A 72,089-nucleotide genomic window follows, 5' to 3' on the forward strand; every position below is an offset into this window, starting at 1 on the left:
ACAAATCGAATTTTGTATTTCATTTTTCTATCTACAACCGCTAGAAATAATCACCGCACCGAACACTTCCAAGTTGTCTGGAAGGAACTTGATAACTTATCAGTGCAAAAATGTTCATTTGTGCGAACCTTCTGACTGCAATTTTTCTAACTAATGACCATCGGATCGATCTGAAACATATCGAAAATTAAAAGCCAAATAAATAACTCCAAGCAACGGCGTAGCCAAGAGAAGGTTTTGGGGTTTTAACACCATACAACCCCTCCCACCACACCCAAAAAAAAAATTGAATTGAAGTTGAAAATTTATTGATGCAGACTGATTTAATTCAATATTACAATAACAATTATCTGATCCGTAGATTGATAACCTGTTGTTGTAAACATCATGAGGACTTTTGATAAATTGTCGGAATGGGATCCTGATATGTACCTGATCTATTGGTCTTCATTTCACAGTTGTCTAATAGCTTCAATATCAAATTCCTGCCTGAAAACATTCCAATAGAAAATTACAGAGTTCTGTAATCAATCATAGTCCTCAGATTTATTTTCAAATTGATCTCGGTTTTGTAGAGATGTACTGTAATAAGGGTCTTTATTTAATAGGAAGCGAAGTTAAAATTGATTTAATGTCTATGAAACATAGAACTGCTCACCAAAAAAATGCATAACTTTCAACATTTGCCAAAAATGTTTTTGCCTTTCTCATTCACTCTAAAATTCGTCAATCTAATCCCGACCCGGAGGGCCGAGTGTCATATGCCAATCGACTGAGTTCGTCGAGATCGGAAAATGTCTGTGTGTGTATGTGGAAAAAATGTGACCTCTGTTTCTCAGAGATGGCTGGACCGATTTGCACAAAGTTAGTCTCAAATGAAAGGTACAACCTTCCCATCGGCTGCTATTGAATTTTTTATTGATTGGACTTCCGGTTCCGGGGTTACGAGTTGAAGAGTGCAACCACACAGCAAATTTCCATATAAACTGAAATGAAAAATTTTCAAAATCAAATTTGTATTTTGACTTTTTTTGGACTTTGGTACATTTTTGTCTTTCTCATATAGAAAGGTTATGCAATCACTCTAAAAATCGTCAATCATACCGGCCCGGAGGGAGTATGCAGTGAGGGGTAGCTACTTTAAAATTAAAACTAGTTTAAAATTTCTTAACAAGTTGAAAATTTTCGGCTGGACCCGGACCTCCCGGATCATTCTCCATGATCCGCTGCTTGTTTCAAGCGATGTTTCAGTATCACATAGTGTCTCAAGATCGTGGCTGTCGATCCATTGTATGTATGTGCAAATCGTACTGAACATGTAATATTCATTTCCACCATTGTATTGAACATAACCAGCCATGGAATCGTAGTCTGGACAAATGAGAAAAGCACAATTGCACCACTAGGTGGATTAAGACAGGTTTTTTTTGGGAATGCGTCGAGTTGAGACGAAAACGTAATATGATTAATAACGAGGATAACACTTTCCGAATGTAGAGAGAAATTTATGAAAAATAACGATTTCCATTCGATTCTAGCAGGTTCTGATCGATTTTGATGAGCATTTGATTTTTGTTGTATGACCAATTATATGTATAGGTCAAATGTTTAAAATCAGTAATTTAAGGTCAAGATAGCATCATTTTGAAACCGCCAACTTCGGAGGTTTAGTATCTTCGATGAGTTTTACAAACGTTAAACAGCGCATCATTTGATAAAATAATTTTGACGGTATATCGTCCAAGAAGTATTTATGGTGATTTTTCTCAGGTTAATATTCATGACTACAATAAAGTCTCAACAAATTCGCTAGACACGAACTCTGTTACTATTTTCTGAAAAATTAATTCTGCATAATTTTAAAACTTCAAAAATTACGGTTTCGGAATTATGCCGTTTGGACAGTATGATCGATTTTCACCAAACCCCCACCAAACCGAATTTCTGGCTACGCCGCTGACTTCAAGTAAGTAGAAACAAAGTCGTTCTACACTCGTTCACAAGAAACTTCTTCGAATGCTGAATATCTATTATAATACATTGAAACCCTGATTTTATCAGCCAAATATGAACATATGTTTGATGGGCTCTAGCAGACGAACAAGACTGAATTCGAGTAAATCCTTTCTTGAGCATGTTTTCCTTATCATGAAGATGGAAATATGCAAAAATAAAAAGTTCATCATAATCAGAAATAGTTATCAGACTACATCAAGGGACGGGAAGAATATTTTAACAGCTTCAGTTTATTATAAAGAAAAAAAAATTGCCCGATTTAGTCAATGTCCCCATTTTGTCAGCCTAAAATACACCATGAGACTGATAAAAATGGGTCTTTATTGTATGTATTATTCACTGTGTTTCACATTAATAGGTACATTTCATTTTTGGGGATTTTTTATTGTATCGAACTACAACAATTTTTAGGTAATTTTCAAGGGGTTTTTTATAGACTTCTTCCAAAATTTGGCGAACCTATTCCAATTCGTATACCAATTAATTGGTATACTTAAGGGTTAATATGTTACAGATAGAGAAAATACTGAAATTTTCAGCTTTTTTCTTACACAATATTACGAAAGATTATTAAACAATTTTTCTTAATAAGTTTGTGAAAATTATAAACTATTTGAAATTTTTTAATAGTATAATTTTTTTATTTAACCGTGATTTTTTAATAAATAGTGACCATCGCTTCACAACGTAGTCTATTTTTCATGGCTTGCGGTGAGCACGATCTCTCGAATTGCTGAACTGAAAATTATGGAATAGAAATTAATTTTTAGTATTCTTTACTTTACTCGCCGCGCAGATAGCTCTGAATTAGACCCGCTGGTGCCCTAAGACGATTTCGCTAGATTTTCAGTGCACTGTGCACACAGTGCATTAACGCAAATGACGGAAGGATATCGAAAAGTTTCGTGAAAATGAAAATTCCAGTAATGATGATGATTTTCCCAAACGGTTCGTTTTCGTGAGGTTTTTATTTGTTCTTTTGCATTAGGATTAGCGATAATAATACAAATCAAGGATACTACTGGGAAGTCACCTTTAGAAAAAGTCGATGTCGAAGTAAAATTTGGAACTATGCACGCATGCACTTCAGAGATAGCGTGATATCCGGAGCTGCGATTTCATTTCAACCCTTTTTTGTGAAAATGGCGATACTTACAAATGTAAACATAAGGCTTTTTTCATACATGCGAATGAGGGCTTTGAAACGCAACCAATTAACCTAAAAATTTTGATTCTACGATATTGCTTTCTTAATCTACAGCAAAAAATACAACGGGTGAAACTGTATTTTTGTTTTTTTTTTAAGTTTCGCCCTCCACGCTCCATGAAAACAAACAGGGCGATACTTTTTTTGCTAGCAGTTTAGAAGCGAAATTGTCATTTTCGTATTTTTTAGGATTATCAAGCTGATATCAGCTGTAAATAGTAACAATGATCGCTATTGAAAAAAACCCGGACGAAATCGGTGGTGTAGAACTGTAGTTATTGTAAAAAAACGTAAGAACGATACTTCAATGCTGATAGGTGGGACCGAAAAAGTAAACAATCGCCAAAGGGTAAAGTATAAACTTCAAATCGATTAAAAAAATGCGATTTTTTTGGCTCAGTACAATATATAACCCCTTTAGGAAAATTCAGTTTTCCCACCACAATTTAGATATTTTATTTACAAAGCATTAACAATAATTCGTAGCTATGTCTATTTTATGGGCCATTTTTTCGCTTCCCATTGATTTGATTTGAGATTTCTAGCACTGATGTTGTCCTATGCTTATTTGAGCGATTCTCCGAGTCCTGCCACTTTCCCATGTAGTATGTGTTATCAAAAACATCGCGAAGCATCAAGTTCTAAATGTTCTCAAACGATATAATATCCGAAGAGAGTGATAAGAAATGTCTCATCACACTGTTAGGTGGATTAAAAGCGTTTTTATTGTCGCAGTAGCAAACTATCCAGGCGCATTTACTCATATGAGCGATAAATGCAATGCCTGGTTTTTATCCTTGCTCATCGCTGCATGGCAGCTGGCAAAGATTCCAAAAACCCATTTTCACATGTCAACGAAACAAAAACATTTACTTCCACTCCTAACGTCTTACATTATTGATTCCTGATCTTAACATTTAATTAACTCCGGGCGCTGGCTTCGGAGGATAAGCAAAGGCAGCAGACGGTGCTGCTGAAACCGGTTTCGATCGAAGCAATCCGTACCGACGTTGACCACGTCCTTTTTCCCAGCGATTCGGCGGCTCGTACGTGATCAGCTTCATGCGGAAACCGCAATTCGGACAATACTAGAAAAGAAGAGAACATTTAAGTATTAATTAAACAATTACATATTTTACCTACAGAAAAACCCTTCATCGTGTTGCTTTTATGAAATGGCGGCGACCGAAAACGCGTCAGACCTAATGACTGCCTTATTGATTCACCGATGTTTCTGAAGCTAAAAAACGGGAGATATCCTGCCTGTCCTAATATGTGTAAATCGCTAGTGCACATTACTATCCTTTGGTTGGAGCCATGCTCGTTTGGATATGTACTTTTTTAGAGCGGGAGCAGGCGTGTGTTGCAAGCTCCAATAAGAGTTGTGGTTTGAGATTTTTTGTCGGCTACTGCGTTGCAGGGATACTAAGTGCACAGATAAATCTGTGTTTCACAGATTTTCAATATGCTGCACTGATTTCAAAAACTGCACAGATTTCCACATTTTTCTGTTTTAATGCACTGATTTGCGCAATTTTTAGACATATTTGCACGTTTTCTTGTTTTAGACATATTTGTACGTTTTCTTAACACAGACACAGATTATTAAATGGGCCGCGCACAGATTTTTCAAAATATCACCTGGCATCCCTGCTGCGTCGTACGGCAAAACCTGTAGTGAACGAGCCCTTATTCATCTCATTAAACGGGATCACTATTTCACTACAATGAAAAATCTGACCTGGAAAATTGTAAAATACTCGCGTTTGAGCGAAGTGAAAAGTCGAGTACAACGTACCCTTATTCATCCTCCCATTTATGCTAATGCGTTGAATGGAGATAGCAGACACTGCTCTAACTAGTTTGTTCAAATGGGTGTGATTAATAGAGGTGCTAAGATGAATTAGGGCACAGTTACCCTAAGTACAAGTCTTTTTTCGTTGTGGTTTTATCCTGCTGTTTCGGGTACATAAACAACTGTTAGTGAATTATGAGAGAAGCTTGAAATTTTCGTAATCAAAGGACTGTTGAAGGATTTATTGAACGTCGCCCAACGTTAATCCAACGAAGGACCTGCCTGCATTGCGCATTTTTGAAACATACAAATACAAAACACTTCTCACTAATCTTTCAAACTTCTTTTCAGATCGCATCCCAGCAGCGCTACAACGATTTCCAGCGCCTTCTTTGGGATCAGATGCGACACATCGACCAGAGCAAGATCTTCGATGACAAACTGTACCGACAAGTTCGGCTCATGTCGATTATCGGTCCCAGTGCCCTGCCTCCGGATCAACTCGACAGGGTATGTTACCGTATATTGATAGGTGTGTAAGATTACCGATCATTTAATTATGTACTATCATTCCCACAGTACAATCGAATCGTGAATGATATGCTGACGATCTTCAATGGAGCCCAGATTTGCGCGTTCGAGCGTCCGTTCGAGTGTGGTTTGCGACTTCAACCGCATTTGAAAGATGTAAGCAACCTGTTTAATGGAGTTGTTGGATGTGATATTTCACGAATTTTTCAGATTATGGCCAAGAGTAGGGATTGGAATGAACTTCAGTACACGTGGTTGGAATGGCGACGAAGATCTGGTAGAAACATGCGCGAACTTTTCGAGCAGTTGGTTGATCTGACAAACGATGCGGCTCGGGTCAACAGTAAGTTTATGAACCGTTATTCATACGATTTGTAAAACATTATTCAAAGACATATTTGATACAAGTTTAAGCTCAACTAATTAAGTTATTAATAGTCGGAAAATAGTTAAACAAAATTTATTCCATTCCAAACTACTCAAAGAATCGAATATTTTCAGACTTTACTAATGGCGCAGCCTACTGGCAGTTCCCCTACGAATCCCGCGACTTCCGGGAAGAGATGGAACAAGTTTGGAAGGAAATCCTGCCACTGTACGAAATGATCCATGCCTACGTTCGTCGAAAGCTGCGCGAGTTCTACGGTCCGGACAAAATCAATCGGGACGTCCCGCTTCCGGATCACATTCTGGGCGATATGTACGGGCAAACCTGGAACAACATATTGGACCTGCTGATTCCGTATCCGGGCAGAAGTTTCCTGGAGGTTACGCCCGAAATGGTGAAACAAGGATACAATCCACTGGTCATGTTTCAAATCGCGGAAGAGTTTTTCGTTTCGATGAACATGAGTGCTCTGCCACCGGACTTTTGGCTTACGTCGGTTCTAACTCAGCCCCCGAATAGACCCGTTCTTTGTCAGCCTTCCGCGTGGGATTTTTGCAATGGGAAAGATTATCGCTTGAAAATGTGCACCTCGGTAACGCATAAGGATTTCATCACGGTACACCACGAGCTGGCACATGTGCAGTATTTTTTGAACTACAGGAACAACCCGAAAGTGTTTCGGGATGGGGCCAATCCAGGTTAGTAACACATCGGAAATAACGAGAATTATCAATCGGTAATTGGCAGGAATACGGCTCGATGACCAGGGTGGAGTCTTTTGAATCTCTTCTTGGTTTTACATTTAACGACGGCTTGAGTAATATAAAGTTTCTGACTAGTGCGAAACGAGTTACAGGCAAAACGAGTAACAAATTTTTAAACTGCCAGCGGGGCTTATATCCGCTGTGAAATTGACATTCAATACAAGTGATATTGGTGTGCCATATACTTTATATGTTTAGAGGGACTTTGGATGTATAAAGGACGACCCAGACGATACATCAGCTTCAGTCAACGTCAACGGAACGTCACCGTTCCGTCAGGATAAGTTACATGCAGTTAAATGGAGGCATTCACACACAACATCAACGGCACGGAACGTTTTGACGTACGGCACGTGTGAACGGGCACAAGAGAAACGTATTTAACTTATCCTGACGGAACGGTGACGTTCCGTTGACGTTGACGGAAGCTGATGTTTCGTCTGAATCGCGCTTAATGCGCTCGTCTCAAGAATCAAAAATTAAATCGTAGCAATCTATGGTTTATCAGAACAAATTCCGTCACTCGAAATAAAGGTTATTCAATTTATCGGAAAATTAATTAATTCAAATTCTGTTAAAGGTTAAATCTAATTAAAATTTACCATTATAATTGCAGGATTCCACGAGGCTCTGGGTGACGCAGTCACCTTATCGGTCGCATCACCGAAACATTTGCAAAAACTTGGCCTGGTACAGAAGAACGTGGACGACACGGCACACGACATAAACTTTCTGTTCTCGCTGGCACTGGAAAAGGTGACCTTTCTGCCGTTTGCTCTCGCGCTGGAAGCCTGGCGGTACGACATTTTCGACAAACGTGTCCGAAAGGAGCAGTACAACTGTCACTGGTGGTTGCTTAGGTATGGAACTCGCTTGCCTGCTGCCGGAATGTACTTTTAATCTGATATTTTTTACGATATTGTCATTACGTAGGGAGCAGTTTGGAGGTGTTAAGCCACCGTTGCTGAGGTCCGAGCTAGACTTTGATCCTGGCGCGAAGTACCACGTAGCGGCTAATATTCCATATATCAAGTAAGTGGATTGTTTTTTTCGGCAGGTGTTTCTTGCAATGCAGCAGTTGGGTATTTTACCTTTAATTTACAATCACTCGAGGCAAAACTATTATCAATAAAAATATTGATCAATATATCAACCCTTGCTAAAATATTGGCGTAATTGTCCTCCAAACTAAATACATTCAATAATTCAGACTAGTTCACATATTCAATTGATTCCTACATATACTGCCCATAATCGCAAGTCAGTCCCATGTTCTATGGGTTTTCCTATCTACGTGGGACTGACTTGCGATTATAGGAAGTATACTCGCTCACAAGCAGCACATGCGAAATATTTTGTAAACTGGAGCCTCCATTTAAGAATCAAATCGGGGGTTCGTAAATTGAATTAGTGCATTAAAAAGTATTTGTTATTTGGGATTCAGTTCTTAAAAAGCTCAGCGTCACATTCTTATATCAATTCGTTATGTCAAAGCAGTTCACGCAATTTATTGAATATAACATAGGCATATGGGTAATTTTGGAACGAGATTGACAACTAGATCATAAAAATGAATGTTTAGCGCCATTTTGAGATCCAGGATGGCGACTTTCCATTGAGTAATATTCTCGTTACCCCTAACAATATGGGTGTTTTTTGAACGGGCCTGACGAGTAGATGATGGAAACGGATAATTGGCATTTTGACAAAGGAAGCCCGGGGCTAGTTGGCGGTTGGGGTAAGTTGGCGGAATCCCTTTTTCTCTGTTTCTATTAGACATATAGCGCTGTCTCCTCTTGTGTATCTTAAGTTATGTGAAACCTGTTATCCAGTGTGTTTTTGTTGCAAAACGACTGGTTTGGTGTAAGTTCCCTCTCCTAGGTTGACGGGTTTGACGGTATTGCAAACATCTTCAAGCATATTTGAGCAGACACCTGCTTTAGGATGGTTATTGCATTGCGCCTCGATAGTGGTGCATCGAGGAGACCGAGAGGGCTTATGGACCTTTTTTATGTTTTGTGTTTTTTCATACTCTGCACCAGTCCAAACTAACAGTTAACTAAGAGCCTGTGCACACTGGCGTGGCCGATTGGCGGGTCGCCGTGGATTGACTTTTTCTGTGGGCTGTGTTTGCAGACATTGTTCAACAGCTTAACGGCAGTCTTTGTGCGCACGGCTCGCAGTGGAAGTCATTGTGTGTCGATTTATCGGTCGACCTCGGCAACGTGCACAGGCGCATTAAAAAAAAATAACAGTAGAACCCTATTAGTTGTGTTGTGTTGTAATAATTGTGGTTTTTGGTACTAGTGTACAGTTGTGTGCTAGCCGTGTGTCTATCTGTGTATGTGGGCGTCTGAGTGTTTGTGACATGTGGACCAGGGAATGGATGCAGAACTGACTTATATGATGGAATAGCGGGGAATCCTTCTTGGGATTCGTTGGTCATTTTTTACTGGTGTTCAATTCGTGCATTCGATTCGATTCATTCGGATTGGATAAATGAAGGTACGATTGATTTACCGATGCACGTCAATGATCAATTCCCGTCCAGCATAGCATGAGAAACTTCTAACGGAGTTAATTGTCGTTAATGGTAAATATATATATATATATATATATATATATATATATATATATATATATATATATATATATATATATATATATATATATATATATATATATATATATATATATATATATATATATATATATATATATATATATATATATATATATATATATATATATATATATATATCATTTTCTGGCATTTGGACGATTCCAAGTAGTTTTATTGCATGGTACATGTGTTGTTCAATTAATATTCAATAACAGTACTAACTCTACTCTTTATTTTATTTTATTTATTTTCGATCTCATGCGTCATATTCCTCTGATGACTTCTCCGAGATAATTTAACATAAAAGGGCAACATTGCTGTCAACAATGACTATTCGCTGTCATCAGACGTCGCCAGGTTTTAGAAAAATTGAGATGTACTTTCATACTCAATTGAATCAGATAAGTAGGAATGAACAACAAACTGTAAGTAGCATATTACACATGTCTTATTTTAACATCATGCATATTTGTGTTAACATATTATTTACAGGTAACACACATATCTCAACATGCAACACTTCCCATACACACATAAACATTCACACACGCAAATATACAAATGCTCGACAGGTGACTGGGCCAAGTGCATTCACTCGTAGGATCTATCATTTCGATGATCGCCTCGATTCTACGAAATCAGTGCACAATTAAGCTGACATAAGCTAGTCTCGTCTGGTGAATGCATGTAACCTGGAAGTCCCAGACACGACAGGACGAGACGGACTGGACTCGGGGGCCTAGTTCAGAGTTTTAGGCATTCTTCAATGCACGGCTAGCGACCTAAAAAAAACGACTGGTTTGGTGTAAGTTGTGGGTGATATTGTGTTTTCGAGCATATCAAGTAAATTCTCTAAATTTTACATACTTTGCGTTATTTATGGTGATTTTCAATCTATTTCCCGAATGATTGTATTTTTCGATAGCGCATGAAAAGAGCTTTCAGTATCCGTATAGATATTGCATCCAGCCACAAACAAAAGTTATTTTTAAATAGCTTTTTAATAAAGTATGCGGTTTGGGGTAAGTTTGCGGTGCTGCACGCGGGGCAGGTTGGCGGTACTATTTACAGTGCAAAAAAGTCATCAAAAATTTTAATTTCTGGAATTATTTTCCGCGTCACATATTTTTGTCTCTCAAAATGGATCAAACACTTAAAAAATCAGAGATGTTGTCAACAGTTTGCTCTTTCATGCCGCGTATTCTATTTTGCATGATCTATCTACATCAAAGCGGGAAAAATTGAAAACTGAAAACACCTCCAACTAGCCCCGGTCTCCCCTAAAGGTTTTTTTTGGGAATTAACCTGACGAGTAGATGAGTGACATAATTTTGAAGCCTAAGATAATTACTTCTGGTTGAACAAAATTTTCTATAACCATATACTCATTATATGTATTCCTATACACAATTTTCCCATTCTGGAAATACTCATATCATATCTAAACCGGATGTCGCAGTCTTGGTTCACAAAATGGCTTCCGACATCAATTTCTGTTATCTACTCGTTAATCCCACTCTGAAAATATGGTCATTGTTTTGGTTATGCAAAATTTATTTAAACTGGAAGCCGCCATTTTGGATTGTGAAATGGCTTCGGACATCGATTTGCACCATCTCCATGTCAGTCTCATTTCGAAAGTATCCATATTGTTGAGGAATAGTAAATTTATCTTAACCAGAAGTCGCCATATTGATGTTCGAAATGGTCCTTGGTATCGATTTTTCCCATCTACTCGTCCACCCCATTTCGAAAATACCCATATTACTGAGGTTACAGAGAATTAATCTAAACCAGAAATCGCCATCTTGGATTCTACAATGGCTTCCGACATCCATTTCCGTCATGCACCCTTCATTTCGAAAATACTCAATTTTTATTAGTGATAGTTATCTAAGAATGTTAAATTGTATGGGGAAACCCGGGGCTATTCGGACCTATCTAAGCAAATCGCAAAGCAAAAAAGGATGTGTTAATAAAAATTAATCCGGGTAGTACCAGCCGCATCATGCATTTTCTTTGCTGTGCCGTGGCAATCGGCAAACGCAAGCCGCTGAATGATGGTTTATGGAATTGGCGGTTTCAATAGTTCCGATGATTTTTGTTTCAAGGATGGTAAAAAAAATAAATACGCATCCTTTCTAAAAAAAAACTGAAGGATGTGATTCAGTTGTCAAAATTAATGTTTTTCAATGGCTCTTTCACGAATATGTATGACAGTCAGAAAGTCTCACTATTTTCTGAGAAATCGAGGTGGTCTGAATTACCCCCACGGTCTTAATAGCATCGGGTATCCTTTAATTTCATACGGTACTGCACGTACTCAAATTTTGTTTACGAACTTGGTTCATAAAAAAGAAGTTCGTTATTTCGAATTTAATTCGTATAAAAACTTACGTAAATCAAATATTGCGTAAAAAACCTGTTTTAATCCACCTAGAGGTGCAATTGTGCCTTTCTCATTTCTCCAAACTATGATTTAATAGCTGGTTCGTACAATATAACATTATAAAAATGTCTTTCATTCTTATTACACTTGGTAAGTATATATAAGAGCACGTATTTGCATTCATCGCGGTATCGGTTTGAATCGGAGTTTTCTATGTGATCGCACTCCACAACCCGTAACTCCGGAGCCGGAAGTCGGATGGAGATGGAATTTAATATCAGTTTCCGGGGACGCAACACCTTTCATTTGAGACTAAGTTGATCAAATCGGTCTAGCCATTTTCGAGAAACCAATATAACCGTTATTCTGAATTTGGATGCTTCCGTATCCGTCGATGGTGGCCAGTGTGGCCAAAGAGACTTTGAATGACTGTTGGGGACCTAGATTTACAAATTCAACAGTTGTATTTACATTTTGGAAAAAATTTCACCTTTTTACATTCATCGCAAAATTCGTTAGAATCGGGATTTGCTGCGTGATCGTACGTATCACCCTGTAATTCAGGAACCAGAACTCGGATCCACACAAAATTCAACAACAGCTGATGGACCTTTCATTTAAAATCAAGTTTGTCAAAATCGGATCAGAAAATTCCGAGAAACCGATGTGGACAAATCAACAAATTTTGTTTTGTAACCATACTCTTCAACTCGTAATCCGGAACAAGATGTCGGTTGAAAATGAAATTCAATAGCAACCTATGGGAATATTATACCTTTCATTTGAATCTTAGTTTGTAAAAATCGGTTCAGCCATCTCCGAGAAACCGATGTGGACATTTTGTTAACAAATCCGCACATACACACATACATACATACATACATACATACATGCATACATACATACATACATACATACATACATACATACATACATACATACATACATACATGCATACATACATACATACATACACACATACATACACACAGATAATTTGCGATCTCGGCGAACTGAGTCGAATGTTATATGAGACTCGGCCCTCCGGGCCTCGGTTAGAAAGTCGGTTTTTGGAGCAATTGCATAACCTTTCTATATGAGAAAGGCAAAAGAATAATATTTAATTAGCTTAATAAGCATGAGTTCAATGTTATCTTCATGTGATTATAATTTGAAAAGGTTAGTGGAATGGGTTTGAACGTGTAGGGAATGGGGGGTTAGTAGATTGGGAATGGAGATTGCGTCAGAAATCCTTCATCTTATTTCGGTATACGAGGTGGATGAAGGAAATGCGGGCGTGTGGGTGGTCCAAGAGGAGGGGAGTGATGAAGGAGGGAGGTGTAAGGGCAAGGCGGGGCACAGTGATTCCTCTTCATGCAAAAGTCGGAAAAATTTTAAAAAGTGTATTAAATATTTTCAAACAATGGTTTCTTGGGTAATTTTGGGTCGCTGATTACGAATATGATGTCTACATAGCCCTAATACCTGAAGATATCATGATAGGGAGGTAAATGGGGGGTGGCTGTATGACGGTCAAGACGGCTGTCATGTGCTGAAGAGCGGAACGCGAAACGTTAAAAACAATTTCAAATAATTTAAAGAAAATTTCACGTGGTTACTTGGGTCCAGGAAGGATTGTACAAAATCTCTAAACAATTGGTCCAGTACATTTTGAGTTATGATGGACACTGCATTTTTTCAAAGTGCCTCTGGAGATTCACTATCACTCGCTCAATTTCTAGCACTTTGCTATGCAAACTAAAGAAATTATTCTTCAAATGTTGCCATATACAGTGGAAATTGGTTGACTATTACCACTCTCTGTATCGCAAAGAAATCTAAAAATTATTCCTTTTTTAACCAATTTACTTGAAAATTTAAAATTGTGAAATTTGCTTGAAATAAGGTGTTTGGATAAATCAATGTATCGACTATAGTAGTTTTGAATCGAAAGGACACTGAACCGTCAATAAAATGCACAGAACTTTTTTTTATAATTTTAAATTTATGTTCATGCACATATTTGGAGCATGAATATGTATGTAAAATTAAGTCCCACCACACACACACCACTTGTCGTGCTTTCTTCAACGAATTTTTTTTTATAAATTTACACGTTGATTGAAAATTACAGCTTCATTAAACGGGATATCAATGCACTTTAATGTATTTTTAAACCAATATTGCTGTAAAATAAATGACATGCAATATCACACGAACGAAACTGTAAAATCGTATGCTTTTTGATGCTCCCATTGAGTACATCGCATTCAACTTAATTTTCAATCAAATTTTTGATTCAAGCTGTGTATGTTTACATTCGTATTGATTTACATGTCGTTTGAATTTCATTATTTTCTGGTGTGTGGTGAAACACATAACTTTATTTAAATAAAATAGACTCGCATGAATATTCATTTTCTCTTTCGGTAGTACTCCCATTTCAATATGTTTGATTCATTAACTTTTTACGGTTCCAAAATGAAAAAAATTCTTCTGGTTTTTGAAATTATCCAAATTAGATTTGGAATGATGCCAAATTGTAGATCTTTTATTTTATTCGATTTTCAATAAAAAAGTTGAGAGAAAAAAACAATTTTGAACTAAAGTCACACAGATAAAAAAAACGCTTTTAATCCACCTAACAGTGTGAGACATTTCTTATAACTCTTAGCACTCTCTTCGAATATTATTTCGATTGAGAACATTTAGAACTTGATGTTTCGCGATGCTTTTGATAACACATACTCAGAGAAACGCTCAAATCAGCATAGGACAACATCAGTGCTAGAAATCTCAAAGGCTGAACCAAATCATTGGAAAAGCGAAAAAATGGCTCATAAAATAGACGGACAAACGAATTATTACTAATGCTCTGTTAATAACATATCTAAATTCTTCAATCAATGCATTGTGTAGGAAAAACTGAATTTTCCTAAAGTGCTGGGCCAAAAAAATCGATTTTTTTTAATCTATTTGAATTTCATACTCTCAATTGCGCTTACTCAAGTTTCCAACACGACTGTGAACTAAGAACTGAAATTGCAGCTCTTGATATCAGGCTACCTCTGAAGTGCATGCGTGAATAGTTCAAACTTTACTTCGATATCGACTTTTTTTAAAAGTGACTTCCCAGTAATATCTTTGATTTGAATTAATGTTACTAATCCTAATGTCAAAGAACATATTATAAAAAAACTCTCATATCTCGTCACGGAAAATCATTATCATTACTAAAACATTTTTTTCGCGAAACTCTTCGACAAACTTCTGTCACCCGCGCTAGTGCACTGTTCACGCTGCTCTGAAAATCTAGTGAAATCGTCTTAGGGGTCTGATTCAGAGCCATTTGCGCGATTTAAATCTGGGTGAGTAAAATCTGTAAAGAATATTAAAAACTAACGCCTATTCTATAATATTCAGTTCAGCAATTGGAGAGATCGTGCTCACCGCAAGCCATGAAAAATAAACTGCGTTGTGGAGCGACGGTCAGTACTCAGTTTATTAAAAAATAATACTCAATTCGCAACATATAATCCCTTAAGCATACCAAATAATTTAGGATATCCTTTTAACATAAACTATCGCACGAATGAGAGTAATCGTCGACAGGTTTTTAGTGGTGATCTTACTTCACTTCTCTTTTATCGGTTCTCACGTTAAAGAGGGACAAGTCTGTTTTTGCCGTTGAGACATGTAGGTAGACTTGAGCGATTCGTAGTAATTCTGCCTAAGCTCAACTGCTAGCAGCAGAAGACAAAAGATTAGACCGTAAGATTTGAAGCCTGTTTCTAATGACCTTGCTACTTCTAGTTTTCCGATCTGTATATTTCACATCCTTGCTCTCACTTGAGTACAATGGCTCTAAATTTTCATAACTTTCCCTACTCAGTAATCTCTAGCTAACTGAATATCGTTAAAAAGTAAAAAAGAAAATTTGACTACATAATAGTCGAAATAAAGAAGGGAAAAAGAATGGGAGTAAGTTCGCCAAATTTTGGAAGAAGTCGATAAAATAACTCCTTGAAAACTACTAAAATATTAGTGTAGTTCGTTGCAATTGAAAAAAATATCCTCAAAAAAAATGTACCAATTAATGTGGGGCAAAGTGAATAATAAATACAGTAAAGACCCGTTTTTATCAGCCCCATGGTGTATTTTACGAAACGGGGACTAAATCGGGACATATTTCTTTCTCTCTTTAGAATAAACCGAAGCTGTTAGAATATTCTTCTTTAGTTCCTGAAGCCTCATAACTATTTCTGATTATTTAATATAAATTTTGCTTAGAAGGAAAATTTAAAGTAGATTGATCTTTTTATTTTTGCATCTTTGCATCTTTAAGATAAGAAAAATATGCTCAAGAAAGGATTTACTCGGATTCAGCCTTGTTTGTCTGTTAGAGCCCATAGAACATAGTTTGATATGAAGCTGACAATATCGGGTCAAAAAGCTGACAAAATCGGGGGCTGATCGAATCGGGGGCTGACAAAATCGGGGGCAGACTGAATCGGGGGCTGATCAAATCGGGGGCTGATTAAATCGGGTCTTCACCGAATTGTAATATATAAGCAGTATTCGAAGAAGTTTCTTGTGGACGAGTGTAGAACGACTTTGTTTCTACTTACTTGGAGTCAGCGGCCAGAAATTCGGTTTGGTGAAAACTTACTGTCAAAATGGCATTCCGAAACCGTCATCTTTGAAGTTTTAAAAATGTGCAGAATAAATTTTTCAAAAACAATAGTAGCAGACTTCGTGTCTTTAGCGAATTTGTTGAGGCTGTCGTTTGAAATAACCTTGTTGAAGGCATGAATACTTCGTGTGGGGAGTATATCGAGCTATAAAATGATATCTTTCAAAAATAACTTATTATTGTGAGCTTCACAAACTCAAGCTTTGGATAAAATTTAAATTTTATTGTTTATAAAAAGTAGAAGAGATTTATCATAAACAGTAAAATCATAATGCTTTTTAAATTAAACAAAAATAAAGCTTCAAATTTAATGAGACAAAACCTCGAACAAAACTTACCATTAACTGGTGCATTCATGATGTATGCACAGAATTGAGGAGAATAACAAGTGGTTAGTATATCAAGTGATAATCTTCATAAAGAAAATATGTTTTTTGAACCATAAACATAACGTAGCACTTGTGAGTTAATACGAACTGATTAGTTTAGATGGCCAATTTTAAGTGATTCAACCAGATACAAGTAGGTAAGATCAATCATAGATGCAAAATGTCGATGACTACTTGATCAAAATTTGTCATCTGTGTCAATAAACAACCATATATCAAAAACTGCTATTTAGAACACAAACCAAATTAAAAACGTTAAAATCAAATATTACGAGCAAAATGCCACTAATGCACCGAACCCCTCCCTTCTCACTCTTCATATGTGAACTCCCACTCGCCATATTTTATCAAAGTAATATATTAACCACCAGAACGCAGACTGTCAATAGCGCATGTTGGATGAAATCTTCTAAAAAATGTTCTTTGTTGGCCCTCCGAACTAAAAACCTCATATGATACACATGCTATTACAACCTATACATATTAAGGAGGGGATAAGGTTAATTTGGTACAAAGACACGTTTTCTTTAAATTTGGAGATACAGAGTGTGTTAGTAGATTAGTTTGTATATTGTACATCGCATTTTTTCGAGGTATCTCCTGAAGATTCAGTGTCACTCACCCAATTTTCAATATATTGCTATGAAAATTAAGGAAAACATTGTTCAAATGTTGCATTGTTGTAAGGAAATTCATACTCTACATCACCAAAAAATGTTTTTTGAGTTAGATAGTTTTTTCACCGAGAATACCTTACCTTACCCTTAGTTGATAGAAGAAAGGTTTCATCGGACGAATTTCGCGCCAACTCGAACAAATGTTGGCAGCACCCTCTCAGATTTTAATGAAACTTTCTGTACATGAATACTTTGTCACAAAAAGCCACTTTGCATACTTTGTTTTTCCAAAAATCATCTAGACTGTGTTTTGAAACGGGTCAAACTTTTTTTTACCATTTTTTTCAAATGGTTATAGTCTAAAAATGACAAATCCTACAAAAAAATGTTGTAGGATTGATTTTCTCAAAATTAGTAAAATTTTTGAATAAAAATATTGAAAAAACTCTTCATCGACTCCTACACTGAAAAAAATCGATTTAAAAAATTTAAAGTCGTTTTACAAAAAAACCCCATTTTAGATTTGGATGAAATTTTGTTTGTTGATAGGTAATTATGTTCCCTACCTACCGTCAAAATTTCAAGTTGGGCACTTTCAAGGAAAAAAAGTTATTTGAAAAAAAAATTCCTTGTCCAAACTGAATTTTTTTTTCAGTGTATTTTTAAACCAATGAAAGTCATAATCATCTCAGAATCCAATTTCCCAACTACCTATTGGCCGGATACATGCAAAAAATATCAGTAACGAATTTGGTATATATTCATAACAAACTTGAATGTAAACTTTAAATTAGCAAGTGGTCGTTACTGGTCGTTACTGGTGGATAATATAAGCTAAAGTGGGTAAGACAAAGCGAAGGACTCACGCTCACATAGCAACACTCAGGAAATACGCCTTAATATACAACATTAGGTCAAGATCATTCCACCCGTGCTTCATTCAAGTTTGTTATGAATACACCAAATTCGTTACTGATAGTTTTTACATGTATCCGGCCAATAGGCACTTGGGAAATTGGATTCTGAGATGATTATGACTTTCATTGGTTTAGTTTTCGATAAAAATACACTGAAAAAAAAAACAGTTTGAACAAGAAAAAGTTTTTTTTCAAATTACTTTTTTTCCTTGAAAGTGCCCAACTTGAAATTTTGACGGTAGGTAGGGAACTTAATTACCTATCTTGAAAAAAAAATTCATCCAAATCAAAAATGGGGTTTTTTGCAAATCGATTTTAAATTTTTAAAATCGATTTTTTTAGTGTAGGAGTCAATGGAGAATTTTTTCAATATTTTTATTCAAAAATTTGACTAATTTTGGGAAAATCACTCACACAACATTTTTTTGTAGGATTTGTCATTTTTTGACTATAGCCATTTGAAAAAAATTGGTAAATAAAGTTTGACCCTTTTCAAAAGACAGTCTAGATCTTTTTTGGAAAAACAAAGTATGCAAATCTTCATGTACAGAAAGTTTCATTAAAATCTGAGAGGGTGCTGCCAACTCTGAATACGATTTGGCGCGAAATTCGTCATCGCACTACTAGGTGAATTCAATCGATTTCGTCTCTCATACATGTATCTAAATATTTTATGAAAACATTTTTCTTTGAGTTTCGGTTTAATTTTGGAGTTTACAAACTCTTATTTAATTTAATTTAAACTCTTCTTGATCGAAAAGAAAAAAGAAAGTTTTCTTAACAACTTTTAGCATATTATTAAAATTCATACTCCTTTCAATAAAGAATACTATTTTATTATTGAATATAATTCCAAATACTATTTCAAATCAAAATGCTCATAACAAATAATTTATATAATAGTTTTCGATATATTTTAAATTTTGTTTTAACCAAAACTATTATTTTGTTTGATTACGACCTTTTCATAAGATGTGCGCGTTTCTCTTTCAAAAATAGTAGGTTTATGAAAATGCTCATTGAATTTCTTGTGGCTTTTCTTTTGACATCAAGGTGTTATTGTAAACCTTTTGAAAGCTATCAGAAAACAACAAAAATATGATTCAACTATATAGTTTGATCATCTGATCCTATAGCTGAATCATATATTCATTGTTTTCTTGTAGCTTTCAACTTGTTCCCAATATCGCCTTGATGTCAACGGGAAAGTTGCAGGATATTTTATGAGCATTTTGCAAAACCTTCTGTTCTTGATGGAGAAACACAAATAACTTATGAAAAGGTCGTAAACAAATGGAATAATTGTTATTGCATTTATTGGAACAAAATTTAAAATATTTCGAAAACTACAATATTTAAAAAAATCAGTGTATATTTTTTCGTGTAGAAGTTTCCATTCCCTGCAACTATTTCTCAGATAGTTTTGCTGTATAAAATACGGTAACCGAGAAATTTTTATTTTCATGCTGCATGCAAAAATTTCTACGCCCTTTTTAAAAAATGCTCTTGTATCAAAATTGACAGAAAAAATCATGGAGATTCATGATCCGAACACAACTGCAAAGTTTTGTTCGATTCGGAGATGGTCATATTTTATGGTCAGCCACTTTCCCATGGAATCCCTCAAGTACGTTAAATCGATGTATACCTGTACACTGTTAATACCAAAAAGATGTGGTTTGCGCAAAATTGCGCAAGATGTCATAGAGATTTTCGAAAAGCTGATAAAAAAATATTCAAAATGGGCCTAGTGTTACATGCGAGAAAGTGTGTGCTCCTATTTGAAAATCGAGATAAAGTTTGTTTCAGTTTCTCCATATATTTTACAAGGGAAGAAAAAATCGAACAATGAGCGCACTGAACTTTGAAATACTGTAGCGGACCAACCACTCATCCAAACGTCCTGAAATTTTGGCAAATCATTTCTCATATACTGTACAATAATACAAAAATAACCTTGGAACAAAATTAAAAGGTTCATTTTTTTGACTTTTTTCCGCCTCGGCATCACTGTGCGGGGGGGGGGGGGGAGGTGCGGCGACGCAATACTCAACTGCATATTTTGCCTTCCATTTAGGACTTGGTTTGAGAAAATCGGATCAGTCATCACCGATGAACCAATGTGACTTTAATTGTGGAATATGCCCGGAATTCCGGAATCGTCGATCGTGGACAATATATTTAAAGAATGTTTGATTGGCAATCAGTGATCTAGATCTGCGATTAGAAGTAATTTGGTGACCATTTTAGCCTCTGAGGTATTACGATTGTACCGATTTATATGGGAAATTCCAGTGTATCCTTACTAACACCCCTGTAACTCCGGAAGCAAGAGTCAGAACCGAATGAAATTCAGCAGCAGTTAATGGCATTACTATATCTTTCATTTGAAATCAAGTTTGTAAAAATCGGTAGAAAATTCGTTGTGGAATGGGTGTGATATTAGCTTAGGAACTTGGCGGGTTCCCCGGGGGCGTCATGAACCGACATAGGTGGCCAATGTGGTCAAAGCTGCTTTGATTGATCATTAGTGATCCAGACCCGCAAACTAGAGTAATGTTACATCAATTTTAATATGCAATAAAAATTGGACTAAACCGTTTTGCGCGTTAAGGGCACCAGACCTAATTTTAATTAAGTTTTGTATTTTTTGTGTTTCGAATTCATCTCGTCAGTAACTAGCTCCATCTGGGTGTCTAGTTAGACGATGTATCTGAACTAGTACCCAAATTAGCACTAGTTAGACACAAAAAATTCCAAACAGTTCACACGACATATGTGAACGCCTAAAGCCACATGTCCCGAGTGATGTCCCGGGAAGCAAATATAGCTCTGGTTTGCTGACGAGAAAGCGAAGGCGAACTCTTGTCTTTTGGTTCAAGAAACCAAACGCCTGGTATTATGCAATAAAAATTGGACTAAACCGTTTTGCGCGTTAAGGGCACAAGACCTAATTTTAATTAAGTTTTGTATTTTTTTTTTCGTCAGCAAACCAGAGCTATATTTGCTTCCCGGGACATCACTCGGGACATGTGGCTTTAGGCGTTCACATATGTCGTGTGAACTGTTTGGAATTTTTTGTGTCTAACTAGTGCTAATTTGGGTACTAGTTCAGATACATCGTCTAACTAGACACCCAGATGGTGCTAGTTACTGACGAGATGAATTCGAAACACAAAAAATACAAAACTTAATTAATTTTAATATGTTTTACATCATTTTAGCATCATGGTGGTACCAGTTTATATGGGAATTTGCTGTGTGACCGCACTCTTCAACCCGTAACTCCGGAGCCGGAAGTCAAATCAACTAAAAATTCAATAGCAGCTTATGAGAGCGTTATACCTTTCAGATGAAACTAAGTTTGCGAAAATCGGTTCAGCCATCTCTGAGAAAATTGTGTGAGTTTAAATGACACACACACATACACACACATACACACACATACATACACACACAGACATTTGCCGATCTCAACGAACTGAATGGAATGGTGTATGACACTCGGCCCTCCGGGCCTCGGTTAAAAAGTCGATTTTTACAGTGATTGCATAGCCTTTCTTTATATGAGAAAGGCAAATAGTTCGTATAGGGAGGTTTCAGTATATTTTAATTGAATAGCTATGTATTTTCATTAAAAGACTAGGATGTTTTATAAAACTAGGGTGTTTTATAAAAATGGTTATATTTAATAACTTTTCAGTTTTGATTTTTCAGATATTTTGAAGGAGAACAGTTTGTCTCATTATATCGAAATTCTAGCTCATTAGAAAGTTATATTTACATTTTACTCAAGAGGAATTCCACGAAGATCTGTCCGAAAATCTTTACAATCGTGACCAACCATCTTAGATTCCGATGAAACTTTACACGTTACACCGGTGTGGTAAATTAAACATTTTCCACAGTCAATAAGATTATTTTGACCCAAGAGCAATTTTTTAAAAGAGCGTAGACGTTTCTATGTGCTCTAATTTCAAATTTGTTTTTGTTCGGTTACTGTATTTTAAACAGCGAATTATCTGAGAACGAGTTATAAGCAATGAATACTTCTGCACGAAAAAAATGCACTGAAAAAATGTTGTGTCATTTGTCACAAAAACAAAAAATGTGTTAAAAATTTATATTTGAAATTGCAAAAAGCCATTTTTTTAATTTTTCTTATATTCTATCAACACAAGTTTAAAGAAAAAGAAACATTTTGAATGTGATTTCATGATGGAGAACTTATCCGTTAAAATGTTTTTCGAACAATAACTTTAGACATGTTTTTCAATTTCATGCTAATTAACATACAAAACTTTAATTTTGTTACAGAATATAATTATAAGTATCATTTTAAATCAAAATGCATTTAACCAAAATCTTCTAAAATTCGATAGTTGTGGAGATATTTGGAATTTTGCTCCAACACAAACAATTAATTCGAGTAACAGCCCAATTATTTTGTTTTATTGTGAACTTTTCATAAGTTATTCACTTTTCTCCATAAACAAAAACAGGTTTTCAAAAGGCCCATAACATTTTCTGTAACTTTCTCTTTGACGTCAAGGCGACATTGTAAACAATTTGAAAGCCATACGAAAACTAAGATTAATCCATAGGGTCTGGTGCTTAAACTATATAGTTAAATCATATTTTGATTGTTTTCATGTAGCTTTCAAATGGTTTACAATATCGTCTTGATGTCAAGGGTAAAGTTACGAGAATTTTTATAAGTTTTTTGAAAAACCTATTTTTGTTGATGGAGATATGCAAATAACTTATGGTCATAGTACAACAAAATAATTGTGTTGTTAAAATAAAAATTTAAAATATCTCGCGAACCACTTGATTTCAGAAAATTTTTGTTACGAGCATTTTAATTCAAAACGTCGCTTAAAATCACATTCAAAAAGAAAATTGTATTTTTAACTGTAAATAGTATGAATTATAAAAATATGTCAAAAGTTATTGTTATGAAAACTTTTTTAATGAAAGCTTCTTCATGACCCAAAAACATTGAAAAAGTTTCTTGTACGTCTTTAAAAAGATAAATATCAGATTATTGACATTTTATGATGGGGTAACGCGAATAACTTAAATAGGGCATAATTACAGGAATTAATTGTTTACAGGAATTAATTGTTTTTAATGGAGCAAAATTCCAAATATCTCGACAACTATCGCATTTTGGGAGATTTTTGTTAAATGCATTTTGATTTAAATGATAATAGGATTATATTCAGTAATAAAATTACTGTTTTGTATGTCAAGTAATTTGACATTTAAAAACCTGTTTTAATCCACCTAGCGGTGCAATTGTGCCTTTCTCAATCATGAAGACGAGAATTTTTTAATTGCTTATATTTATTAAAAGCTTTCAAACGTATACATTACAATTTTATTATACATGACTTGACCACTATATACAAGAAAAGAAATCACTATTCGAGTTCTAAAATTTTGCAAAAGAAAAACCAGCCACGAATGGTATATGTCACTCGGCCCTCCGGGCCTGCGTTAAAAAGTCGGTTTTCAGAGCAATTGCAATACCTTTCTATCGAGAAAGGCAAAAAGGTGCGAAAAAAACTAAAATTTTCGAGGTAACATAAAATCTCGACGTTTTATGCATTTTAAAGATGTTTGGCATCAAAAATACGAATTCGATTTCTGAAATTTCATGGGGTGCCCCCTTTGAAAAAAAATTTTGAGTTCCGGCTTAAATGGGAATTTCATATGTGACCGGACGGTTTAGTCTATATTTCCGGACCCATATAAGCGATCCGTACGAAATTTTATAGACATCTGTGGAGATATTATAGCTATCATTTGGGACTAAGTTTGTGAAAATCGGGAAAACCATTTTCGGGAAACTGATGTGAGTTCGTCAATTTTGAAAGATGGCCGCTTTTCCCGGGCACTTCCGGAACCGTCTATGGTGGTCAAATTAGTCAACGAAAGTTTGGTTGGCCGTCGGTGACCTAGAACAGAAAATTTAAGTTGTTTGAGAGACATTTTAGCGAAATTTTTACCTTTTTTGCATTCATCGGAGTATCGTTTTGAATCGCAATTTGTTATGTGATCGCACGCCACAACGTGTAACTCCGGAACCGGAAGTCGGATCGGGATGAAATTAAATAGCCATTTACGGGGGCGCAACACCTTTCATTTGAGACTAAGTTTGGTTGAATCGGTCTAGCCATCTCCGAGAAACCGATGTGACTGTTATTCTGAATTTGGATACTTCCGCCGGGGCTTCCAGAACCGATGATGGTGGCCAATGTGGGCAAAAAGACTTTGAATGGATGTTAGTGACCTAATACTGAAAATCGAAGCAATTGTGGTCATATTTTGGAAAAAATTTCACCTTTATACATTCATTGTAGAATATATTAAAATCGACATTTTCTGCGTGATCGTGCTCACCACCCTGTAATTCCGGAACCGGAAGTCGGATCCATCAGAAATTCAATAGCAGCCTATAGGAACGTTGTATTTTCATTTTCAATACGTTTCTATTGAGAAAGGCAAAACATGTATAAAGTTATTGTTAGAAAAACCTTTTTTACCAACAAGTTCTCCACCATGAAATCACATTCAAAACGCGTCTTTTCTCTTTAGCTATTTGTTGACAAAATATAAAAAATTAAAAAACCGTTTTTTTCGCAAATTCACTTTTTTTGCATAATTTTTCGTTTTTGTGAATAATGACATTTTTCCAGTGTACATTTTTTCGTACAGAAGTATTCATTCCCTGTAACTCGTTCTCAGATAGTTTTGCTGTATAAAATAGGGTAACGAACAAAAATTTTTGGAAATTAATGCACGTAGAACCGTCTACGCCTTTTTGAAATATTGCTCAAAAGTCTAATATTCTATATTTCTAAACTTTCTAAATTTCTAAACTATAATGGTAAAATGCCAAAATTCTCGATTTCTGTGTTCTAAAGTTTCTAAAAATTCTAATTTTCTAAATTTTTTTGAATTGCTAATGTTTTTAAGTTTCAAGTATCTAGGTTTCCTGTTTCTAGTTTTCCTGTATCTGAATTTCCAGTTTCTAATTATTTAAAATTTATAGTTCACTAATGTCTCTCAAGTTTCCATATTTCTAAACTTTTTAAATTTATAAAGCGTCTTAGATTTTTAACTTTCTTATGTCTAAATTTTCAAAGCCTAAAGTTCTAAACTCTAAAATTCTAAAGCACAAAGTCTAAAATCTTAAGTCTTAAATTTGAAGTTCTAAAGTGTCTGAAGTTCTAAAGTTCTAAAATTTCTAAACTTTCTAAGTGTTGAACTCTATAGTATACAATTGTAAAGTCTCAAGTTCATAAGCTCGTGATTCTAAAGTTTCTAGATTTTCGAAAGTTACAGCCTAAAATTCGAAAGTCTACAACTCTCAAGTATAATGATCTAATGTCTAATGTTCTAAAAACTAATGTTCTAAAGTCTAGAATGTCAAAGTTCTCAAGTTCTGAAGTTCAAATGTCTAAAGTCTGGTTGTTCTAAAGGTTCTGAAATTTCTAAAGGTTCTGATTTTTTAAATTTTTAAAGTTCAAAATTCTAAAGTTATCGAGTCTCATATTCTAAAGTTCAATGCTCTATAGTCTAAAGCTCTAAAGTAAATCTAAAGTCTAAAGTTTTAATTCAAAAGTTTCTAAATTTCTGAAGTTTTTGAATTACTAATGTTTCTAAATTTCCCATTTACTGAATACCCAGTTTCCAAATTTCCAGTTTCTAAAGTTTTAGGGTTTATAACTCTCCAAAGTCTCAAGTTTTCATATTCAAACGGTTTTAATGCTCTAAATTTTCTTTATTCTCAACAGTCTAAAATTCTAAAGTCCAAAGTCTTAAGTCTAAAGTTTCTGAATAAGTTCAAAAATTTCTAAAGTTTCTTAATTCTAAGCTTTCTAAACTGTCTAAATTACTCAACTTCTAAATCTAGAATTTTAAAATCTAAAGTTATAAAGTCTAAAGTTTCTAAGTCTATAGTTTTAACATTTTCCAAATTTCTATGCTTATAAATTTCTAAAGTTCCGGCGGTGGTCAGCTATTTTCGTCTGCGATCTTTTTTAAATGCAAATAATTAAACAATCTTCATTTCGTTATATTCTGAATTGCACATATTTTGTCGCATGTAATTTTAAAGGTACTTTCATTTGATGGCACTGTAAGGGAACACGTATCCGCCGGTTGATGCCAATCGAGCTGACATTTCTTTCGACTGAACAAATTAATTTATTTGTTTGTTTAGTGTTTATTTGACCAACTAGGAACCGAATCCACTGGGTCTTTAATGCGGATGGGAAATACGCATGGTCTTGTCCGAGTGAATGGCTTTTGAATTATGTATGAGGGTGGAGAATTGACAATTCGCAAGATCAATTCAAATCCAATTACCAATTTGCGGCAATCATTTCAGCACGAGGAACAAATGTTTTATGGTCATATTTAATGCTTTACTTTTAGTCCATTAACTCATCAGTCAATTATACTGAGCTAAGAATAAGTACGTACTATTTGGAAACGGGAGGTGTTTGATTCGTGCATGATGTTAATATCGTTTAGGAACGCAGCATTTGACTGTAGGATACGTAAATCTTCTAGGCGTTTAAACTCTGGCTAATAGTTTACTGAGATTGCTTCATCGAAAACAACTTGAACTCCGGACAGCCGGCTGTCGGGAGTGTTGTCGACAATGTAAAATGGACCGTAAACAATGAGTTTAAAAGTGGCATGGTGGAACATTCAAAAAATATGTCACGCAAAGATTACCTAATACTAACTAACTCTCTGTCATATTACCACGCTATTTTTCCCCTTGGTCTAATACGAATCAAATTATTTTAGTTTTTTCTCCATTTTGTAGTAGCACTTTTGTGCCGCTACTAGCAAAAGTGTTCATGTTCTATGGAATTTACTATATACATGGCGCAATCGTGCGTAAAACGGCCGATTGCGTCAAAGCACATGACAAGCTCCCCTTCCATTTATGTCACAATTATTGATATCTCTTCCTCCTAATAGCGTGGCAGAATTTATAAATGATCCTTATTGGTATAATCACAAGCATATCGAGATCCTGTAACTTGAAATTTTCCACCTCGTTCGAGTTAAACGTTCCGATATTACAATGAAGACGCGAAACAGAAAAAATACACATGCTGCGTTCCTAAACGATATTAACATCATGCACGAATCAAACACCTCCCGTTTCCAAATAGTACGTACTTATTCTTAGCTCAGTATAATTGACTGATGAGTTAATGGACTAAAAGTAAAGCATTAAATATGACCATAAAACATTTGTTCCTCGTGCTGAAATGATTGCCGCAAATTGGTAATTGGATTTGAATTGATCTTGCGAATTGTCAATTCTCCACCCTCATACATAATTCAAAAGCCATTCACTCAGACAAGACCATGCGTATTTCCCATCCGCATTAAAGACCCAGTGGATTCGGTTCCTAGTTGGTCAAATAAACACTAAACAAACTGCCTAGAAGATTTACGTATCCTACAGTCAATAAACTATTCAAACATGCACGAAAATATAGTCTCAGTCGCATCGCTTGCTTGAAGCGAATCCTGACTAACAACCCACCCACTACCCAATCCGTGGTACTTATTCCCAAACAATGCTCCTCACGTAGTCTGGCTGGAAATGAGAGTCATCAGTCTGCAATCTACGAAGTATACTGTGCTTACGCAACGCAAATTTCCAAAGTTCCCTGATTTTTAAGATTTTTAGCTTTCTAAATTTCAAAAGTTTCTCAATTTCTAAAGTTTTTAAATTTTAAATGCTTCTAAATTTCTAGTTTTTAAATTTCTAAAGTTTCTAATATTAAAAAGTTTATTTATTTTTTTATTTCTACAGTTTCTAAACTTCTAAAGGCTGGCTTAAGTTCTGAAGTCTAAAGTCTTAAATTCTCAAACGTAAAAGTTAAGTAAAATAATTTACCTCGCATCGAAAGGTAATTGTGATGTTACCATCAGAGGTGATTCCGTCGTTGTTCCGTGCAGTGCGTGAGTTTATTTAATTGACAGTGGACCACGCAATTGAAGTGACCGTCATAATTATACTGGAATATGCCAGTATGAGGGCCGTAGTGCTCTAACGAATATTTGTAACAATACAAGTATTTTGAAATTGTTTGTTCGAACCTGGATGTCTGTTGTAACAAATTAAAATTTTAAACTCAACGTTGAAATAGCAAGCACTCCGCGAGCGTGTTGTATGGTTTTACGAAACGCATGGTCATCGTGGAAAAAAGTTTACGGTAGACCACTTTTGAGACGAAAACGTGCCCGTCAGTACAGTTTACCTGATACTGGCTGTCCGGCGAAGACAATGACAAGAAAGAAGAAGGATGCGTTGAAAAAGCTGTTCGACAACAAGGACGGAACGAGTTTGCGTGACGCCGGCCGAAAATACCACTGCTTCCATACCTTGATTCACCGAACCCTAAAGATGGAGGACATCATCTGTCGGAAGTAAACTCGGTCCCTCGAGTACACGGACGAGCAGATAGCGATCGTGAAATCGCAGTGCCGGTGGATGACGAAGAACTATACCGCGGGACTTCGTTCGTGCTGGACGATTAAAGTTACTTTCCGCTATCGAAGATATACATTCCAGGAAATGACAGATACTATTCCAGCGACAAGTCGGCCACACCCCCCGAAGTAATATATAAGTTTGAGGATAAATTTGAAAAAAGTTACGCTGTACATCGCATTATCGGACAGAGGGATTTCAAAGTGTACCAGGAGGAGTGTCTTGAGAAAATTCTTCTGCCTTTCTTAAAGTAGCATCATGCGGATGGGAAGTACAGATCCTGACCGGACAAGGCGTCTTCCCATCACGCCAAGAAGACACTGGAGTATTTTCAGCCGAAAAAGATACCGTACGTGCCAAATGAAAGGAACCTGACCAACTTGTCCCAGTGCCGTCCCATTGAGAATTTTTTCAGCTCCCTCAGTGCACTAGTGTACAAAAATAATTGGCGGGCGACGGATACGAAGCAGTTGACCACCAAGATCTGGAAGTGTATCCGGAAAATGACGTCATTTTTCAAATTTTGTCACGCGGGATGGACCGAGATCCCCTAAGCTATAAGCTGCAGTCCTATCGGCCCGTTAAAAAAGTGGGTTGGACGGTTATCGTACGAAAAACTTTGTTTTGGACCACTCTAGCATTAAAATAGGAGAATGTTACACACTACTCTGAGCTGAGCTTTAGTATAATCGCAGTTTGAGAAAATATCCTGCAAGGCATAATACCCGCTTCCGATTGGCCGATAATCCGTTTTCGATCTACTTTCAATTCGACGGATAGCTGCATTTGATTCACATTCCTTTCGCAGACAGATTCAAACTCAGTCAATTAAACGTTTTTCAAGTTATGTAGCAATTGAAATAAAACATGCCTCGGTCCTAATGAAGAGGAGGTAAATTTGATTGAAACTGAAGATGCAGCGTAATAGCTGATGGATATAATCGGCAGGCCTACCGAGTGCTCCGATGCAGATAATGAGAATCGCTCTCCTCGTTGAAAGCCTGTTGTATGGCAGGCTGTCTGTGGTACGAACATTCGTGCGGTCATAAATCACGTGACCGGTAGGTGTACATGTACAATCGTTTGGAATTATTGCAATAGTTTAATAATTACCTCAGCTTACGAGCATAGGCCTGATTTCGAAAGCATTTGAGTAACATTATGACGATGAAGATAAGAATCAGCACCGCTAATTACGTTAAATCCATTACGTTCGACTTGGCGTCCGAATCGATGACACAAGCGCATTTTCTCGAAGTTTCGCGACAAACTGCGCACCCCGCCATACGATCGTAAAAGCGTAACACCGAAATACGCGAGGAAACTTTTTTTTCTCCTAGCTGTACCAAGATTAACCCAGTTTTGGTAGCAGCTCGCTTTCATGGCATGCTTTCATGGCTCATTTCGGGGCTCAACCGGGTTGTTCAGTCAGCATGGAGGCCTTCGGCGCCAGCTGCGTTCGATCTTACGAAAGTGTAGCAAAATTGCGGCATCGTATCGAAGCCGCGGTTGCAACACGTCGGTACGTATATGTTGTGTTGCAATGCTGCAATTTTCTATTTTTCACTATCGGCGGACTTGTTCGCTTTTGGGACTTTGCATAACCTGCTTTGCTTTGGCGAACGTTGGCTGATTTTCTCTTTCTTATATATTATAAAATGATGGTCGATTAAAAACAATTTCCGTTTTATCGGTTTCGTTTTTTTTTATCACAACTTTTATTTCATTTTTTTTGGCTTGTTTTTCTCTCATGTTTTAAAAAATATAAACAGAACATTACTCGCAAAAAAAGTATACAAATTTGGGCAACATTCCTCGCTAGTACAATTTTTTTCTCGGGAAAAAACACAAATCACATATTTGGGCAACAACAAAAAAAGCTTTTTTTTTCTCTTTGCGGCTGTCTATATGTACAAAAAAAATTATCTTAGCAAACGCTATCCGCTTGGCCTTCAGTCATCAATCTGTTCCTGTCATACTCGTCTGCTTGTTTCACTTACTAAAAATCTAAACAACAAAAAAGGTAGCAAAAAGTTTTGGTAACTGAGCATTTTGTTCCATTAGTTGGTGGTGCGGAGAATGAGTGCGAAATTCTCTTATCCAAAACCAAGCCATTTTCACGAGGCTATGCTCCGATTAGATGGATCCTGGCACGGAGGCATCTCTCGGTTGGTTTGGGCTTGGCTCGAAAAACTAAAATTTCTTGCTGTACATTTCTGCTGGGAACTACGGTAAGCGACTGCGAGTGAATCCCTTCTGCGGACCGGAAAGAGGGGCTTTTCGAGTACGGCGAGAAACAGTTCGTAAGCTGCCGGAATACTGCCACTGAAAGGTCACACTAGCCGTGAGTTTCGGGGAACTCGCTCGATGTCGCTTTTGAGTGGTGAGTTTTTCGTTTCGATTGCTTCATCTGATCAGTTTTTACTTTCTCTGTTTAGTTGGTAGGATCTCGCATTTTTTGTTTAGTGGTTGAGGCGTTAGTTTTAGAAACTAAAATCACAAGTTTCGCGATATAAATAATGAAATGATGGGGGCTCTTCTTGACTTAGTGATGCTCATGGAATTCTTGATGTCCCTCTGAACCAAAGTTGTGTTCCTCGACATGGTGTTGTTCCTCTTGGTGCACTGGAACGGGGATGGTGACCTTGACCGGGACTGCGACTGGCTTCTCGACGGTCACCGGGACGTGTTTCTCGATTTCAATGGGAATTGGACGATCGACCGGTACCTTGACGGGGAATGGAACATTCTTGTACACTGGAACTGGAATGTGCTTCTCAACTGGGTACGGAGCTGGCACGTGGACCTTGACTGGCACTGGCACTGGTTTGTCTACGTGCACTGGAACTGGACGGTCATATGGGACATGGACCGGGTATGGGACCTTCTTGATTACGGTGTACGGGACTGGTTTCTCCACTGGCACTGGCACTGGTTTGTCAACATGGACTGGAACTGGACGGTCGACTGGGACGTGCACTGGGTAATGGACGACCTTCTCGACTGGGTATGGCTTCTCGACATGGACTGGGACCTTGACCGGGACCAGGACCTTCTTCTCAACTGGGTATGGAGCTGGGACATGGACCTTCACCGGCACTGGGACCTTCTTTTCGACGGGGTATGGGGCTGGCACGTACACCTTGACTGGGACTGGGTTGTCAACCGGAACATGGACTGGGTATGGCACCTTCTTCTCAACTGGGTATGGAGCTGGAACATGGACTGGCACCTTGACGATTTCCTTGACCGGATAGGGTACGGTCTTGTACACGGGGTATGGTTTTGGTACACCAACCTTCACCGGGTAGGGGATGTGTTTCTCCACTGGCACCGGGATGTGCTTCTCCACCGGGTACGGCACTGGGATCTTCTTTACCACGGTCAAGGTCTTTTCCTCGTGTGTGGGGAAGTGGGGAACTTCGTGCTTTTCCTCGAAGCTGCCGAAGCCAGCCCAGTCGTGCAGGCCCCGTTTGTCCTGTTTCTTCTCGTCGAGGTTCGTTCCTTCGGCGTTGGTGTCATCTACCTTAGCTTCAGCCACTGGTTTCTTTTCATCTTCGGCGGATGCAAGAAGCACCAAGGCAAAAAGACAGACAACTCCCTGGATTATTGGGTACGGAAGAAGGAAAAGAAGAAAGAGATGGTTAGTCGATTGTGATCTATAGATTGCATTTCAATTTCATTTAAAAATTAGTGTCTGAATCCAAATTACTAAATATTTTCTAACTCAATGATGCTAAAGCAATACATTCGCTTAGGAACAATTCGCTTTTACGCTTTCAAAGATAGCCGATTTTCAAAAATATCTCGATAAAACCCTATGACAGTATTCCGAGAAGTTCATCACGCTTGTTTTCCTGGATTTCTAATCTGGGTAGTTGGGCAGCATTTTGGTGTACCTCATTGGGCATCAATACGCTAGGTATACGGACATTAGGCATACGTACGTTAGACGTTATGGTCGTTAGGCATAATGGCTATAGGCATAATTGATGTTAGGCATAAATTATCATGTAGATGTATAACTAAATTAACTCATTTTTCGTTGGGTGGTAAGATCGTAAATGTTTGCACTTCTTTGATCTTGTAGAAATAAGTTGTGAGCTGACTAACATTTTATCCTACTGTATAAACTTGAAGACATCTTTGCTCAAATAAAAGAAGCAAACGCTCCTACGTAGACAACGTCCATATGTGGGAATTCGCGCCCAATATGGTCGTTCTGAGAATGCTACGAAAATAATAAACGAAAAGCTGCACTTTTACTACAATTTCATGATAGTCAACCCGAATTCGGATACAGTAATGCTGCTTGATTTCTTTAAGAAGCAAAAGCAGCTCGGCATTCTCGGATCAAGTTAAACTCAAATGTTGTTGAATAACCACCAAGATTCCCGCAAGGTGGTCATCTCGGGCCTCTGATCTTCATCTAACTCATTAACAATATGTGAACGAGCTCAGTTTGAGAAGTTGATTTACTTAAAGATCATTTCTCGACAAACATATGATTAAGGCTTAAAAGCCAACTGTCAATATTCTCTTTGAATTGAATTTCTTTTCAAAGAGAATGTTGACAGTTGGCTTTTAAGCCGTAATCATATGTTTGTCGAGATTTCAAAAGTATATTTTTTTGTGCGATGTCGGGGTTTGGGACAAATACACCAAAATGATTATTTATGCGAGTAATTGTAAAATGATTAGCTTTAGTCCAAGTTTTGTCGTTACTAAAGACTCATCTTACAATATAGGGACTCCTTTTCAACATTTTGGAAGAAAAGTCGTGTAGGCTTTCATATCGTTTGTTGTACTGAATGGAAATAATCAATTTCTTCGCCATTTTGTCGAAAATATTTTTATGTTAAACCTTGGAATATGTAAGACATGCGTTAATAACGACAAATACTGTCTCGTAAAAAGTGAAAATTGGTCAAGATAGTGCACAAACCGTACACCAAAATGATGAAAAAATTTAAATATTGGGCCGCTTTAGATTTGTTTCTATTATCATACGAGCTGATTGAAGCGAATAGAGCATCTCTCAGAAGGACTGTGCAATACCGAGAGGGAATCATTTGGGAGCTGTGCACGGCTAGTGGATTATGATTCAATTAGTTTGTGTCGTTTAGTGCTACTAGCAGATACCATTATTTTTATTTCTGAATGGTGGATTTTAATACATCCGACCGAAGCTAGTTCGTGATTGGATCTCGCTATTTACACACATCGAATCGCAAATCTTGAACGAAAAGAATTGGGATTTTAGTCGAATGCTGTCACTCCTAACGATTTACTGTATACCTTTTAATGGAACGGTCGGTACGGTTGTCCTCGTTTCTTCCTCTATTATGATTCAAAAAGTTTAGTTAATTAAATTATTCATTAAATGAATAATTTAATTGCCATTTAATTTTGAAACATCTTCAAACCCAACTCAGCTTAGTAGGCCTGGCCGTTTCAATATTTGCGACATATGAAAATATGCTTGAAATATTGATATTGACAAGAAAAACACTAAAGAATAATTGTAGTGTTTTCAGGATGCTTTTCAATACTGGTAAGTGTTAGAATAAAATACAACGGAATGACACTCAGAAGCGACATGCAGCGTGCATGGGATATATTGTAACAGAAGAGCAAATTTGGTACGATAACAAGCTCACGCTCGTTAAATGGAAAGACTGCTTCGTCGTAGGGAAATTGCAAGAATTTGAGCGGAGAGAGATCTGTTTGTGCAGTTATACTCTTTAAACATGATTTATTGTGGCTCGCAAATTATGAACTAGAAACTATTTCTATCACACAGATTTTATCTTTGTTGGGAAAATATTATATTCTTGCTTTCTGCTTTATTAACACACCAAAACGCCAGACGCCTGATTCACATGCGAATAAGTATGATTCTAAAGCGAAAAATGACTTATAACTTGTATAATGCATATAAAGCGCTATTGGTTCTGGGCAAAAATGCATTGGGCTATTACACCGTAGAAACCTACGCGAGTGGATTCGTATGTATAAGTGGCTCGTGCTCTAAAGATATTCAAGCATACTTCAAATCACAGAAAGCAACTTATGCCAATCATCGAATCGGTTAGGTTATGTTTATATTACAAAGTCGGTGTACCATCAAACCCAAAGGTAGCAGCGATTCGTAAGTTATTAACAGGCTTGAAAAATTGAACAGAAAATTAGTTTGATGATCAGATTTAGATTTAGACTCTGATCAGATTGGGTATTGCAGGAATAGCATCTCTGTGCAAAATAGCAACATTCAGGATCCCGTTTAATATAATTATGCAGGTGATGAAGTGCATTGGCTTTGCTCTTTTGAGCAGATATGTCAATTGATCATATTGTTTGAACTTTTTCTCGCAAATATCATTGCAGTGCACTCCATAGTTCATTTGAATGACCTTCGAAAATAAATTGAAGCATCGGAACACAAACCATTTGTTTACACTTAGCGTTGCCGCCCATCCGGGTTTGGCCCGGAGACTCCGGTTTTCGGGAGCGATCTTCAGGCTTCCGGGGTTTTACATCAACGGGTTTTGTTATTTTGTTTAATTTTAAATTTTTTGAAATTAATTGATTCTAAGTCTAAGTTTATTATTACTCTGGTTCGTTTCGTTTCAAGTTGGCAAAGATGAGTTTACCAAATTTTGCTAATATTGTTCGCAAAACAATGAAAATGAAAAACAAATCGAAATTTACTTCAAATTAACGAAAGTAATATTTCGCTATATACTACAATTGACATGGTGCTTCCCATGTGATGCCGTTGCCCTGCTTCCTTTGCTCTCCTTTTCCTGTTACTGGGGAAGAGAACAATGCTCGTTCGATTTATCCTCCACAGCGAGAGTAGCTGGTGCTTTTGTATTCTTGGCAATTAGCGGAGGAAATGAAATGCTACACCTGATTAAACGGTAAAAAATGTAATACTCAGCGGTAATTGTGAGATAATTTTGCTAATTTTCTAAACAATCAGTGCTAAAATCCATGACGACTTACAGAAAGAATGAAAAAGTACATCTTTGTCTCTTTTTCGCTCAGTACTCTAAAATGTCCAATTTCTGTCCAGTTACACTCAATGTCCACCACTTCCCAGGTGAGTGAAAATCTTCGAGTCAAAGCCTCTCCAGAGGTGGCAACCCTATTACACTCTTTGCTGGATCGATGACTGAGAAAACGAAACTGTTGCTGCATAGCTTCTTCGCCGCAAGAAAAGCACACCGCGCAATTCACACACATACTCATGAACAGGTTAAATGTGTACCAGGGCATAGCATGTATGAGCGTTACTGTGTATGATGACATATTATTGTGTTGGGCAAAAGCATAACAAGATAAATGGACTAACACTTTTACCATCGAATTTATTATACTGTAGCGTGTATTCTCATTCAAGTTATTTCATCATGGATTATGTCGTGTTGGTAAAATGCCGATGGTATATTTGGTCTACAATGCAAAGAAGGCATGATTTTAATTCGAAATATGCACGAAACGATGTAATTCATTATTTGCATTGGAGAAATGTTTTGGGTGCACGTGTATACATAAAATATGTGTAATTACGCAGTAAACTTGTCATAGCTATTGGACGCATATGACTTTTATGTATGCTATTTTCTAATTCCGACTCTAAATAACACTTTGACTAATGATGGTAAAGATAAACTTTCAGTTAAAAGTTATCGGTTCAAGTCCATTCGAAACTTATGTCAAACCAATGATTGACCAATATTTGATGGAACGTAGTGCCAGTTCCGAACGGAATGTAGGACATCTCTGTCGAGTTGATGTTGATCCTTTTTTTTGATAATTGAGTACCCAAGAATTGAATTCATGCTTCTTAACATAATGTGCCTGAATGCTATATTATAATATTTCAACAATTGCTAACATGTCGTTAACCTCTTCACTAGACTGCCCAGAAAAATAATGAATTTTTGAAAACTCAATCGGCCCACCCCTCAGTCGATTTCGGGTCCCACCAGGAGTACTTGGACCAAATTTGAAGTAAATCTGACAAGTCTAGCTACCGGACCAACGTGCCTGGAGTTTGTATGGGATTTTTCGACAATTTACATGGAGAAAACCCACTAGCTCACGTTTTCGCCGCTAGGTGGCACTGTATGCATCGTATTATCACTAAAAGTGAAAATAAGAAAGATAATGTAATTGTCTACAACTTTGTCGAAGACTGCTAGTGAATCCGGATTGGTTAAAAGAAGCTATTAAACTTTTAACGAAGTGATGTCTGAGTCAGTTTTGCAAGGGGCCTAGCAGCGCATGGTTGTGTATCGGTACTCGATTTTCACGAACTATGGATTTTTGTGAAATAATCGTTAGGTCTAGCTCAATAGTTTTGGTTAGAAAATTTTAGTTCCACCTGTGACCGCATAGAGAGCGTCAACACTAACTTTTCATAGAAGAGAAATAGAATATCAAAATGTTCGGAAGAATTTTTGCAAAATGCCTGTTCTACAACTTTGTGGAAGACACCTAATTTCTATCTCTTTTAGTTGAAAAGCTACTGTTGGCGTCATCCATGTGGTCACAGGGCGAACTAAAATTTTCTAACCAAAACATAACTCGTATTATGTGCTATAATTCTTCTGAACATACTATTGAGCTAAACCTACCGATTACTTCACAAAAATGTATAATTAGTGGGAATCGAGTACTGATACATAACCATGCACTGCTAGGCCCCATGCAAAACTCCCTCAGACATCACTTCGTTAAAAGTTTAATAACTTCTTTTAACACAGCCTGATTCACTAGCAGTCTTCGACAAAGCTGTTAACAATTAAATTATCTTTCTTATTTTCACTTATAGTATTAATACGATGCATACAGTGCCACCTATCGGCGAAAATGCGAGCTAGTGGGTTTTCTCCACGTAAATTGTCGAAAAATCCCATACAAACTTCAGTTACGTTGGTTCGGTAGCTAGACTTGTCCGATTTGCTTCAAATTTGGTCAAAGTACTCCTTGTGGGACCCAGAATCGACTCAGGGGCGGGCCGATAGGGGTCATTTTTCCTGTCACTCTAATGTATACATAAAATATGTGTAACTACTCGATAAACTTGTGATAGCTATTGGACACATATGAATTTTATGTGTGTTATTTTCTAATCCCAACATTATAACACATTGACTAATGATGGTAAAGATAAACTTTCAGTTAATAGTTGCCGGTTCAAGTCCATTCGAAAGATATGTCAAACCAATGATTGACCAATGTTTGATGGAACGCAGGACCAGTTGCGAACGGAATATAAGACACCTCTGTCGAGTGGATGTTGATTCATTTTTGATAATTGAGTACTCGAGAATTGAATTCATGCTTCTCAACATAATGTGCATGAATGCTATATTATATTATATCACGCTCAAGCTGTTTATAAAAATCAACGTTTATAAACAACTGTAACTCTTAGTTTTGCTAACAACAACTAGTAAGGCCAACAACTGGGACTTTATCCTTCAATTTAAGCACTAACAGTTATTAGCATTATCCATTGAACTGAAATATTAAGAGTCGTACAGATTGGCTGTGTGGCTTGAATAAGGTGAAATTGTTCTGAAGATTATAAAAAGGCATAACAGCAAAGATACAAGCTTGGCTATGGCTTAAAAAACTGCTAAAGATGTTTCTGTTTTGGATGTATATAAACGAAGTTACTCGCCAAACCGAATTGCGTTGTGACGGCGAATGAAACATTTCCGCCAATTACCCGAATAGAAATAAGCGGTACCAAAATCCTCCTTTGCCATTCCAGAAGAAGATTGCATGAAGGAAAGATCATAGTTTAAACAGAAAATTCTGATTTGGCAGTCGATTCGTAGTTGTGACGGTATAAGCACTCCTCACATAATTTCTGTGTCTCCAGACTCTTGGTTTTTCTGATCAACCATAAGGGTTCAACCCTTTTTGGTTTGCTCAAACATTATGCCGCTAAAAGCTCACTTAAAAATCCGGTCTTGAGTATCTTCGCAGCAGTGCTTCAGACAGTTCTGAAATGTTTTATCAGCTGTTTGTTTTCGAAGCATTCTTCTTTCAGTTTACACTGTTTTGTTCATTATATTTATTCTTGCCATCATGAGTAAAGAGTAAAGTTTGTTCAGTGCGACCGAGTTCGTGAAGTGGAATATCTTCTAATAGTAAAAATGGAGTTTAGACTTACGAAAGTTTCCTATCTTCATTATCATCTTCGTCGTATTGATATCATTCAACAAGTTAGCCCAGCCAAACGTTTCGTTTTGCATAACAACATAAAACACGTGGTGGAAAGTGACAACGTTTTAATTAAGATTCCCATGTATATAGAAAATGATTATATAGAGGTAAGGCTACATGACCTATCACCGCGTACTCCGTTTCACCTGATACTTGTAGAAATTTTTTCCCGGGTATTCCTAACTGTGTTCTTGTGGTGAGGATGTGGGTTGAAAGGCCTATTCCTACTTAACTATAAAACTTAAAACTCACGGAACTATTGAACAAACTACGTTATGCACCCATGAGGGACAAACTGCTACGAGCAAGTATTGTAATCAGACAGCACACCATGGACAATAGACTTCCAAGAAAAATAATGAATTTTTGAAAACTCAATCGACCCACTCCTGATTCGATTCCTAGTCCCACCAGGAGTTCTTTCACCAAATTTGAAGCAAATCGGACAAGTCTAGCTACCGGACCAACGTGCCTGAAGTTTGTATGGGATTTTTCGACAATTTACATGGAGAAAACCCACTAACTCGCATTTTTGCCGCTAGGTGTCACTGTATGAATCGCATTATCACTGTAAGTGAAAATAAGAAAGATAATTTAATTGTCTACAACTTTGTCGAAGACTGCTAGTGAATCCGCCTTTGTTAAAAGAAGTTATTAAAATTTTAACGAAGTGATGTCTGAGTCAGTTTTCCATGGGGCCTAACAGTGCACGGTTGTGTATCAGTACTCGATTCCTACGAACTATACAGTTTTGTGAAATAACCGTTAGGTTTAGCTCAATAGCATGTTCAGAAGAAATATACCACATAATACGATTTATGTTTTGGTTAGAAAATTTTAGTTCCAACTGTGACCGCATAGAGGGCGCCAACACTAACTTTTCATAGAAGAGAGATAGACTATCGAGATGTTCGGGATAATTATTGCAAAAGCCTGTTCTACAACTTTGTGGAAGACACCTAATTTCTATCTCTCTCCGTTAAAAAGTTAGTGTTGGCGCCCTCTATGCGGTCACAAGTGGAACTAAAATTTTCTAACCAAAATATAACTCGTATTATGTACTACAATTCTTCAGAACATACTATTGAGCTAAATCTAACCATCATTTCACAAAAATGAATAGTTCATGGGAATCGAGTACTGATACACAACCATGCACTGCTAGGCCCTATGGAGAACTGACTCAGACATCACTTCGCTAAAAGTTTAATAACTTCTTTTAACAAAGTCGGATTCACTAGCAGTCTTCGACAAAGTTGTAGACAATTGAATTATCTTTCTTATTTTCACTTATAGTGTTAATACGATGCATTCAGTGCCACCTAGCGACGAAAATGCGAGCTAGCGGGTTTTTTCCGCGTAAATTGTCGAAAAATCCCATACAAACTTCAGGTACGTTGGTCCGGTAGCTAGACTTGTCCGATTTGCTTCAAATTTGGTCAATGTACTCCTTGTGGGACCCGGAATCGACTCAGGGGTGGGCGGACAGAGGTCATTTTTTCTTGTCACTCTACTCTTCACGCTCAAGCTGTTTATAAAAATCAACGTTTATAAACAGCTGTAACTCTTAGTTTTGCGAAGTTTTGCTAACAACAACTAGTAAGGTAAAAAACTGGGACTTTTTCCTTCAATTTAAGCACTAACAGTTATTAGCATTATCCATTGAACTGAAAGATTAAAAGTCGTACAGATTGGTCGTGTGGCTTGAATAAGGTGAAATTGTTCTTAAGAATATAAAAAGGCATAACAGTAAAGATATAAGCTTGGCTATGACTAAAAAAAATCGCTAGAGATGTTTCTGCTTTGGATGTACACACACGAAGTTACTCGCCAAAGCGAATTGCGTTGTGACGGCGAATGAAACATTTCCGCCAATTACCCGGATAGAAATGAGTCGTACCCAAATCCTCCTTTGCCATTCCAGAAAAAGAGCGCACGAAGGAAAGGTCTTAGTTTAAACAGAAAATTTTGATTTCGCAGTCGATTCGTAGTTGTAGCGGTATAAGCACTAGAGTGGGACATGGTTATATGAAAAAAATTAAATTTGGCTCCGAGTAACTTTTTGGGTCCCATTTAGCTCCCAGAACAACTCTGCAGATTTTTAGCTCGATCGGTGAAACTATATTTTTGCGCCCACGGTTTAAAGTTTACGTGGGATTTCGTATGGGAAAATTGTCTCTTGCAAAACAATTCTTCCGAGAGTCGCCCGTTATCCCCTAAAAATAAACAGATATCTGATTTTCATAGGAAATTTATCAAGGAAACAAAGTCTAGAAGACTGCAAAACGATCTGATGCTTGTGGAAAGAGTAATTAAGCAAAAACTGATTGATGCCCTGAAGATTGATGAAAATTTCACTTTTCATAGCATCACTGCTTCTGATGGTTTTGTTATATACAAAATTTTTAACTTTCTCTTATTATGTACAAAAGAATGCTCAATTTATCCCTCAAAACCTTGCGAAGTGGCCAAATAGTATAGATAAACGATTAAGATACGTTAAGAGAGGATTAAAACAAAATTGCGTATAATTGGACAACCAGCAGCAGTGGTGCTAGAAAAAATGAATATTTCATCAATCGTCAGAGGATCAATCGGTTTCTGCTTAATAACTTTTTTCTCAAGCATCAGATCGTTTCGTGGTTTTCGAGACTTTTTTTCTTTGTTAGCTTTCCTATACAAGCCACATAACGATTTATTTTTAGGAAGTAATGGGCGACTCCTGGAGGAATTATTTTCTAAAAGTTAACTTTCCCATACAAAATCCCATGTAAACTTTAAACAGTGGGCGCAAAAATATAGTTTCACCGATCAAGCTAAGAATTTGCACAGTTGTTCTAGGACCCAAATGGTACCTAAAAAGTTGCTCGGAGCTGGAATCTATTTTTTGTCCCACCCTAATAAGCACTCCTCACATAATTTCTGTGTCTCCAGACTCTTGGTTTTTCTGATCAACCACAAGGGTTCAACCCTTTTTGGTTTGCTCAAACATTATGCCGCTAAAAGCTCACTTAAAAATCCGGTCGTGAGTATCTTCGCAGCAGTGCTTCAGTCAGTTCTGAAATGTCTTATCAGCTGTTTGTTTTCGAAGCATTCTTCTTTCAGTTTAAACTGTTTTGTTTCTTTATATTTGTTCTTGCCATCATGAGTAAAGAATAAAGTTTGTTCAGTGCGACCGAGTTCGTGAAGTGGAATATCTTCTAATAGTAAAAATGGAGTTTAGACTTACGAAAGTTTCCTATCTTCATTATCATCTTCGTCGTATTGATATCATTCAACAGGTTAGCCCAGCCAAACGTTCCGTTTGGCATAACAACTTAGGGGCCGTACACAAATGACGTAGCTTTTTTTCGGCGATTTTTGACCCCTCCCTCCCCCCACGTAGCATTTGGTCACAAAATTCTAACCTCCCCCTCGTAAATAACGTAGCATTTACCTACCCCCTCCCCCTCATCCCATGCAAAGCGCCCGGGAGATGAAAAAAAATTACATATGTTTTTCAATTATTTTAAATACCTACATGTCCTTTCAAAATGTTTGACGACTTTTATCAACATTTTCATTATAACAGCAAATTGCGTGTAAAATAAGCCCATTTCATGACAAATATAGTGTTGAAAGTTTTGTTTTGAATTTTATAAGTCAAAGGGAGCATGAAGAGAAATTCTCTCAGTTCACAATCGTGCAGCCGCCAATGATTGTAAGAAGCATACGTTCATCTAAATTACTAAATTTTGTTTGGTTGAATCCGAAGTGAAAATTTAATTCAGCTTTCAAACTAAGTCTACTAATTAGCAACATTAGCTAACTAATGTATCAAGTTAAATCCGCATACAAAATCTTTTTGTATTTTCGCGAACTTGCAATTCCGCGAATCGTAAAATTTACCTCATGAAAAACCGCATCAAAAGTAACTTGTTTGAATTTAAATTTATTTCTCTTGGGAATGGATGATCATTAAATTGTTTTCTCTAAACAATGGGTTTTAAACTTAATGCTACGTCGCACAACTTCTGACCCTACCCTCCCCCTCGTCACACTTCGTCACAAATTTGGTATACCCTCCCTACCCCCCAAAATGCTACGTCATTTATGCATGGCCCCTTAAAACACGTGGTGGAAAGTGACAACGTTTGAATTAAGATTCCCATGTATATAGAAAATGATTATATAGAGGTAAGGCTACATGACCTATTACCACGCACCCGTTCTGAGCTAATTGAAAAATGCATGTCGCAATACTGAGAAGTGGAATATCTTCTAATAGTAAAAATGGAGTTTAGGCTTACGAAAGTTTCCTATCTTCAGTATCATCATCTTCGTGTTGATATCATTCAACAGGTTAGCCCAGCCAAACGTTTCGTTTGCAGAACAACGTAAAACACGTGGTGGAAAGTGAGAACGTTGGAATTACGATTCTCGTTTATATAGAAAATCATTATATAGAGGTAAGCCTATTAAACCATGACCTATTACCACGCACCCGTTCTGAGCTAATTGAAAAATGCATGTCGCAATAGGGAGAAGTTGACTCCGTTTCACTTGATACTTGTAGAATTTTTTCCCGGGTAGTCCTAACGGTGTTCTTGTGGTGAGGATGCGAGTTGAAACACCTATTCCTTCTTACTTGACTATAAAACTTTAAACTCACGGAACTACTATTGAACAAACTATTTGCTCGTACTGGTTTGTCCATCAACACCAATACCTAAACCACAAACGGTTACCAAATTCGTGACAGCTGTTCAGGCCATAATGACATCTACAAAAGCTGCATCCAGCATCCCAACAGCCAATTGTAAGTAACGTCGGCGAAGAAATTAATACCAATAACGATGCAAACATATGAAATATCCATGGCTCCGTTCAGCTACTGCTATGAGCCGTTCAAATATACGAGTTGAAAAACAGTTTTGTTTAAAGATGCTCTAGATGGAAGAAGAAGGAAGACAACAATTGGTATTACAAAATCACGTCAAAATCCGACGAAGTGTGCTTCAATTTCTCGAAAGCTCTATATTGACTAAATCTACACTGTAGTGTCAAGGCCTGGTGGTTCAAAGGGTATGGTTCTTGTTCTTGTCTTATAAGCCATTCATCGTATGTTAGAGTCCCAATCAGGAAAGGATTCTTGGTGTAAGTAGAATCGCAACACTGGCGCTGCAATTCTTCCGTTCTAGTTATTTTCCGTCAGCCTATTTCCGCTCCGAATGCATAAAACCGACGCCATAGAGGGTACTCCACTATTTGGACCCTAGATATCGACCCATCAAATACATGGACCACACTGTGACTTTACTTCTCTTCCAAAGAAAGGCGTGACCAAAGATTATTTCACCTCAGGAAATCTCAACGACCTCGGCTGGGATTGAACTCGGACCCACTGGCGGTGAGTGGCGGTCACGCTTACCATCCAACCATCGGCGCCGTCATGTAATGTCCTGTACACTAAGTATTTAAGTGCAAAGTCGATCGAAATAGAAGGTTGAATTCCTGTAGTAGACCACATCTACCAGCTTTGCGTATGTAGGATGTCTTCAAACGCTTAAGTAGACAAAAAAGCGTGAACCAGGTAAATTTGAAGTAAGTGCCAAGAATTAGCTGGATGGTAATGCGAAATATCAACCCCCGTGATGCCAGAAAGAAATCAGTGTACCAGCAAAAAGCACTTTTCGCCATCAGAGATGCATAAAGTAGACAGAAATCTGTAAAAATACTGTGTAAAATCTTGAAAAAAATCTATCAGAAAATCAATTTATAAAAATCTGTAAATTTGTCTTACATGAAAAAGAAATTGTGTTCAGAAAGGACTACTAAATCTGTGAATTTCCATATTCGTCTGTGAATCTGACAATGGTACTGCTCAAAACGTGGATCACCAGAAAATTCGGTGCCAGCCGTACTTGTCAGTAAGCAAACAGGACGTTGGCGTAGAATCTAGTGGCCATAAGATGCGTACGATCAGGTTCTGTCGTAATAACAGAATATTTGCTTTTGGACAACATACGTGCTTTTGGAAAGCTTCCCGAGGTAAAAAATTACCTGATATTATTACGAGCTGATGTTTCTGCAAACTCCAAGCTCGTGTTCGCTGTTGAATTTGCGCGAAATCTCATGAACTGGCTAGCGATTTGCCAATGCAGAGAAATAGCAAATTTTTGTCATGAACAAGACAATGGACACGAATATTTACAATCGAGAGTAGCTAGAAACACGTAATATACTTTTCATTGAAGCTTACAAGGGTCCTGTGAAGATTTGGCAAGAATTGGTCAGTTGTTGCTACAGATTGGAGGATTTTCAGCATTGAACCTTCCGGTAGTCGCGCTAGAGCACTGAGAGCACGCTGCTGTGAAAGGCTGGAGAAATCGTGTTACAGAATTAGCGGCTGCTAGTGTTTTCGTTTTTTGAAGCTATCGTCAATACGGAATTAGCATAGTCCTGTCACTAAGTTAGTGTCAGATTCTGATGAGACGAAGTCGTAACGCAAATTCCGTAACTAATTTAAACAATCCATGGCCAGACAGATTGTTTCAATTGGGCTTCAACTTTCCGTCAGTGTCAGAGCATTCTATTTGTGTTCTAACTGCCATTAGTCATCAATATCTGACACAGTGATCTTACTGCTCAGGTTCAGACGAAATTCATGTTCTAGCTAAAAGTCCAACCTCTCGGTTTTGTTCATGTTCGGTTCAACCTAATCAGATCCTGCGACTGTTTTAAAAATAATATTTTTAGCAGATTCTCGAATAGTAGCAACAGCTCACGTAAGAAAACCTCTTTCCACACATCCGAAAACGTTCCTCAAACGAGACAAAAACCGCGTCTGATTGAATCACTTTCGTTCACGTCGATTCCATTAACCGTCCAATCAACAGCCGCCGGATAGGTTACCGTCCAGCAGCTTTCCAATTCGAAAGAAAATTGATTCATAACAAACGAACGTGGATCGCGGTGAGATTGTTGGGTAGGTCCAAAAAATCACATCCGGAAAATCCAATGGAAATTTAATCTTTTCCAGCGCCGAACCGGTTTCGCTATTTGAGCGATTGGCCTCACTCACTTATCTTGCGGTGTCTCTCGTTGCGGCGCGTTTGCTTTGCCGAGACAGTGAAAGACCACGAAATTGTTTAATTGAAGATTGAAACATGGATATTACGTCGGCCAAAGCATTAGTGAAAAGGCACACAACACAATTTTTTGTTGTTTTAATGTGGGGAATTTTCCCCTAGTAAGCGTCCGTCACACTGCATGCACTAGTTTGTTTTAGCTCATCCAGTTGTCTCGTGGAAGTTGTGGTACACAAATGTCACAAATAGTTAGAATTTTTGGGCACTTTGTATTCTCCAGTACAATGTTCGTAGATCAATTCATTTGAATAACAAAAGCCACTTTTCAAAAATAGTCACTTCAGTTCAATTGTCCTAGCATTATCCTCAATAAAATGTCCACCTTTCTGAGCTGGGTATACACCACAAGTACACTTCAGAACTGTTCTAACCCACAACACTTGATTTGTCCAAAATCTTCCTTACCAACAATTTCATATTTAATCCGAGCGAAATGCAACTGTGAAACAAGCAAATAGGTAACTGATGGTAAACTTACCAACCGCGTCAGCTTTTATACCGACTGCTACTTTTCCTCGGCCTCGCGCGTCTCCTCGCGCACATACACACCGTGGGGGCTCTCCTCCTGATCTTGCGCTCTTCGGGTCCGTCGGCTTTGGTTGGCTGGTCTTGGCGTCGGTTTTGGCCACTGAACGGCCGGCTCCTCGGTGCCAACCATCCACTACCACCACCACCACAACCGCTACCACCCGGAATTTCCACGACACTTGGCGTCGGGGTGGCTTTGAAAAATCGTCTTCAAGCTGCTGCAAGGTGAGTGCAATAGGTTTTTTCCACAGAAACACACACTCACACATACACGGTGGACCGCGGAGCCCAACACCCTCCGACCGCAGTTCACTGATCGATGCCCCCAGAAATTTAACCTAAAATCGACCTAAACTTTGGTTTTTTTTTCGAACCACCACGAGTGTTCGATTTTCGGCGTGTGCAATCACCGGATTATAATGAAACAGATTTTCTGGCTGTAATTTCACCTGCCTTGGGCCACACGCCGAAGAAACTCTTGTCTATAGCAGCTACCTAGCCTTTGTTTGTTGCAGTTGGTGCCCATGGTGGAATTGTTTCGAAAAAAAAACCCAGTTCATTTTTCCTCACACATGTCCGCCGATTGCATTTCTTTTTTTCTTCCCTTTTGAGAGCTATTATGAATTCTATTGTTTTTTTCATTAGTAATGCTTCCCTGAACTTAGCTGAGTGTCTGCGCCGCAAAAGTCAGGTGTTCGAGATGTTGCCCTAACGTCTGCAGGGAAATGCAAGAGTAAAAGTAGCGTTCGGCGTGCAAGGTGTGCCTGGGAGACACTTTCGCTCGTGTAATCATGTGCAATGTCTTGTTTGCTAGAAACATTAACAAAACTTATAATTTTAAACTCGATAGTAAATTGACATTAGAACTGGCTTGATAAACCTTTGGCGGAGATTCTTTATACTACCGATAGTGTTATCTTAGTGGTTAGAACTTCATTTCTATTCGATTGAAGTCTACAAATATTAAATATTAGCTTGTTACAAAAATGTTATAGTGTTCAGGTACAGATTCCTCGTTCGATCGTACAATTTTTGTGAACTTGCGAAGCAAGATAAAAGTTTGTTGTAACTTCTTGTACATTTTATTATACACCTCTAGATAAAGTCAAGCTGGCTGCCTTGTTTCTATTTCTATTTCATTTACTAGGTTTTGATTCAGGAACTCATCCACTTTAAAACAGGGCCGTTTTAAGGGGCCGTTCATAAACCACGTAGACTCATAGGGGGGACGGGGGGTCTGGCAAAAGTCTACGTTTGTCTACGTGGGGGGAGGGGGGGGAGTCTTTGAAAAAGTCTACGTAGACTTTTATTTTTTGTTATTCTCGTATTACTAATTATGAATGGGATTTAAAGAGAGTTGTACTCAAAATATCGGTCTATTCAGTATTTATGCTGAAACTTCAGAGCTAGTACACTATTGAGGTAACTACTCGTTAAGCGACCACTCAACCCAGAACCCACGATTTTTTTTGGACAACCTCACACATTTTTGTTTCTTGCGTATATTTTGATATAGTTTTGATCTGGGAATAATACAAAATGACAGTTCCAAAGACGATCGCCAAAAATTCCTCTCGTCGGAAGATTTTGACTGTGAAATCATCTGAAGCACCACTAGTTAACAGACATGCATGAACCATTAAATGCATGAACCATAAAAAGTTAAAAAATGTTCAAAGTTAAGCATTGTAACAACAAAACACCCGATTTTTAACAATAAGTAGATTATTTTTTTTATTTTTATTTAATAATTTCGGTGGTTAAAGCAGTAGTGTAGTTAAACTTCTACAACAAAGTGTTTACTCGAGTTAATCAGTTTCTCTTGCAATCATTTACACTGATTTCAAAATCTTTAAACACCCGTTAAATTTTACGTCTTGACCCTATGCAACTCCGTGCAAACCGGCTCTACTATATTTATCTTCGAAAATATTCGGAGTTAAACTTTGATACTTTGCGATAATACTCTAAGGTGATACGGCTATTAATTACATAAGAAATATAAATATTTTTGGGAAGATTTAAATAGCTTCGTTCCCTTAATCAAATAAGGCAATTTAGATTATCTTATTATCTTAGAAATATTGAAATTTGTTCACGAAAAGTGAAATTTGTGTGCATGTTTGGTTTATTATTTTAGTCTAGATGATAGTACACATCGACAGTATTAATTTGTAATTGTTTCTTATAATTTAACAATTTTGAATGCACCAGTAAGGCTCAAAAAGTTTTTAGCAATTCTGCATTGTTGGTGTAGGTCGCACTTCGGCCAAAATTTAAGCTAGTTATAGCAATGTATCTTTTTACATATATTTGAGTGACTAACCTTGAAAAGAAGTATTCCGCTACACAAACGTTGGAAAGCACCTTGAATCGATATTAATTGATTTGTTCAATCATAGACAAAAAACCAATGTGAAATTTTTTTCTTAATATTTAAAAAGCTTGAAATAAATCTGAACGCTTATTTTCAATTAAACATTATAATGTGCTTCTTGCTAAATTCACATTTCCTGCGAATAAAAAAAATTAAAAGTCTACGTAGACTTTTGGCGAGGGGGTTGGTAAAAGTCTACTAAGGTCTACTAGGGGGGGGGGGGGTAAAATTTTCTCAAATTTCGGTCTACGTGGTTTATGAACGGTCCCTAAGACCCTGGGCATTATTGAACGAAAGGGCTCCTATAATTGAACAGACGTAATTAGATTCGATAATACGGCTAAGCATCACATCACAGCAGTGGAATCAGCATATCGCAATTTTACTTCAAGAATTCTAAAATGGGACATTTTGTAACGGAAATTGAAAAGATAAGAAAACAATTGCAGACTAGAGATATGCATAGCGTTTCTATTAGACGAATTTCGCGCTAAATCGTATTCAGAGTTGGCAGCACCATATCAGATTTTAATGAAAATTTCTGTACGTGAGAAGATTGTCACAAAAAGCCACTTTGCATAGTTTGTTTTTTTTAAGAATGATCCAGACTGTCTTTTGAAAAGGGCTAAACTGTTTTACCATTTTTTTCAAATGGCTATAGTCTAAAAATGACAAATCCTACAAAAAATGTTGTAGGACTGATTTTCACAAAATTAGTTAACCTTTTGAATAAAAATATTGAAAAAATTCTTCATGGACTCTTACACTGAAAAAAATAGAATTTAAAAATTTAAAGTCGATTTACAAAAAAATCCCATTTTTGATTTGGATGAAATGTTCCCTACTTCGTCAAAAATTCAAGTTGGGCAGCTTTAAGAAAAAAAGTTATTTGATAAAAACTTTTCCTTGTCCAAATTGACTTTATTTTTTCAGTGAATTTTTATCGAAAAGTCAACCAATGAAAGTTATAATCATCTCAGAATCCAATTTCCAACTGCTATTTGTTTGATTCATGCAAAAAGTATCAGTAACGAATTTGGTATATATTCATAACAAACTTGAATGAGGGCAAAAATAAGCCATTTAGCATCATCGATATATGCGAGATTTAACTAAATTACACCTGGGCGTGTACGAATAAGTATCTTGTCTATGTACTCACCCAGGAAGTAGAGATTGATGGTGTAGTCTCCAACAGCGGCCTTAATTGCGAAGTATGAGGTTCGCTCCTTTAAGAACCCTTTGCTTCGGTCAGTGGTTCGCAAGCAATTGAGTTCAGGAAAAATCAAGGAGTTTATGAAAACAACTTATTTTCCATCAGCCTCATTTCGAACCTTTCTCCGAATCTGCTCTTCCAAACTTTGATATTTTGGACGGGGCTAGTTTAGCTGTTCGCCTTTTTGTACCGCGAGGCATGAACTGCCGTTGTTGCAAACAATTGGGCCTATAGCGACTTATTGTAGAAACAAGGCACGCTGTGGAAAATGCGGAGAGAATCATGAAAAGTTTTCCTACTGTAGAGAGACTCCGCATGATCACTCGACATATCGCGAAAGAAACGTTCCGATAATGCAAAAGAGCGCTACACAGCCGACAACGACTGATTTCTACGATTCCTTGTACACTAAAGAGCGAGAGTCTGACCATTCCATTGTGGGAATATCTTCTAATGTGCCTATAAATTTCCGAAAGAGGAAAATCAGTTCTCTCTCCTAAGCTTCCTCGTAAAGGCCTGAGAGTGTTCCTTGAAGGATACTGTTACAAAATCGAAGTAAGTGCAAGCAGGAATTTCCACATGGGAAATCGAAAACCCCAGGTGTCCCTATATTTTCCCCCAGGTTTTACACATGCATTTGCATTACGATTAAAGGTTAGACAAAACGAGTACCCGACGCGAACAACCGTGAACAGTCTCCTACTTTGTGGTGGGCAGAGATCGCTTAGAATTATACGCGAAAGGGACTTTTGAACGTTGTATCACCCGAATTTTTCCGATGCTACGAATGCAAATGAAAAACTTGATGAAAGCTGAAAAACGCGATTATTGGCACCGGTCCGTCGACGGATTAACGGACAGATCATCAGAGAAAGAATGTGTCGCCTGGTGGACATGGCCTATGTTGTGTATTCGATTCATCCTGTGATTGGAATACACGGAACGTTCGCATCGCTTTTATCGTGACTAATTATCGTGATAGTAGTGGTTAGTGCAATCATAAAAGAGGCTATGCTGCCAACATTCTCCCCACAAAATTGATGGCTTTATATTTACCTATCAACGACCATGCCCACATCGTTATAGTTACAGGGGCTCTCCGTTTGATGGAACATGGTAAGCACTCTTTGTATTTCCTGGGGAAAACATGGGAGTTTTTGAGCAGTACCTGCAAAATCATAGCAGATTACGTTAGTTTGAATTCTTTCGCAGTGCTCCATTCCGGGTAATGAGAAGGCGGACACTTGGATTAGAATGATAATGAGAAGGTAGACATTTAGGCATTAGAAGGTGATATTTATGAAAAATCGCGTAGCAACAACGAGTTTTTAAATATTTCTTCTCAGAGGAGCAAATTTCGTGGAACGATGGAAGTTTTGGAATCCCAAAGGTATCAACAAACCTTGGTCAAAGAGAATGGATGAAGGTCATGACTTCATTCGGGTGATACCACGGGTCATGTACAATCATTATACGTAGAAGGCTCATCTCCGGCGTATTGAGGTCGTGGAGAGCAATCTCTGCGCTTGTGGTGGCGGTTATCGCGATATTAAACGTGTTGTCTGGTCGTGCGCTAAGTATTCTGGTACCAGATCTCCGTTAAACGAATCCCTTCGGTCTCGTTCCGGTCCAGTCCGAGATACTGTACCACATGCTTTACTGATACTTTTTGCATGTATCAGACAACTAGCAGTTGGGAAATTGGATTCTGATATTATTATGACTTTCATTGGACCATTCATTGGTTTTCGATAAAAATACATTGAATAAAAAAAAATCAGTTCAGACAAGAAAAAGTTTTTTTTTAAATATTTTTTTAAGTGCCCAACTTTTGGTGGTAGGTAGGGAACATAATTACCTATCATGGAACAAAATTTCATCCAAATCAAAGATGGGTTTTTTTTTGTAAATCGACTTTAAATTTTTTAAATCTATTTTTTTCAGTGTAGAATTCGTTGAAAATTTTTTTCAATATTTTTATTCAAAAATTTAACTAATTTTGTGAAAATCAGTCCTACAACATTTTTTTATAGGATTTGTCATTTTTAGGCTACAGCCATTTGAAAAAAAATGGTAAAAAAAGTTTGTCCTTTTTCAAAAGACAGTCTAGATCATTCTTTATCAGATCGGCCGTTTCCTGCGAATTTGTCGGGGAAATAAATTTGTTTTTGCTGGAGACAACACCCGTGCTGTGACCAGTTAAAATTTTTCTACGAGATCCATCTTGACCTAAATTTCGCCGTCCACGAGGAGGCAACCTCTATACTTCATCATAATCTGGTCGCAGTAATTCACACAGGAGAATTCTTCCGACGGTACAATGCACCGTACGTTTTAGCGACATTCCAATCCAAGAGGCCTGGGATATTTTTGATCGATCTGAACATTTTCCAACTCAACTGCCGATCCAAATTTCCAGCACAATGTTTATTTTAAACCTTTCGGGCCGCATAACCGCTTGAGAATATCTCACGGTAGAAACAACAATTTTTAACTTTCGTTGTAATATTTCGAATTGACCATGTTAGGTTTGTACGTGCGTGTGCAGGATCAATTTTCTTTTCACGTCTAACATTTACATTTTCTTTAATACTGCTCGTATCGAGACGAAACTGTATTTTTACATATATCGCTGTTAAATATTCCAAATTTGATCACTAGAAGTGCTGCAGCAGAATAAAGTACCCGGATTCATAAGGAAGCAAATTTTAAGAGAAAAATAAAAATAATAAAAATATATGAAATCAATTAAATTAAGATTTAAAAGGGTAGGTAAATTGAATAAATTTCGAAAAGGGATAAGTAAGATAATACAATAGCATTGAAAAATAGACTGCATAGATCAGGCGCGGGCATAGCAAAGTTGGTAAGTCGATTGTTTTGTGCGCAGCTCACCTGGCTCCAGCTCCCAACCCCGCACATGGAACTAGATACTTTTTTCTAAAACGAAAAAAGCGTAAAACCTCGATACAAAACAACGTAACACAAAAAATTAAAATGAATAACTAAAGAGTAATTAAAATGTGGAAAATGGTAAAACGGCATGCATAGGAAAAATAAGAAACATTGAAAACTTGACAACTTAACAGATAACAGGTAATCGGTTCGGGACTTACGGTTTTACTTTCCTTTCAAAGGAAGACCTACTGAGAAGCAGTCACGCTTACTGAAGACAATGCTGCCGGGACCCATTTTTTTTTCAAACCCGAACCCAATCCGAACCCAAGAGTTTAAATATTGAGAAATCGGACCCAGCACGACCTCGAGAATATATAAATTGAAAAATCCGAAGCTGACTCGATAACTGCGGAACCGGAAGTCGGATCAACTAAAAATTCAATAGCAGCTTATGGAAGCGTTATACCTTTCACTTGAAACTAAGTTTGTGCAAATCGGTTCAGCCATTGTGAAAATTGTGTGAGTTTAAATGATACATACACATAAACTCACATACACACATAACTTACTCAAGTGGCAGAATCAGTGGGATAACGCTGTAAATGGTAGATGGACCTATCGACTAATTCCATGCCTGTCGATGTGGGTGAACAGAGCGCACGGTGAGGTGAACTTCCACATGACGCAGTTCTTGTCTGGTCATGGCTGTTTCAAAAAGAATCTCAACAGGTTCGGGCACGCGAGTTAGCCCTTCTGCATCGCGTGCGGAGATGCAGAGAAAACGCCTGAGAACGTCCTGGTCCTAGAATGCCCGCGATTTGAGCACGAGCGAAACGAAATGAGAACCATTGTCGGTGAGGACGTTAGCATGACCAATATTGTCGAAAGAATGTGTGCGGACAAAGAAAAATGGGACGCGGTGAACAGAACAGTCGTTCAGATCATGTCAGCGTTGCAACGAAGCTGGAGAGAGGAGCAATGACCAGCAACGTAGCAGTACACGGCCTCGGGTCGTCAAGGCACCGATGAACCGGAAGTTACACTTCAAGTGGAATCGCCGGACCGACCTGTCAGTCTGAGGAAGAGAAATAAAGTAGATCACCGGGCGCGACCGTAGTTGGCTAGATCCACCGCCGGGGACTAGGCTGAGCGCACGCATCGTCGACGGTAGCTCGTCGGGGCACCTGAGAACCGGAAGTCATCCTTCCTCCGGAATCGCAGGACTGACCTCGGCATCTAATTGACCAGCATCGAGATAACAGTTTCGAGAGAAATTTCAACGTCGGGAAATTTTTTCGTCTGAGTAGACTAGGACCACCGCCGGGGACTAGTTCGAGTAGATTGGGAAGTAGCACCGGCAAATGGTCGTCGGAGCGCCTGCGAACTGGGAGTCACTCTCCACCCAGATTCGCAGAACCGACCTCGGCATCTACCCGGGTAGCATCGGTTTCGGAAGATCTTCCACTGCCGGGGAACTCTCCGTCGGAGTAGGAAAGATCCACCGTCGGGGACTATTCCGAGTAGTCCGTAGCGTATTGCCGGCTTGAATCGCTGGGGCACAAGCGAACTGGACGCAATCCTCCACCCGGAATCGCCGGACTCACCTCGGCATTCTACCGGACTGTACCAAAGAAAGAATAACGCGTCCGTCAACGGTTGCGGGAGACATTCTTTGTCGGGGAACTTTCCGCGGAGGTGGGCTAGCTCCACCGTCGGGGACTATGCCGAGTAGCACAGAACCCAACAAACCACCATTATAGGGTCGTCGGAGCACCAGCGAACCGGAAGCCACCCTCCTACCGGAATCACTGGATCGACCACGGCATCCAACTGGTCAACGTAGAGAGGAGGGCATGTAGAATATCATGCCGTGCAGGACTGATATGGCGGTTATGAGACCAGCGAAATCTAGCACGACCAGCTAGACCTGGATTCAAGTGAAGTGCATTGGCACGCTTCCCCCGAAGTAGTCATTTTAAATGGAATCCGGGGGATCAGGCAAATGTCGGACTCCTTGGTGGAGTTTAGAGGAGTAGGGTTCAGAGTTATCTTCTCTGTTCAGAGTCCCTCACTCTGGCAGATGATGGATGAAATCGGTAGTATGGTCTAACTACTCAACGTGTGTGGGTCGGCATAAAAGCTTTACCACCAAGTAAAAAAACACGCGTACATACACACAGACATTTTCCGATCTCGACGAACTGAATCGAATGGTATATGACACTCGGCTCTCCGGGCCTCGGTTGCAAAGCCGATTTTTAGAGTGATTGCATAGCCTTTCTTTATATGAGAAAGGCAAAACCAAAACCCGGCCCGAACCAGAGAATATAAAACTTAAAAAACCCGAACCCGACCCGAGTCTGAGAATTTTGAAATTAGAAAACCCGAGCTAAAATCTTAAAAGTTTGAGAAACCCGACCCGAACCTACAATTTATAATATGGAGAATAGACTGGTTCAATTTTTGACTTTTAGCTCCACCAGGCTTTACTGATTCCTTTTATGGCCCTTAGCAATTGTGCAAATTTTGGTACCGATCGGTTGTGTCTACGGACCCTCCAAAAATTCCAAAGTTTATATGGAAATTAGTATGGAAAATCGGTTAAAATTAAAAATAAATTCTTAAAAAATCACCTCATCAATCAATTCATGAGAAAGGGTCTATATATTTCTAAAGGTATTCTTCTACTGAACACATTCGTGGAACATTGTAAGTTTGTGAAAATTCGCTGAGAAAAGTTATTAACTAGAGAGGCAGCATGGCTTCAAAACAAGTGGATTTTATTATTAATCACAGCAAACCAGTTTGAATAGCTTCATCGTTATACAAGTGTAAACTAGGCCTACCACCCACCGCTCTCGTATGGAAGATGCAGTTATTCAAACAGGGTTGCTATGATTAATGATAAAATCCACTTGTTTTGAAGCCATGCTGCTTCTTTAGTTAATAGCTTTTCTCAGCGAATTTTCACAAACTCAAAACTGAAGTAAAACCGTGGGCGTTCACTTTATATCAGCTTATGACAAAAGGAATTACTGAAAAATTATATTTACTTTCATTAAACGTTGAATTTGAAATGTTCTGGGAAGCCTATAAATTGTCGTCATCTTAACCGAAAATGTGGATAAATCGCCTACTAACTCGTGGGGAAATAGAACGAAAAATGAGAACAGTTTGAACCCAAATTTCTCAAATGACAGCTTTCACGACGACACCCGCGTTATGGTATGATACGGATAAGCCGGTGTCGAAGAAGATTAATCAAGGTGGACTGACGTGCTCTTAATAGGCACATCATTGATGTTTCTGCTCAGAATCGACAGACAGATTATTAGAATAACTTACTTTTCGCTACAGATTGTATGATACTTCAAAACCAAGGTGGTAAGGGTAATTTGGTAAAAAAATGGCAAAAGACATAAAAAATTGTTGTGGCGATACAGAGAGTGCATATTCATACAATTCTATGCAATAATAATATGGACATTATTTTCACAAAATTCTATTGTTAATTGCAGAGAATTGGACGAAGGCCAGTAAATATTTGATGGTCCTTCTTCGAAAATTTGTGTTGCGGTGTACATCATAACTCAAATCTATTCGATCCATCGTTTTGAATTTTTAATTTAGAGTACTCGAATATATATATATATTTATTAAACGTTTAGAGTAGAAAAACTTTTATATTGTCAATAAGTAAAACAATTAATCACAATTTTAAGCAAATCCTATTCCAGGCTCCATAAATACACATTCTATCAACACACGATGTTTGTGCAGCTGGTACCGAGTACTACAGTCGTAGTACCTTTGCTTTCTCACACCGGCATACATCTAGTACCTAGGATGATTACATAGTAGCACGCCTATGCAAGAAATAAACGTGAATTCAAATTCAACCGCTAAGAAAGTGGTGAGAGTAATGTGATAAGTGAAAACAAAAAAAATCCATTCATAGGTAACGAATGTTGGCTTTTGAGGCGGGTGCTACTTCTATTACTTCTTTATCTACTGTATGCATTTAAAATTTATGGGTGTACATTTTCTTGTTCCACTCTGATAGTACGACTGATTGTAGAGAAAATTTTCCAGCGTTTTGTAGTTGATGATAAATATACGCTGAAGTATGTGCTTATTGATCCTAATCAATTAAATATTGATTGATATTTATCAAAAATGAATACGTTAAAAAATGTTGAAAAAAAATCAAATTTTTCAGGATAAATTTTACACTAGATTTATTACAACAAAAAAAAACAAAATTGCAAACAGTGTCATGCAGAGATGCACAAGATTGTGGGATGAAGATCACTCTTCTGTGGGTCTTGGAAACTTTGAATAAGGTGTAAATTTTAGTATTTTGAGCCCAGGTGAACTTGAAGCTCTAAATCTGAAAAAAAAACTGTGAAAAAGTATAAGCTTTATTGTACCCTACGAATCAATTTTCAGCCATATAGAAGCATTAGCATGATGCAAAATGAGTTAATTTCGATTGAATGACACCATTATCCTCGACAGCGTTCCCTTCATGAGACCCCCAGATCGGATAGTCATAAAAATTTTCGTATCTTAACTACCAATTAGATTGCCGTCTTGCTTATATGGCTGTGCAATTACTCTAAAAGCCGATTTTTCCGACTTAATTGGTGAGTAATATGGAAAGTGAACATAGAAGGACAAGTGAAACTTGGATCGCGACCATGACGATCAACTAATCTACGAAGGCCGTTGCTTTAGAGGATCCAATCTCAGACAAAAAATCGATTCATTGTCGCTAGTAAAGGAAGGATTTACACTTGAGCGGCAACCTTCATGCGGTGTACACTTTTCTTCCGCGATACCGACGGGCTCTCCTCGACTTCGTACCGTAAACCGGGGTGACTTTGATCATCGGGGTGACTTTGATCACTCGAAACTTTTTTCGTAGATCGCTTATTAAACCAGAATAGTCTACCGAATCATTTTAGTTTGAAATGATTTTTATTCTAAACTTATGAAATACTGGTTTGTTATACTTTTTGAGTATTTTATTCGGTTTTTGGGTACAAAAACTACAAAAAACCGAAATTTGACTTTACCTTATTTTTACGAAGCTTCATAAAGTGTCTATTTTTTATAAAACAAATAAATCTCAGATTCGAGCAAGAGTAATAAATTACAAGCGAGATTTTATTTTTCTTTAGAGTGGGATGTACCAAATTTACTTTTAAGAGTTTGTTTATTTTAAATACAATTTTTTGTGAAACTAGTTGGCAATTATTTCAAATTTTTTTATGCTAAAACTCGCAACTTTTTTTTATTGTTCAATATTCCAACGTGATAAAATGGATGAAACATTTTGTACATTGATAAAGCACTGAAATAAAACAATTTTAGCAGTTTAAAAGGTTTTCAGAATCTTTTATACTAGTTGGACACAAATTATACGAATTTAGGTTACTCGCATTTTACAGTACATTGAATACTTTGTATAATACCAATTAACATCTATTTAAAAATGAGTATTTTTCCAGAATTAGTTTAAACAAACATTTGAATGAAAAACATTGACATCAATAACTTAATGTGGGTGAACATGCAGGTTATCAAAGTCACCCCGGAATACGAAAACGGACATCAACTTGAAATTATTTTTGGAAAAATAGCTGTAAGCGGACAATTTTAGGTAAAACCATCCCATCTTGTTCTCCTTACATCAGTACATGGTTTAAAAATATTAAACTTGAAAAAAATGTGTTACGTCTAAAAATATGCAATGATTACTTCGAAAAATGATCAATGTCACCCCGGTTTACGGTACACACATTGAAAAGTCACGTCACTTCGAAGAGATGCATTTCGCTGTGGGTGGATTATAAAACAATAAATTTTTATGATCCCCGATCAATTTTCAATCGTGAACTGCATCCACTGTCAAATTAAGCTATTTGTTGGCGCTATGCCTATTGCGACTGCGGAGATTTTACGCAATGAGTCAATCCTTATTTATTTTTTTCTCATTTTCTCAGCTACGAACCTTTCGGCGTCAGCTCAGAGGTAGGTTTTTTTTTCTTCTCTAAACTGTAGTATCGCCGACAGGGTTACCAATCCATTTGAAGGAAAAACTGGCAGCTCAAAAACAAAATGCATAATGATAATCAACATTACTCGGTACATTTTGAAAAATTCTAACCTTCTATCGCCCTTAGACAACTATTCAAATTCTCGACAATTCCCCTTAAATGACAATTGGGTTTCACAATCTTATAATAATTAGGTAGAATGTTGAACTATCGTTTGTAGTAAACTGTTTTGTGCAAGGTTGTAAAAAAATGAAATAATGGCAATCATGACCGACCATAGCTATATGGTTAAAAAATTCGTGGTAGGGACGTACTAGAAAATGACCATGGAAAATGTTGGCCACAGCTGAAATTGAATCCATGAACCGAGAAAATTATGGAATGATTGATCGGTTGCATTTTTCCCTGTGGGTCGAGGGGCGAATTTGATGTTGAAATTGGCTGTACCTTGATCGTACTATTTAGGGTATTGTTTCTATTATAGCAGTAGAGCTTATTTTCACCATATTCCGCACCACTTGGTTTCAAATTAAGAATTTGAGATAGTGCAATATCAGTTAGGTTAAAATAGATATGGAGCGCTTGTTGCTTGTATCAAGATATTTTCTAAAATATTCATGAAAACGGTTGTTCAAAACGGTTGACGATTTTTTTGTGAAAATTAAAGGAACTTTGTGGAATATCTGCTACTTCATTAGCAATGGTCGGATTTATTCGAGCCCGAAACCAAGGATTTATGAAATTTTAAAACCCAAACTCGACTCGAGGCTGGTCATTGGGAAGATCAACCCCGAGAATTTCAAAACAGAAACCCCAGAACCAGACCCGACCTCAAAAATTTCGGTTTTTAGCAGTCCAACACGAACTCTCTAAGAAATCAAATTTGCTCAGGTAGAAATTTTGGTCGCACTTCTCTGAGTTCTCAAATAAGTTCAATCGGATTCAAAACGGGTAAAAGTTGTAGATATCTAAATCTTTTTTGCCTTTCTCATATAAAGAAAGGCTATGCAATCACTGTAAAAATCGACTTTTTAACCGAGGCCCGGAGGGCCGAGTGTCATACACCATTCGATTCAGTTCGTCGAGATCGGCAAATGTCTGTGTGTGTGTATGTATGTGTGTGTGTGTATGTGTGTGTGTGTCATTTAAACTCACACAATTTTCTCAGAGATGGCTGAACCGATTTTCGCAAACTTAGTTTCATCTGAAAGGTATAACGCTCCCATAAGCTGCTATTGAATTTTTAGTTGATCCGACTTCCGGTTCCGGAGTTACGGGTTGAAGAGTGCGGTCACACAGCAAATTCCCATATAAACTGGTACCACCATGATGTTCAAATGATGTAAAACATATTAAAATTGATGTAACATTACTCTAGTTTGCGGGTCTGGATCACTAATGATCAATCAAAGCAGCTTTGACCACATTGGCCACCTATGACGGTTCATGACGCCCCCGGGGAACCCGCCAAGTTCCTAAGCTAATATCACACCCATTCCCCAACGAATTCTCTACCGGTTTTTACAAACTTGATTTCAAATGAAAGATACAGTAATGCCATTGACTGCTGCTGAATTTCATTCTGTTCTGACTCTTGCTTCCGGAGTTACAGGGGTGTTAGTAAGGATACACTGGAATTTCCCATATAAATCGGTACAATCGTAATACCTCAGAGGCTAAAAACTATTGAAATGGTCACCAAATAACTTTTAATCGCAGATCTAGATCACTGATTGCCAATCAAACATTCTTTGAATATATTGCCTACTATCGACGATTCCGGAAGTCCGGAATTCCGGGCATATTCCACAATTAAAGTCAAATCGGTTCTTCGGTGATGACTGAACCGATTTTCTCAAACCAAGTCTCAAATGGAAGACAAAATATGCAGTTGAGTATTGCGTCGCCGCCCCCCTCCCCCCCTCCGTCTTGCCCTTACACTTCCTTCCTTCATCACTCCCCTCCCCTTGGACCACCCTCACGCCCGCATTTCCTTCATCCACCCCGTATACCGAAATAAGATGAAGGATTTCTGACGCATCCTCCACTCCCACTCTACTAACCCCCCATTCCCTCCACTTTCAAACCCATTCCACCATCATTTCAAAATATAATCACATGAAAATACTATTGAACTCATGCTGATTAAGCTAAATATTATTCTTTTGCCTTTCTCATATAGAAAGGTTATGCAATTGCTCCAAAAACCGACTTTCTAACCGACTCATAACATTCGACTCAATTCGCCGAGATCGCAAAATATCTGTGTGTATGTATGTATGTATGTATGTATGTATGTATGTATGTATGTATGTATGTATGTATGTATGTATGTATGTATGTGTGTATGTGCGGATTTGTTAACAAAATGTCCACATCGGTTTCTCGGAGATGACTGAACCGATTTTTACAAACTAAGATTCAAATGAAAGGTATAATATTCCCATAGGTTGCTATTGAATTTCATTTTCAACCGACATCTTGTTCCGGATTACGAGTTAAAAGAGTATGGTTACAAAACAAAATTTGTTGATTTGTCCACATCGGTTTCTCGGAATTTTCTGAACCGATTTTGACAAACTTGATTTTAAATGAAAGGTCTATCAGCTGCTGTTGAATTTTGTGTGGATACGAGTTCTGGTTCCTGAATTACAGGGTGATACGTACGATCACGCAACAAATCCCGATTCTAACGAATTCTGCGATGAATGTAAAAAGGTGAATTTTTTTCCAAAATGTAAACACATTTGTTGAATTTGTAGATCTAGGTCACTAACAGTCATTCAAAGTCTCTTTGGCCACACTGGCCACCATCGACGGATCCGGAAGCATCCAAATTCAGAATAACGGTTATATTGGTTTCTCAAAAATGGCTAGACCGATTTGATCAACTTAGTCTCAAATGAAAGGTGTTGCGTCCCCGGAAACCGATATTAAATTCCATCTCCATCCGACTTCCGGTTCCGGAGTTACGGGTTGTGGAGTGCGATCACATAGAAAACTCCGATTCAAACCGATACCGCGATGAATGCAAAAAGGTGCTCTTATATATACTTACCAAGTGTAATAAGAATGAAAAACATTACCATAATGTTATATTGTACGAACCAGCTATTAAATCATAGTTTGGAGAAATGAGAAAGGCACAATTGCACCTCTAGGTGGATTAAAACAGGTTTTTTAATTTTCATTTGCAGTAATAATCTCATGTATACAGTGCCACCTAGTGGTAAGAATGTAAGCATGTGGGGTTTCTACATGTAAAATGTCGAAAAATCCATACAAACTTCAAGCTCGTTGGTCCGGTAGCTAGAATAGTCCGACTTGGTTCAAATTTGAAGCAGACACTCCTGGTGGGACTGGGTATCGAATCAGAAGTGGGCCGAGTGTTTCAAAAACTGTATCTTTTCTGGTCAGTCTAGTAGGCTTACAACCATAAATATGCGTTTGGTGTTGTTTGATTTTTTACCCTTTGATTGTCGTCGCTGTGATGATTGTTAGTAAACTACTACGTTTAATTGCGCATTTCATGTACCATGTTGTATGTTGCATATTAGCAGTGTAGCACGAAATGTGGCCTTTATTGGTAGGCCCATAGAGCGCGACTTGCCTCCGCCAAGGGCGCTAATCTGAGGGGGCACTGAAATCTTGATCTGATTTTTTAAATAAATCAGGATAAATGATAAAACACGTCGTGGTAGAGGTGTCATTTCCAGCTTCATAGGGTGTTGTACCCATTATGGCAGTAGAGCCTATTGTGACCCTATTTCGTACCTCTTGGTTTCGAATTAAGCATATGGGATAATAACAAAATCGATTTGGTTAAAACAGGTGTGCAAAAATAAGCTCAAGTTATATTCTTTATTTGATGTTCACATATTTCTTTTATACTATCCTCTAAATTCAACTTTTAATTAAAATAAAATCACCTTATTGAAATATCCGCTAATACGCCTCATTCACTTAGTGAACTGAATTAAGACGCAACGGCGCTTAGTGAAATAAACACTTACGAGCCGGCATTGACCGCCTCATATTTTGTTATTCTGGCATAAATATATTGAACATTGCACTGATACATATCTTTATTTTAGCTGGAGAATGATTATTTCACTTTAAAAACACTTGTTAAACACTAAGATAGACCTAGTGTTATAATAGGTTATTATTAAATACGTGCGGCCAAACTAAAACATGAACTTAAAAGTATATTGCAATGCAGTTTCAGGTATATATAAGTAATCAATTCTTTCAAGTTATTCAACTAATTGTTGATTGCAAAGATTTTATTTTAATCTGCACATACAATTTGCATCGGGACGAAGCAATGTGTGTTGTGAAACTTGTCATGTCAGTGTTTAACCTTCCCATGTCCCGTCATGTACGAGAAGCACGGCCTACGGCTTGGATTCACGCATCTGAACCGAGGGTCCGGATTCAGACACGTGTCTGGATCTAAGCACCAAGTCTGGGCCTGGTTCAGGTCCGGACCTGGTAAGGGGAAAAGGGGTTGGGCTAGAACCAGAGACTGATGCGGAACCGGGTACTGCTCCAGATCCGGGAACTGGTCCCGATCCAGCACCCCCAGATCCGGGAACTGGTCCCGATCCAGCACCCCCAGATCCGGGAGGTCCTGTTTTGGGAACTGGCCCGGATCGGAATCTGTGCCGGATCCGGAAACTGCCTATAATTTTTATTTCACTATCCAACCTACCCACTACAAAAGTCCGTGATTCCGGCTGGTTTCTGTCAATATTGGGGCAGATTTCAGCCAGAATTTGGGAAGAAATCCGCCAGAATTCCAGTTGGTTTGAACTGATCCTAACACTATCATAGAAATCGACCGAATTATCCTACATACGAACAGAGCCGAGGTTGACACCTACTGATAAAGTGTTTGGTTGTGTGATTCACATACATGAACAGCAACCGAAATTCGCCATTCCACCGTTTAATACCTTTGCGGGAATATGAAGTTTATACCGCAATGCGCAATTGCGTGGTCTTTTACCGAAAAGACAGTAGAATCTTACCCAGAAGTAATAGAAACATACCCGTCGGATTTTGGGTGCACCAAAGAAACTCACAATTGAGACCAAAACCAAAAGCGTCAAAAGTCCACGCTGCGGTCCTGTCAGTCCCATTCAGATTTATTCACAATTAACGGTGTTTTTCTAAAAGAAGAGAATAGAAAGGAAACGTTTGAGTTGTACGACAAGAACAATTGCAAGCGCAATAATTTCAAATTGAAAAAGTTGTAAAAATTATTGCAAGCTTTGTTTACTCAGTTTCATAATAACACAAGAGGGATAGCTATGTGGTCATGGCCATTAAGAAAGTTCCAAAGATCGTGGAGTAAGCTCAATTATAATAGGAAGACAACTACATGCCATACCGTTGGAATTGAAGTCGCCTCGATGCTGAGAGGAGTTCCACAATATCACAAAGTTAATGGCGCCCAATGTGTCCTAAATACAGTAAGTCGAATTTCTGCTTGAATTGTCACGTTAGATTCTTGGTTCTTCCCGAAAGCGTAGAAAACTCCTTGTCATCCTTAAAATTCTCTGCGCAATCGTCACATCGAACCTTACGCCTCCAACGGTCCAGGTGCGCGGTACAACCAGCAGAATAGCAAGATGATCTTTTTCGAAGAAAACGCAATTAAACGCAATTTAATCTTGCCGAAGGTCATCCGACACTAGTTAGAAAGGACTCGCTATTTCGTCTCGTCCAGCGCGATTGTCTTTCAAAAGTTTCACTTATTGGAACAAGGGGTTCTTGAAACAACCAATGCTTTATTTGACACACACATGGCCAACTTGAATCAGTGACTACACCGTCGATCTTAACTTTGCGAGCGGGCATGTATACTTGGTCTTTTATAAAAGGGCTTGTCGTCAGTAACATAATGTGGCTGCTTTAGGCAGAATGTCACAATTCTGGGGCAATCGAGATTCCTGTCATGGCTGAAATTTATGGAATACTTACTTTGATGGACCGACCGTGGAGCGGGTCTGGGTCCCGGCGCATAGTGAAAATTTTTGAAGAATACGAAGGTCTTCGTATTCGAAGAATACGAAGGTTCTTAGAAAATGCGGTAGATACACCAAATTGAAAGGAAATTCAGAGGCTGGTAAAATCTAAACTCAACTCAAAAAATTTCCTATAAGGGCTAACTTTTTTTAACTGGCACATGTATTATGACATTATAAGACCTTCGATATCAAAAATATGGATTTAATTTTTGAACATCAAAACGGTTATTTGATGTTTTGCGCATACCGTTGGCATCCTAAAATACAATCTCCTGAACAGACGCTGCCTCCATCACTTTTAGACGTAAGTGCAAATACCTAGTATAAATTCTTTTTAATCCAATATGGAAACATCAAAATGGTGATATAAACGAAAGAAATTATGTGAAAAAATCACCGCAGAGGTAGGATTCGAACCTGCAATCCTTGGGACTCCGGCTCAATGCGCAAATCATTATGCTATCTTTGGGGTATGATGACGTCCCAGGAAGAACACAACCGCCACCCAACACATTTGATTTATTTAATTTTCCGGCTAGAGACTAGCGTTTTTATTATCGTCTTGTTTCTACTTTTAGTTTACCCATCGTAGTTCGGTGGGTGACCGAGCTAATGGAGCCTGTAGATATTTCGTCCCTTGCCCAGTTAACAGAGGTTTGTCCTTTGTCCCATGTTCCTTGCTCCTTGTCCATTGTCCCTTGACCCTTATCCTTTGTCCGTTGTCCCTTGTTCCTAGTTCCTTGTCCCATGTTCTTTTTCCCATGTTCCTTGTTCCTTTTTTCTTGTCCCATGTCCTTGTCCCATATTCTTTTGTCCCATGTTCGTTGTCCCATGTTCGTTATCCCATGTTCGTTGTCCCATGTTCGTTGTCCCATGTTCCTTGTCCCATGTTCGTTGTCCCATGTTCGTTATCCCATGTTCCTTGTACCATGTTCCTTGTACCATGTTCCTTGTACCATGTTCCTTGTACCATGTTCCTTGTACCATGTTCCTTGTACCATGTTCCTTGTACCATGTTCCGTGTACCATGTTCCTTGTACCATGTTCCTTGTACCCTGTTCCTTGTACCATGTTCCTTGTACCATGTTCCTTGTACCATGTTCCTTGTACCATGTTCCTTGTACCATGTTCCTTGTACCATGTTCCTTGTACCATGTTCCTTGTACCATGTTCCTTGTACCATGTTCCTTGTACCATGTTCCTTGTACCATGTTCCTTGTACCATGTTCCTTGTACCATGTTCCTTGTACCATGTTCCTTGTACCATGTTCCTTGTACCATGTTCCTTGTACCATGTTCCTTGTACCATGTTCCTTGTACCATGTTCCTTGTACCATGTCCCATGTCCCATGTCCCTTGTCCCATGTTCCTTGTTCCATGTTCGTTGTCCCTCGTACCTTGCCTTTTGTTTTTAAAATTATTGATCAAACTGTTAACAAATTAATTTTCCTTTTTTTTGCAAGCTATTAACAAATTAATTTATTAAAGTCTATTTTTTCACTTCGATCAGCTCGGATGCTAAAATCGCTTTGCTTGTCAACACTATGTGTACCAATCGTTTCTACCTATAGTCTGCTGTGTACACTTACCGCACAAGTGCCCTAGTTAAGCAAAGTTATCGCAATCAACAATCGCTCCAAGCCAGTGTGAACAATAAAGCACCGTTATTTTTATCGTTGATGTATCGATTGTCTATTTCATGACGGGTGAAGTAAATAAGTTAAAACTCTTCAGTTCAATACAGTGGACATCTGTTAATTGCAGCCCTCGTGTTCGCGAAGTGGAACATTTGTTAAAGGTACAAATGTAGCTTATACACATGGCGGAAAACTTTGCAAAGGAAAGCAACTTGCGGCTTTGAACATACCAATGTTAAAATCAATATATCCTTTTATATGGACGATGATAAGATTAATGAACCTCTGCACGATCTATCTCCGCGTACTAACAGTCAGTTAAATACTACTATCATGTCTGAATAACTACCATCATGTCGGATCGGTGGAATCCGTTATGTTTGGTAGGTTGAATAAGTATTTCCAATGGCGTTCGTGTAGGGAAAGTGCGAGTGACGAAGCTAATCTGAACCTCCAATGTGATATAGAAGGCGTTACCAAATATCAAATTACGTTGTGCACATATGAAGGTCAGACCCAAACGTGTCAGTTTTGTAACAAGGAGAATAGACTATGGAAAACCATGTGCATAAGCTCTGACGAAACAATATCATCTATGAATCTATGGACAGCGTTTGCAACCGTTGTGATCAAAAACCAGTGCCATCAACGATAAAGTAATTGACAAAAATGTGTGACTCGTTGGTCCAACAAACAATCCATCAATACTACATCAGTAGCGAAGACAGCATGGATGAAGATGATACAAGGATTGAAAGCGGGCTACGTGATCTCCAAGCAACAACAGGCGATGCATAATCTCCATCAAGAAAGAAGGACCTTTACGCGAAGTAACAAAACGCGTACACGAGATCCGATGAATTTATAATTTACAATATATAATTTATAATGTTAAAATAAAAATAAATAATATATATATATATATATATATATATATATATATATATATATATATATATATATATATATATATATATATATATATATATATATATATATATATATATATATATATATATATATATATATATATATATATATATATATATATATATATATATATATATATATATATATATATATATATATATATATATATATATATATATATATATATATATATATATATATATATATATATATATATATATATATATATATATATATATATATATATATATATATATATATATATCTTTATACATAAAAGTCAATGTTTGTATGTATATGATTTATGGACTCCCAAACGGCTTAACCGATTACAGTAAAAATTTATACATAGTAGGCATTTGTTATGGAGTGTGTTTGTGTGCTATTGAATGGCGCCAGATGGCGCTTCGGAACAAATTGTGTGTGTTTTTTTTTAATTTTGATTATAGAGGTTTTCATCTTGGCCTCTTTTCGACTTCGAGAAATCGCCTTTAGAAAAATCTCTATGTGCGGGGTTGGGAATCGAACCCAGGTGAGCTGCGTACAAGGCAATCGAATTACCAACTACGCTATGCCCGTCTCCACAAATTGTGTTTTCCTCCTATTTCGTTGAAAGTCGCAGCAACACGCGATGGGTATTAGCAAGTAAACGATAAAACCATATAAAAAATAGTTTTCTTGAAGCTAGATCGACTAGGTGAATTTTGAAAATCGGAAAACTCAAACCTCGTCTGTTTGAATCATAACTGTCTAACGTGCATGTATGTACAATAACGTTGCAACCAAATCGAAAGCTTAAATCCATGAAGTAATCATTGTTTTCGGGTAATTGAGTTTAGGAACTGCACCGCTGCGGCCGTGTACATTTGTTACTAAGACCACCCGTGCATCGGTGAATACAGAAAGCAATCGTTTGTAAGCAGTTTTGATTGCATTTCATCAAGTCGCAATATTGTAGTCATGTATTTCTGTACCCCTTGAAATTATTATTCTGTGATGATTAAGGGTTGTGAATCTTTTTAGCAATATCCAAGACCAAATGCTAATATTTCTTACGAAGCTAACCTTGTATCTATCAGCTGACATCTAACTACTTTTTGAAGTGGTTATAGTTGAGACCAAAGTTCAAATCCATTTAATCGCCAGATAATAAAAAGCGACCGCAATATATTACTTGAAATGCTGTAACTGCATGCAAAATCGATCCAACAGACCGATGTGACCTCCTGCTCTGCTGCTGATGATGATAATGCTGATGCTGTAGCAGTTATTTTGTGTGTTATTGGGAGATCTACCCCAATCTATCATTTCGACACCACACACAATGTGGAGCAACTGGTGTGCAATCTTGCGAAACTTTCCGCCGATCGTCAATCGCGGGGTGCTTGGTTGGCCGATCGGCCGGTGACTTGCGGCGAGCAATATGTATGTATGTATCTGCAATACCCCCCATCGAAACAGAAAACAAAAGATTTGATTGAGAGCTTCGCGCGTCGGTAAGCGATGAACCTCGCGCTGGCTAGCTTTTGGGCTATAGGTAGCGGCAATAATTGCAAAAATTCACACGCAAACAAGTCTCCAACGGTAGGTAGTACATAAATACCTATAGGTACATCGAGTGGCGGCAGAGCGAGTTTGGTTCGTTCGCTTCTAACCGCATGTTACTTGTTGAGTGCAACATAAACAACATAAATATCGATGGTTTGTAGATAGTAGTATTTTAGATCGTTGCCCTATAGACGTGACCCAGTTATTAGCGTCGGTCGTCACTGACATGGCAGCGATCTGCGACTATGGGCAATGCTTTGGCGGAAACTTCGTTTTGGTGGGTTTGTTGATCGGATGAACTTACCTTTTTCGATTTAGGGTTTTGTGCCATTGCGTATCCAAAGCGGGTTGAAAATGTTACTTCAATCGATTGTTTTCGGTTGTTGAGCATAATATAGAGCGGGAAAAGTCCAACGGATACTTTTCCCGCTCTATATTATGCTCAACAACCGAAAACAATCGATTGAAGTAACATTTTCAACCCGCTTTGGATACGCAATGGCACAAAACCCTAAATCGAAAAAGGTAAGTTCATCCGATCCGATATTATTGTCACTAACTTATTTTCTTATTATTTATTTTTTATTTATTATTAATTTAAATTACTTAATAATTAATTAATTAATAAATTAATTAATTCCTTTATTTAATTATTTATTTATTCATTTATTTATTTTCGTGGGTACACGACGTCAGACATACGTAAGATAGGCATGCATACGTTAGACATAATGTACGTGTGGCATAAAGGACGATATATATACTTTAATAAAAATAAAACTAAACGCAAAATGAACAATATCATAGAAGTTATTTATCTACAATCATCATACCACAGCGATAGCAAAAGGGTTGGGCTGGCGTCTCAAGGGTTGCAAGTTCAAATCCTGTCTAAGGAGTGCTTTTTCACATAATTGCTTTCGCTTAGCTCAGCATTTTGATCTATTTTCTCCGTTGAACACCACCAAAAAGTCTTAAATAAACGTATTATCACCTACGTCAAAAACCAAAAAAATATAAATTCATTCGAAATTATTTTATTAAATTGAATGATATGAAAAGAAATTTTTATAGAGGCAGTAACATTTGTATATTTGTTGATTGAATAATAATTATTTTTTCCGTTTTTATTTCTATTATGTTAGTCACATTTTTTTTACGTTTTAACGACATTCAATTAGCTAGAGATTACTGGGTATGGAAATTTATGAAAATCAGAGCCTTAGTACTCAAGTGAGAACAAGGATGTGAAGTATACAGATCGGAAAATTAGAAGTGGCAGGGTCATTAGAACAGGCTTAATATCTTACGGGCTTAACTTTTGTCTTCTGCTAATGAGGGTAGAGCTTAGGCAGCCTAACTACGAATCACTCGAGTGCACCAGCATTTCTCTTGGCATAGACAGACTTGTCCATCTTTACCGTGAGAACCGACAAAAGAAAAGCCACGTAAGATCACCACTAAAAACCTGTCGACGATTAGCATCAATCAATGCTGATTGCTGCTGTTCATCTCTGTTTGCCGAATGCCGGGATAGATTTTTATTAGACTATTGTCACTGCGCTTACAGTCGTAGCGGGTTTGCTACAATGTGTAAGGTGGTGGCTGTGTCTACAGCGGCTACCCACCGAAATAAAAAAGGAAAAATGAAAAAGGAACTGATGGGAATCCATCGGAAGCGGTGAGTAGCCGCTGTAGACACAGCCATCACATTACTTTAATCTTACTTAACTTGCATGAATGCTCATCCTTCTCTCTCATAAAGCCAATGACTTTCCGCTCACAAATATCTTTCGTGCCTGTTGGAATTCTTTTAGGTATAAACACTTGTATTAGACCTAAGGTACGCGAAGTGGAGCAGGTACTAAAGTTAATATTGAACTTATCCTCTTACAATTTGACGTTCAGAAATTCAGCCGAAACAAGAAGCTTCATTGTGAATAATAAACTACTACACAACAACGCTTGAGTCAAGAATCTCCTATGGATGATGATAAGATTGAGGTACGTCTATTCGATTTAGCATCCGCGCTAGCCTGGAGCTTGTTAAAGGAGTCATGACGAAATACGGAGAAGTGGAAACCGTTGCAATTTACGTTTGACGACACTCCCATTTATTCCCAACGGCGTTCGTGTTGTTATAATGCGGGTGACCAGGCATGTACTTCTTACCTGTCTATGAACGCAAATGTTAGCTATAATTAAACAACACTGAGCAGTAGAAAGAAAATTGTAAAAACTGGCATTTTACGTTTATTTTTCGCATGTTAGGATCGTTTTTTTATGGATATTTGAAGATAATTATAAAAACAATCACCGTGCGATGTATAACTGGTGTAAGCAGATTTCATATGCGATCTCAATTCATGCTCTTATAAAGTTACCAATACTAAAATAAATGTTCAAAAAACAGTTAGCTACGGTAAATACTTCGAAGTTTACTATGGAGGTTTAGTATTCTCGAAGAATTTTTATAACAATGCAGCGCATCTTTTGACATAGTATTTGTTATAAATAATCCCCCTAGAGGTAATTATGGAAAATTAACTTTTCAGAAACATTATTTGGAGACTTGTGTCCATAGTAAAGTTATTGGAAATGATATTATAAACAA

The 72,089-nt window shown here is 37.6% G+C and overlaps 1 protein-coding gene and 1 long non-coding RNA gene across 2 annotated transcripts; one reads left to right on the top strand and one right to left on the bottom strand.

Moving 5' to 3' along the window:
- Nucleotides 1–4,004: 4,004 nt before the first annotated feature.
- On the bottom strand, nucleotides 4,005–4,396 carry LOC131696249 (uncharacterized). The gene is made up of 2 exons (XR_009306739.1): nucleotides 4,367–4,396; nucleotides 4,005–4,311 (listed from the first exon to the last, which is right to left on the bottom strand). It is a non-coding gene; the product is annotated as an uncharacterized LOC131696249 (long non-coding RNA).
- A 554-nt stretch (nucleotides 4,397–4,950) lies between these two features.
- On the top strand, nucleotides 4,951–44,551 carry LOC131696247 (angiotensin-converting enzyme-like). Its single transcript, XM_058984798.1, has 8 exons — nucleotides 4,951–4,974; nucleotides 5,370–5,528; nucleotides 5,598–5,705; nucleotides 5,760–5,892; nucleotides 6,051–6,635; nucleotides 7,318–7,561; nucleotides 7,635–7,733; nucleotides 44,458–44,551. The coding sequence occupies exons 1-8, from the start codon at nucleotides 4,951–4,953 to the stop codon at nucleotides 44,549–44,551; spliced, it is 1,446 nt and encodes a 481-aa protein (XP_058840781.1).
- Nucleotides 44,552–72,089: the final 27,538 nt, after the last annotated feature.

Source organism: Topomyia yanbarensis, unplaced genomic scaffold (assembly GCF_030247195.1).
Source record: "Topomyia yanbarensis strain Yona2022 unplaced genomic scaffold, ASM3024719v1 HiC_scaffold_99, whole genome shotgun sequence".
NCBI lineage: Eukaryota > Metazoa > Arthropoda > Insecta > Diptera > Culicidae > Topomyia > Topomyia yanbarensis.

What these genes read in the sequence shown, in the direction of transcription:
- LOC131696247 (XM_058984798.1), top strand. Translation starts at nt 4,951, where the DNA reads ATGAAAAATCTGACCTGGAAAATT. An exon ending in AAAATCTGACCTGGAAAATT is followed by an intron (nt 4,975 to 5,369) that starts GTAAAATACTCG and finishes ACTTCTTTTCAG; the next exon opens with ATCGCATCCCAGCAGCGCTA. An exon ending in GCTAATATTCCATATATCAA is followed by an intron (nt 7,734 to 44,457) that starts GTAAGTGGATTG and finishes ATTTCACCTCAG; the next exon opens with GAAATCTCAACGACCTCGGC.